Raw genomic sequence first — 72,089 nt, 5'->3', positions numbered from 1 at the left:
AGAAGATAGACCCACAGTGCACGGAGTTATGAAGCAAACATTGGGAGCGAGAAGATGGACCCACCGTGCACGGAGTTATGTAGCAAACATTGGGAGCGAGAAGATGGGACCCACCGTGCACGGAGATATGTAGCAAACATTGGGAGCGAGAAGATGGGACCCACCGTGCACGGAGTTATGTAGCAAACATTGGGAGCGAGAAGATGGGACCCACCGTGCACGGAGTTATGTAGGAAACATTGGGAGCGAGAAGATGGGACCCACAGTGCACGGAGTTATGTAGCAAACATTGGGAGCGAGAAGATAGACCCACAGTTCACGGAGTTATGTAGCAAATATTGGGAGCAAGAAGATGGGACCCACCGTGCACGGAGTTATGTAGCGAACATTGGGAGCGAGAAGATGAGACCCATCGTGCACGGAGTTATGTAGCAAACATTGGGAGGGAGAAGATGGACCCACCGTGCACGGAGTTATGTAGCAAACATTGGGAGCGAGAAGATGGACCCACAGTGCACGGAGTTATGTAGCAAACATTGGGAGCGAGAAGATGGGACCCACAGTGCACGGAGTTATGAAGCAAACATTGGGAGCGAGAAGATGGACCCACCGTGCACGGAGTTATGTAGCAAACATTGGGATCGAGAAGATGGACCCACAGTGCACGGAGTTATGTAGCAAACATTGGGAGCGAGAAGATGGACCCAAAGTGCACGGAGTTATGAAGCAAATATTGTGAGCGAGAAGATGGACCCACCGTGCACGGTGTTATGTAGCAAACATTGGAAGCGAGAAGATGGGACCCACCGTGCACGGAGTTATGTAGCAAACATTGGGAGCGAGAAGATGGGACCCACAGTGCACGTAGTTATGTAGCAAACATTGGGAGCGAAAAGATGGGACCCACAGTTCACGGAGTTATGTAGCATACGTTGGGAGCGAGAAGATGGCACCCACCGTGCACGGAGTTATGTAGCAAACATTGGGAGCGAGAAGATGGGACCCACCGTGCACGGAGTTATGTAGCAAACATTGGGAGCGAGAAGATGAGACCCACCGTGCACGGAGTTATGTAGCAAACATTGGGAGCGAGAAGATGAGACCCGCAGTGCACGGAGTTATAAAGCAAACATTGGGAGCGAGAAGATGGGACCCACCGTGCACGGAGTTTTGTAGCAAACATTGGGAGCGAGTAGATGGGACCCACCGTGCACGGAGTTATGTAGCAAACATTGGGAGCGAGAAGATGGACCCACAGTGCACGGAGTTATGAAACAAACATTGGGAGCGAGAACATGGACCCACAGTGCACGGAGTTATGAAGCAAACATTGGGAGCGAGAAGATGGGACCCACCGTGCACGGAGATATGTAGCAAACATTGGGAGCGAGAAGATGGGACCCACCGTGCACGGAGTTATGTAGCAAACATTGAGAGCGAGAAGATGGACCCACAGTGCACGGAGTTATGTAGCAAACATTGGGAGCGAGAAGATGGGACCCACCGTACACGGAGTTATGTAGCAAATATTGGGAGCGAGAAGATGGGACCCACAGTGCACGGAGTTATGAAGCAAACATTGGGAGCGAGAAGATGGGACCCACCGTGCACGGAGATATGTAGCAAACATTGGGAGCGAGAAGATGGGACCCACCGTGCACGGAGTTATGTAGCAAACGTTGAGAGCGAGAAGATGGACCCACAGTGCACGGAGTTATGTAGCAAACATTGGGAGCGAGAAGATGGGACCCACCGTACACGGAGTTATGTAGCAAATATTGGGAGCGAGAAGATGGGACCCACAGTGCACGGAGTTATGAAGCAAACATTGGGAGCGAGAAGATGGGACCCACCGTGCACGGAGTTATGTAGCAAACATTGGGAGCGAGAAGATGGGACCCACAGTGCACGGAGTTATGAAGCAAACATTGGGAGCGAGAAGATGGACCCACAGTGCACGGAGTTATGTAGCAATCATTGGGAGCGAGAAGATGGACCCACAGTGCACGGAGTTATGTAGCAAACATTGGGAGCGAGAAGATTGGACCCACAGTGCACGGAGTTATGAAGCAAACATTGGGAGCGAGAAGATGGACCCACCGTGCACGGAGTTATGTAGCAAACATTGGGAGCGAGAAGATGGACCAACAGTGCACGGAGTTATGTAGCAAACATTGGGAGCGAGAAGTTGGACCCACAGTGCACGGAGTTATGAAGCAAACATTGGGAGCGAGAAGATGGACCCACCGTGCACGGAGTTATGTAGCAAACATTGGGAGCGAGAAGATGGACCAACAGTGCACGGAGTTATGTAGCAAACATTGGGAGCGAGAAGATGGGACCAACAGTGCACGGAGTTATGAAGCAAACATTGGGAGCGAGAAGAAGAACGCACAGTGCACGGAGTTATGTAGCAAACATAGGGAGCGAGAAGATGGACCCACAGTGCACGGAGTTATGTAGCAAACATTGGGAGCGAGAAGATGGGACCCACAGTGCACGGAGTTATGAAGCAAACATTGGGAGCGAGAAGATGGACCCACCGTGCACGGAGTTATGTAGCAAACATTGGGTGCGAGAAGATGAACCCACAGTGCACGGAGATATGTAGCAAATATTGGGAGCGAGAAGATGGACCCACAGTGCATGGAGTAATGGAGCAAACATTGGGAGCGAGAAGATGGACCCACCGTGCACGGAGTTATGAAGCAAACATTGGGAGCGAGAAGATGGACCCTCCGTGCACGGAGTTATGTAGCAAACATTGGGAGCGAGAAGATGGGACCCACAGTGCACGGAGTTATGAAGCAAACATTTGGAGCGAGAAGATGGACCCACCGTGCTCGGAGTTATGTAGCAAACATTGGGAGCGAGAAGATGGACCCACAGTGCACGGAGTTATGTAGCAAACATTGGGAGCGAGAAGATGGACCCACAGTGCACGGAGTTATGTAGCAAACATTGGGAGCGAGAAGATGGAGCCACAGTGCACGGAGTTATGTAGCAAATATTGGGAGCGAGAAGATTGACCCACCGTGCACGGAGTTATGTAGCAAACATTGGGAGCGAGAAGATGGACCCACAGTGCACGGAGTTATGTAGCAAACATTGGGAGCGAGAAGATGGACCCACCGTACACGGAGTTATGTAGCAAACATTGGGAGCGAGAAGATGGACCCACAGTGCACGGAGTTATGTAGCAAACATTGGGAGCGAGAAGATGGGACCCACCGTGCACGGAGTTATGTAGCAAACATTGGGAGCGAGAAGATGGGACCCACAGTGCACGGAGTTATGAAGCAAACATTGGGAGCGAGAAGATGGACCCACCGTGCACGGAGTTATGTAGCAAACATTGGGAGCGAGAAGATGGGATCCACATTGCACGGAGTTATGAAGCAAACATTGGGAGCGAGAAGATGGACCCACTGTGCACGGAGTTATGTAGCAAACATTGGGAGCGAGAAGATGGACCCACAGTGCATGGAGTTATGTAGCAAACATTGGGAGCGAGAAGATGGACCCACAGTGCATGGAGTTATGAAGCAAACATTGGGAGCGAGAAGATGGACCCACCGTGCACGGAGTTATGAAGCAAACATTGGGAGCGAGAAGATGGACCCACAATGCACGGAGTTATGTAGCAAACATTGGGAGCGAGAAGATGGACCCACAGTGCACGGAGTTATGAAGCAAACATTGGGAGCGAGAAGATGGACCCACCGTGCACGGAGTTATGTAGCAAACATTGGGAGCGAGAAGATGGACCCACCGTGCACGGAGTTATGTAGCAAACATTGGGAGCGAGAAGATGGACCCACAGTGCACGGAGTTATGTAGCAAACTTTGGGAGCGAGAAGATGGACCCACAGTGCACGGAGTTATGAAGCAAACATTGGGAGCGAGAAGATGGACCCACCGTGCACGGAGTTATGAAGCAAACATTGGGAGCGAGAAGATGGACCCACAGTGCACGGAGTTATGTAGCAAACATTGGGAGCGAGAAGATGGACCCACAGTGCACGGAGTTATGTAGCAAACATTGGGAGCGAGAAGATGGGACCCACAGTGCACGGAGTTATGAAGCAAACATTGGGAGCGAGAAGATGGACCCACCGTGCACGGAGTTATGAAGCAAACATTGGGAGCGAGAAGATGGACCCACCTTGCACGGAGTTATGTAGCAAACATTGGGAGCGAGAAGATGGGACCCACAGTGCACGGAGTTATGAAGCAAACATTGGGAGCGAGAAGATGGACCCACCGTGCTCGGAGTACTGTAGCAAACATTGGGAGCGAGAAGATGGACCCACAGTGCACGGAGTTATGTAGCAAATATTGGGAGCGAGAAGATGGGACCCACCGTGCACGGAGTTATGAAGCAAACATTGGGAGCGAGAAGATGGGACCCACCGTGCACGGAGTTATGTAGCAAACATTGGGAGCGAGAAGATGGGACCCACAGTGCACGGAGTTATGTAGCAAACATTGGGAGCGAGAAGATGGAACCCACCGTGCACGGAGTTATGTAGCAAACATTGGGAGCGAGAAGATGGGACCCATCGTGCACGGAGTTATGTAGCATACATTGGGAGCGAGAAGATGGGACCCACAGTGCACGGAGTTATGAAGCAAACATTAGGAGCGAGAAGATGGGACCCACCGTGCACGGAGTTATGTAGCAAACATTGGGAGCGAGTAGATGGGACCCACCGTGCACGGAGTTATGTAGCAAACATTGGGAGCGAGAAGATGGGACCCACAGTGCACGGAGTTATGTAGCAAACATTGGGAGCGAGGAGATGGGACCCACCGTGCACGGAGTTATGTAGCAAACATTGGGAGCGAGAAGATGGGACCCACCGTGCACGGAGTTATGTAGCAAACATTGGGAGCGAGAAGATGGACCCACCGTGCACGGAGTTATGTAGCAAACATTGGGAGCGAGAAGATGGGACCCACAGTGCACGGAGTTATGTAGCAAACATTGGGAGCGAGAAGATGTACCCACCGTGCACAGAGTTATCTGGCAAACATTGGGAGCGAGAAGATGGGACCCACCATGCACGGAGTTATGTAGCAAACATTGGGAAAAAGAAGATGGACCCACAGTGCACGGAGTTATGTAGCAAACATTGGGAGCGAGAAGATGGGACCCACCGTGCACGGAGTTAAGTAGCAAACATTGGGAGCGAGAAGATGGGACCCACCGTGCACGGAGTTATGTAGCAAACATTGGGAGCGAGAAGATGAACCCACCGTGCACGGAGTTATGTAGCAAATATTGGGAGCGAAAAGATGGACCCACAGTGCACGGAGTTATGTAGCAAACATTGGGAGCGAGAAGATGGGACCCACAGTGCACGGAGTTATGAAGCAAACATTGGGAGCGAGAAGATGGACCCACCGTGCACGGAGTTATGTAGCAAACATTGGGAGCGAGAAGATGGACCCACAGTGCACGGAGTTATGTAGCAAACATTGGGAGCGAGAAGATGGACCCACAGTGCACGGAGTTATGAAGCAAACATTGGGAGCGAGAAGATGGACCCACCGTGCACGGAGTTATGTAGCAAACATTGGGAGCGAGAAGATGGGACCCACCGTGCACGGAGATATGTAGCAAACATTGGGAGCGAGAAGATGGGACCCACCGTGCACGGAGTTATGTAGCAAACATTGGGAACGAGAAGATGGGACCCACAGTGCACGGAGTTATGAAGCAAACATTGGGAGCGAGAAGATGGACCCACCGTGCTCGGAGTAATGTAGCAAACATTGGGAGCGAGAAGATGGACCCACAGTGCACGGAGTTATGTAGCAAATATTGGGAGCGAGAAGATGGGACCCACCGTGCACGGAGTTATGAAGCAAACATTGGGAGCGAGAAGATGGGACCCACCGTGCACGGAGTTATGTAGCAAACATTGGGAGCGAGAAGATGGGACCCACAGTGCACGGAGTTATGTAGCAAACATTGGGAGCGAGAAGATGGAACCCACCGTGCACGGACTTATGTAGCAAACATTGGGAGCGAGAAGATGGGACCCATCGTGCACGGAGTTATGTAGCATACATTGGGAGCGAGAAGATGGGACCCACAGTGCACGGAGTTATGTAGCAAACATTGGGAGCGAGAAGATGGGACCCACCGTGCACGGAGTTATGTAGCAAACATTGGGAGCGAGAAGATGGGACCCACCATGCACGGAGTTATGTAGCAAATATTGGGAAAGAGAAGATGGACCCACAGTGCACGGAGTTATGTAGCAAACATTGGGAGCGAGAAGATGGGACCCACCGTGCACGGAGTTATGTAGCAAATATTGGGAGCGAGAAGATGGGACCCACCGTGCACGGAGTTATGTAGCAAACATTGGGAGCGAGAAGATGAACCCACCGTGCACGGAGTTATGTAGCAAACATTGGGAGCGAAAAGATGGACCCACAGTGCACGCACTTATGTAGCAAACATTGGGAGCGAGAAGATGGGACCCACAGTGCACGGAGTTATTAAGCAAACATTGGGAGCGGGAAGATGGACCCACCGTGCACGGAGTTATGAAGCAAACATTGGGAGCGAGAAGATGGACCCACAGAGCACGGAGTTATGTAGCAAACATTGGGAGCGAGAAGATGTACCCACAGTGCACGGAGTTATGAAGCAAACATTGGGAGCGAGAAGATGGACCCACCGTGCACGGAGTAATGTAGCAAACATTGGGAGCGAGAAGATGGGACCCACACTGCACGGAGTTATGAAGCAAACATTGGGAGCGAGAAGATGGACCCACAGTGCACGGAGTTATGTAGCAAACATTGGGAGCGAGAAGATGGACCCACAGTGCACGGAGTTATGTAGCAAACATTGGGAGCGAGAAGATGGGACCCACAGTGCACGGATTTATGAAGCAAACATTGGGAGCGAGAAGATGGACCCACCGTGCACGGAGTTATGTAGCAAACATTGGGAGCGAGAAGATGGACCAACAGTGCACGGAGTTATGTAGCAAACATTGGGAGCGAGAAGATGGACCCACAGTGCACGGAGTTATGAAGCAAACATTGGGAGCGAGAAGATGGACCCACCGTGCACGGAGTTATGAAGCAAACATTGGGAGCGAGAAGATGGACCCACCGTGCACGGAGTTATGTAGCAAACATTGGGAGCGAGAAGATGGGACCCACACTGCACGGAGTTATGAAGCAAACATTGGGAGCCAGAAGATGGACCCACCGTGCACGGAGTTATGTAGCAAACATTGGGAGCGAGAAGATGGACCCACAGTGCACGGAGTTATGTAGCAAACATTGGGAGCGAGAAGATGGACCCACAGTGCACGGAGTTATGGAGCAAACATTGGGAGCGAGAAGATGGTCCCACCGTGCACGGAGTTATGAAGCAAACATTGGGAGCGAGAAGATGGACCCAACTTGCACGGAGTTATGAAGCAAACATTGGGAGCGAGAAGATGGACCCACCGTGCTCGGAGTTATGTAGCAAACATTGGGAGCGAGAAGATGGACCCACAGTGCACGGAGTTATGTAGCAAACATTGGGAGCGAGAAGATGGGACCCACAGTGCACGGAGTTATGAAGCAAACATGGGGAGCGAGAAGATGGACCCACCGTGCACGGAGATATGTAGCAAACATTGGGAGCGAGAAGATGGACCAACAGTGCACGGAGTTATGTAGCAAACATTGGGAGCGAGAAGATGGACCCAAAGTGCACGGAGTTATGAAGCAAACATTGGGAGCGAGAAGATGGACCCACCGTGCACGGAGTTATGAAGCAAACATTGGGAGCGAGAAGATGGACCCACCGTGCACGGAGTTATGTAGCAAACATTGGGAGCGAGAAGATGGGACCCACAGTGCACGGAGTTATGTAGCAAACATTGGGAGCGAGAAGATGGACCCACCGTGCACGGAGTTATGTAGCAAACATTGGGAGCGAGAATATGGACCCACAGTGCACGGATTTATGTAGCAAACATTGGGAGCGAGAAGATGGGACCCACCGTGCACGGAGTTATGTAGCAAACATTGGGAGCGAGAAGATGGGACCCACAGTGCACGGAGTTATGAAGCAAACATTGGGAGCGAGAAGATGGACCCACAGTGCACGGAGTTATGTAGCAAACATGGGGAGCGAGAAGATGGACCCACAGTGCACGGAGTTATGTAGCAAACATTGGGAGCGAGAAGATGGGACCCACAGTGCACGGAGTTATGAAGCAAACATTGGGAGCGAGAAGATGGACCCACCGTGCACGGAGTTATGAAGCAAACATTGGGAGCGAGAAGATGGACCCACAGTGCACGGAGTTATGGAGCAAACATTGGGAGCGAGAAGATGGACCCACCGTGCACGGAGTTATGAAGCAAACATTGGGAGCGAGAAGATGGACCCACCTTGCACGGAGTTATGTAGCAAACATTGGGAGCGAGAAGATGGGACCCACAGTGCACGGAGTTATGAAGCAAACATTGGGAGCGAGAAGATGGACCCACCGTGCTCGGAGTAATGTAGCAAACATTGGGAGCGAGAAGATGGACCCACAGTGCACGGAGTTATGTAGCAAATATTGGGAGCGAGAAGATGGGACCCACCGTGCACGGAGTTATGAAGCAAACATTGGGAGCGAGAAGATGGGACCCACCGTGCACGGAGTTATGTAGCAAACATTGGGAGCGAGAAGATGGGACCCACAGTGCACGGAGTTATGTAGCAAACATTGGGAGCGAGAAGATGGAACCCACCGTGCACGGAGTTATGTAGCAAACATTGGGAGCGAGAAGATGGGACCCATCGTGGACGGAGTTATGTAGCATACATTTGGAGCGAGAAGATGGGACCCACAGTGCACGGAGTTATGAAGCAAACATTAGGAGCGAGAAGATGGGACCCACCGTGCACGGAGTTATGTAGCAAACATTGGGAGCGAGTAGATGGGACCCACCGTGCACGGAGTTATGTAGCAAACATTGGGAGCGAGAAGATGGGACCCACAGTGCACGGAGTTATGTAGCAAACATTGGGAGCGAGAAGATGGGACCCACCGTGCACGGAGTTATGTAGCAAACATTGGGAGCGAGAAGATGGGACCCACCGTGCACGGAGTTATGTAGCAAACATTGGGAGCGAGAAGATGGACCCACCGTGCACGGAGTTATGTAGCAAACATTGGGAGCGAGAAGATGGGACCCACAGTGCACGGAGTTATGTAGCAAACATTGGGAGCGAGAAGATGGGACCCACCGTGCACGGAGTTATCTAGCAAACATTGGGAGCGAGAAGATGGGACCCACCATGCACGGAGTTATGTAGCAAACATTGGGAAAGAGAAGATGGACCCACAGTGCACGGAGTTATGTAGCAAACATTGGGAGCGAGAAGATGGGACCCACCGTGCACGGAGTTATGTAGCAAACATTGGGAGCGAGAAGATGGGACCCACCGTGCACGGAGTTATGTAGCAAACATTGGGAGCGAGAAGATGAACCCACCGTGCACGGAGTTATGTAGCAAATATTGGGAGCGAAAAGATGGACCCACAGTGCACGGAGTTATGTAGCAAACATTGGGAGCGAGAAGATGGGACCCACAGTGCACGGAGTTATGAAGCAAACATTGGGAGCGAGAAGATGGACCCACCGTGCACGGAGTTATGTAGCAAACATTGGGAGCGAGAAGATGGACCCACAGTGCACGGAGTTATGTAGCAAACATTGGGAGCGAGAAGATGGACCCACAGTGCACGGAGTTATGAAGCAAACATTGGGAGCGAGAAGATGGACCCACCGTGCACGGAGTTATGTAGCAAACATTGGGAGCGAGAAGATGGGACCCACCGTGCACGGAGATATGTAGCAAACATTGGGAGCGAGAAGATGGGACCCACCGTGCACGGAGTTATGTAGCAAACATTGGGAACGAGAAGATGGGACCCACAGTGCACGGAGTTATGAAGCAAACATTGGGAGCGAGAAGATGGACCCACCGTGCTCGGAGTAATGTAGCAAACATTGGGAGCGAGAAGATGGACCCACAGTGCACGGAGTTATGTAGCAAATATTGGGAGCGAGAAGATGGGACCCACCGTGCACGGAGTTATGAAGCAAACATTGGGAGCGAGAAGATGGGACCCACCGTGCACGGAGTTATGTAGCAAACATTGGGAGGGAGAAGATGGGACCCACAGTGCACGGAGTTATGTAGCAAACATTGGGAGCGAGAAGATGGAACCCACCGTGCACGGAGTTATGTAGCAAACATTGGGAGCGAGAAGATGGGACCCATCGTGCACGGAGTTATGTAGCATACATTGGGAGCGAGAAGATGGGACCCACAGTGCACGGAGTTATGAAGCAAACATTAGGAGCGAGAAGATGGGACCCACCGTGCACGGAGTTATGTAGCAAACATTGGGAGCGAGTAGATGGGACCCACCGTGCACGGAGTTATGTAGCAAACATTGGGAGCGAGAAGATGGGACCCACAGTGCACGGAGTTATGTAGCAAACATTGGGAACGAGAAGATGGGACCCACCGTGCACGGAGTTATGTAGCAAAAATTGGGAGCGAGAAGATGGGACCCACCGTGCACGGAGTTATGTAGCAAACATTGGGAGCGAGAAGATGGACCCACCGTGCACGGAGTTATGTAGCAAACATTGGGAGCGAGAAGATGGGACCCCTAGTGCACGGAGTTATGTAGCAAACATTGGGAGCGAGAAGATGGGACCCACCGTGCACGGAGTTATGTAGGAAACATTGGGAGCGAGAAGATGGGACCCACCATGCACGGAGTTATGTAGCAAATATTGGGAAAGAGAAGATGGACCCACAGTGCACGGAGTTATGTAGCAAACATTGGGAGCGAGAAGATGGGACCCACCGTGCACGGAGTTATGTAGCAAATATTGGGAGCGAGAAGATGGGACCCACCGTGCACGGAGTTATGTAGCAAACATTGGGAGCGAGAAGATGAACCCACCGTGCACGGAGTTATGTAGCAAACATTGGGAGCGAAAAGATGGACCCACAGTGCACGGAGTTATGTAGCAAACATTGGGAGCGAGAAGATGGGACCCACAGTGCACGGAGTTATGAAGCAAACATTGGGAGCGGGAAGATGGACCCACCGTGCACGGAGTTATGTAGCAAACATTGGGAGCGAGAAGATGGACCCACAGAGCACGGAGTTATGTAGCAAACATTGGGAGCGAGAAGATGGACCCACAGTGCACGGAGTTATGAAGCAAACATTGGGAGCGAGAAGATGGACCCACCGTGCACGGAGTTATGTAGCAAACATTGGGAGCGAGAAGATGGGACCAACCGTGCACGGAGATATGTAGCAAACATTGGGAACGAGAAGATGGGACCCACCGTGCACGGAGTTATGTAGCAAACATTGGGAGAGAGAATATGGGACCCACAGTGCACGGAGTTATGTAGCAAACATTGGGAGCGAGAAGATGGGACCCCACCGTGCACGGAGTTATGTAGCAAACATTGGGAGCGAGAAGATGGGACCACCGTGCACGGAGTTATGTAGCAAACATTGGGAGCGAGAAGATGGACCCAACGTGCACGTAGTTATGTAGCAAACATTGGGAGCGAGAAGATGGGACCCACCGTGCACGGAGTTATGTAGGAAATATTGGGAGCGAGAAGATGGGACCCACCGTGCACGGAGTTATGTAGCAAACATTGGGAGCGAGAAGATGGGACCCACCGTGCACGGAGTTATGTAGCAAACATTGGGAGCGAGAAGATGGGACCCACAGTGCACGGAGTTATGTAGCAAACATTGGGAGCGAGAAGATAGACCCACAGTGCACGGAGTTATGTAGCAAATATTGGGAGCAAGAAGATGGGACCCACTTTGCACGGAGTTATGTAGCAAACATTGGGAGCGAGAAGATGAGACACCGTGCACGGAGTTATGTAGCAAACATTGGGAGCGAGAAGATGGACCCACCGTGCACGGAGTTATGTAGCAAACATTGGAGCGGGAAGATGGACCCACAGTGCACGGAGTTATGTAGCAAATATTGGGAGCGAGAAGATGGGACCCACAGTGCACGGAGTTATGAAGCAAACATTGGGAGCGAGAAGATGGACCCACCGTGCACGGGGGTATGTAGCAAACATTGGGATCGAGAAGATGGACCCACATTGCACGGAGTTATGTAGCAAACATTGAGAGCGAGAAGATGGACCCATAGTGCACGGAGTTATGAAGCAAATATTGTGAGCGAGAAGATGGACCCACCGTGCACGGAGTTATGTAGCAAATATTGGAAGCGAGAAGATGGGACCCACCGTGCACGGAGTTATGTAGCAAACATTGGGAGCGAGAAGATGGACCCACAGTGCACGGAGTTATGTAGCAAACATTGGGAGCGAGAAGATGAGACCCACCGTGCACGGAGTTATGTAGCATACATTGGGAGCGAAAAGATGGGACCCACCGTGCACGGAGTTATGTAGCAAACATTGGGAGCGAGAAGATGGACCCACCGTGCACGTAGTTATGTAGCAAACATTGGGAGCGAAAAGATGGGACCCACAGTGCACGGAGTTATGTAGCATACGTTGGGAGCGAGAAGATGGCACCCACCGTGCATGGAGTTATGTAGCAAACATTGGAGCGAGAAGATGGGACCCACCGTGCACGGAGTTATGTAGCAAACATTGGGAGCGAGAAGATGGGACCCACCGTGCACGGAGTTATGTAGCAAACATTGGGAGCGAGAAGATGAGACCCACAGTGCACGGAGTTATAAAGCAAACATTGGGTGCGAGAAGATGGGACCCACCGTGCACGGAGTTTTGTAGCAAACATTGGGAGCGAGTAGATGGGACCCACCGTGCACGGAGTTATGTAGCAAACATTGGGAGCGAGAAGATGGGACCCACCGTGCACGGAGTTATGTACCAAACATTGAGAGCGAGAATTATGGACCCACAGTGCACGGAGTTATGTAGCAAGCATTGGGAGCGAGAAGATGGGACCCACCGTACACGGAGTTATGTAGCAAATATTGGGAGCGAGAAGATGGGACCCACAGTGCACGGAGTTATGAAGCAAACATTGGGAGCGAGAAGATGGGACCCACCGTGCACGGAGTTATGTAGCAAACATTGGGAGCGAGAAGATGGGACCCACAGTGCACGGAGTTATGAAGCAAACATTGGGAGCGAGAAGATGGACCCACAGTGCACGGAGTTATGTAGCAAACATTGGGAGCGAGAAGATGGACCCACAGTGCACGGAGTTATGTAGCAAACATTGGGAGCGAGAAGATGGGACCCATAGTGCACGGAGTTATGAAGCAAACATTGGGAGCGAGAAGATGGACCCACCGTGCACGGAGTTATGTAGCAAACATTGGGAGCGAGAAGATGGACCCACAGTGCACGGAGTTATGAAGCAAACATTGGGAGCGAGAAGATGGACCCACCGTGCACGGAGTTATGTAGCAAACATTGGGAGCGAGAAGATGGGACCCACCGTGCACGGAGATATGTAGCAAACATTGGGAGCGAGAAGATGGGACCCACCGTGCACGGAGTTATGTAGCAAACATTGGGAGCGAGAATATGGGACTCACAGTGCACGGGGTTATGTAGCAAACATTGGGAGCGAGAAGATGGGACCCACCGTGCACGGAGTTATGTAGCAAACATTGGGAGCGAGAAGATGGGACCACCGTGCACGGAGTTATGTAGCAAACATTGGGAGCGAGAAGATGGGACCCACCGTGCACGGAGTTATGTAGCAAATATTGGGAGCGAGAAGATTGGACCCACCGTGCACGGAGTTATGTAGCAAACATTGGGAGCGAGAAGATGGGACCCACCGTGCACGGAGTTATGTAGCAAACATTGGGAGCGAGAAGATGGGACCCACAGTGCACGGAGTTATGTAGCAAACATTGGGAGCGAGAAGATAGACCCACAGTGCACGTAGTTATGTAGCAAATATTGGGAGCAAGAAGATGGGACCCACCGTGCACGGAGTTATGTAGCAAACATTGGGAGCGAGAAGATGAGACCCACCGTGCACGGAGTTATGTAGCAAACATTGGGAGCGAGAAGATGGACCCACCGTGCACGGAGTTATGTAGCAAACATTGGGAGCGAGAAGATGGACCCACAGTGCACGGAGTTATGTAGCAAACATTGGGAGCGAGAAGATGGGACCCACAGTGCACGGAGTTATGAAGCAAACATTGGGAGCGAGAAGATGGACCCACAGTGCACGGAGTTATGTAGCAAACATTGGGATCGAGAAGATGGACCCACAGTGCACGGAGTTATGTAGTAAACATTGGGAGCGAGAAGATGGACCCACAGTGCACGGAGTTAAGAAGCAAATATTGTGAGCGAGAAGATGGACCCACCGTGCACGGAGTTATGTAGAAAACATTGGGAGCGAGAAGATGGACAAACAGTGCACGGAGTTTTGAAGCAAACATTGGGAGCGAGAAGATGGACCCACCGTGCACGGAGTTATGTAGCAAACATTGGGAGCAAGAAGATGGGACCCACAGTGCACTGATTTATGAAGCAAACATTGGGAGCGAGAAGATGGACCCACCGTGCACGGAGTTATGTAGCAAATATTGGGAGCGAGAAGATGAACCCACAGTGCACGTAGTTATGTAGCAAACATAGGGAGCGAGAAGATGGGACGCACCGTGCACGGAGTTATGTAGCAAACATTGGGAGCGAGAAGATGGGACCCACAGTGCACGGAGTTATGAAGCAAACATTGGGAGCGAGAAGATGGACCCACAGTGCACGGAGTTATGTAGCAAACATTGGGAGCGAGAAGATGGACCCACAGTGCACGGAGTTATGTAGCAAACATTGGGAGCGAGAAGATGGGACCCACAGTGCACGGAGTTATGAAGCAAACATTGGGAGCGAGAAGATGGACCCACCGTGCACGGAGTTATGTAGCAAACATTGGGAGCGAGAAGATGGACCAACAGTGCACGGAGTTATGTAGCAAACATTGGGAGCGAGAAGATGGACCCACAGTGCACGGAGTTATGAAGCAAACATTGGGAGCGAGAAGATGGACCCACCGTGCACGGAGTTATGAAGCAAACATTGGGAGCGAGAAGATGGACCCACCGTGCACGGAGTTATGTAGCAAACATTGGAAGCGAGAAGATGGGACCCACACTGCACGGAGTTATGAAGCAAACATTGGGAGCCAGAAGATGGACCCACCGTGCACGGAGTTATGTAGCAGACATTGGGAGCGAGAAGATGGACCCACAGTGCACGGAGTTATGTAGCAAACATTGGGAGCGAGAAGATGGACCCACAGTGCACGGAGTTATGGAGCAAACATTGGGAGCGAGAAGATGGTCCCACCGTGCACGGAGTTATGAAGCAAACATTGGGAGCGAGAAGATGGACCCACCTTGCACGGAGTTATGTAGCAAACATTGGGAGCGAGAAGATGGGACCCACAGTGCACGGAGTTATGAAGCAAACATTGGGAGCGAGAAGATGGACCCACCGTGCTCGGAGTTATGTAGCAAACATTGGGAGCGAGAAGATGGACCCACAGTGCACGGAGTTATGTAGCAAACATTGGGAGCGAGAAGATGGGACCCACAGTGCACGGAGTTATGAAGCAAACATTGGGAGCGAGAAGATGGACCCACCGTGCACGGAGTTATGTAGCAAACATTGGGAGCGAGAAGATGGACCAACAGTACACGGAGTTATGTAGCAAACATTGGGAGCGAGAAGATGGACCCACAGTGCACGGAGTTATGAAGCAAACATTGGGAGCGAGAAGATGGACCCACCGTGCACGGAGTTATGAAGCAAACATTGGGAGCGAGAAGATGGACCCACCGTGCACGGAGTTATGTAGCAAACATTGGGAGCGAGAAGATGGGACCCACAGTGCACGGAGTTATGTAGCAAACATTGGGAGCGAGAAGATGGACCCACCGTGCACGGAGTTATGTAGCAAACATTGGGAGCGAGAAGATGGACCCACAGTGCACGGAGGTATGTAGCAAACATTGGGAGCGAGAAGATGGGACCCACCGTGCACGGAGTTATGTAGCAAACATTGGGAGCGAGAAGATGGGACCCACAGTGCACGGAGTTATGAAGCAAACATTGGGAGCGAGAAGATGGACCCACAGTGCACGGAGTTAAGAAGCAAATATTGTGAGCGAGAAGATGGACCCACCGTGCACGGAGTTATGTAGCAAACATTGGGAGCGAGAAGATGGGACCCACAGTGCACGGAGTTATGAAGCAAACATTGGGAGCGAGAAGATGGACCCACAGTGCACGGAGTTATGTAGCAAACATTGGGAGCGAGAAGATGGACCCACAGTGCACGGAGTTATGTAGCAAACATTGGGAGCGAGAAGATGGGACCCATAGTGCACGGAGTTATGAAGCAAACATTGGGAGCGAGAAGATGGACCCACCGTGCACGGAGTTATGTAGCAAACATTGGGAGCGAGAAGATGGACCCACAGTGCACGGAGTTATGAAGCAAACATTGGGAGCGAGAAGATGGACCCACCGTGCACGGAGTTATGTAGCAAACATTGGGAGCGAGAAGATGGGACCCACCGTGCACGGAGATATGTAGCAAACATTGGGAGCGAGAAGATGGGACCCACCGTGCACGGAGTTATGTAGCAAACATTGGGAGCGAGAATATGGGACTCACAGTGCACGGGGTTATGTAGCAAACATTGGGAGCGAGAAGATGGGACCCACCGTGCACGGAGTTATGTAGCAAACATTGGGAGCGAGAAGATGGGACCACCGTGCACGGAGTTATGTAGCAAACATTGGGAGCGAGAAGATGGGACCCACCGTGCACGGAGTTATGTAGCAAATATTGGGAGCGAGAAGATTGGACCCACCGTGCACGGAGTTATGTAGCAAACATTGGGAGCGAGAAGATGGGACCCACCGTGCACGGAGTTATGTAGCAAACATTGGGAGCGAGAAGATGGGACCCACAGTGCACGGAGTTATGTAGCAAACATTGGGAGCGAGAAGATAGACCCACAGTGCACGTAGTTATGTAGCAAATATTGGGAGCAAGAAGATGGGACCCACCGTGCACGGAGTTATGTAGCAAACATTGGGAGCGAGAAGATGAGACCCACCGTGCACGGAGTTATGTAGCAAACATTGGGAGCGAGAAGATGGACCCACCGTGCACGGAGTTATGTAGCAAACATTGGGAGCGAGAAGATGGACCCACAGTGCACGGAGTTATGTAGCAAACATTGGGAGCGAGAAGATGGGACCCACAGTGCACGGAGTTATGAAGCAAACATTGGGAGCGAGAAGATGGACCCACAGTGCACGGAGTTATGTAGCAAACATTGGGATCGAGAAGATGGACCCACAGTGCACGGAGTTATGTAGTAAACATTGGGAGCGAGAAGATGGACCCACAGTGCACGGAGTTAAGAAGCAAATATTGTGAGCGAGAAGATGGACCCACCGTGCACGGAGTTATGTAGAAAACATTGGGAGCGAGAAGATGGACAAACAGTGCACGGAGTTTTGAAGCAAACATTGGGAGCGAGAAGATGGACCCACCGTGCACGGAGTTATGTAGCAAACATTGGGAGCAAGAAGATGGGACCCACAGTGCACTGATTTATGAAGCAAACATTGGGAGCGAGAAGATGGACCCACCGTGCACGGAGTTATGTAGCAAATATTGGGAGCGAGAAGATGAACCCACAGTGCACGGAGTTATGTAGCAAACATAGGGAGCGAGAAGATGGGACGCACCGTGCACGGAGTTATGTAGCAAACATTGGGAGCGAGAAGATGGGACCCACAGTGCACGGAGTTATGAAGCAAACATTGGGAGCGAGAAGATGGACCCACAGTGCACGGAGTTATGTAGCAAACATTGGGAGCGAGAAGATGGACCCACAGTGCACGGAGTTATGTAGCAAACATTGGGAGCGAGAAGATGGGACCCACAGTGCACGGAGTTATGAAGCAAACATTGGGAGCGAGAAGATGGACCCACCGTGCACGGAGTTATGTAGCAAACATTGGGAGCGAGAAGATGGACCAACAGTGCACGGAGTTATGTAGCAAACATTGGGAGCGAGAAGATGGACCCACAGTGCACGGAGTTATGAAGCAAACATTGGGAGCGAGAAGATGGACCCACCGTGCACGGAGTTATGAAGCAAACATTGGGAGCGAGAAGATGGACCCACCGTGCACGGAGTTATGTAGCAAACATTGGAAGCGAGAAGATGGGACCCACACTGCACGGAGTTAAGAAGCAAACATTGGGAGCCAGAAGATGGACCCACCGTGCACGGAGTTATGTAGCAGACATTGGGAGCGAGAAGATGGACCCACAGTGCACGGAGTTATGTAGCAAACATTGGGAGCGAGAAGATGGACCCACAGTGCACGGAGTTATGGAGCAAACATTGGGAGCGAGAAGATGGTCCCACCGTGCACGGAGTTATGAAGCAAACATTGGGAGCGAGAAGATGGACCCACCTTGCACGGAGTTATGTAGCAAACATTGGGAGCGAGAAGATGGGACCCACAGTGCACGGAGTTATGAAGCAAACATTGGGAGCGAGAAGATGGACCCACCGTGCTCGGAGTTATGTAGCAAACATTGGGAGCGAGAAGATGGACCCACAGTGCACGGAGTTATGTAGCAAACATTGGGAGCGAGAAGATGGGACCCACAGTGCACGGAGTTATGAAGCAAACATTGGGAGCGAGAAGATGGACCCACCGTGCACGGAGTTATGTAGCAAACATTGGGAGCGAGAAGATGGACCAAAAGTACACGGAGTTATGTAGCAAACATTGGGAGCGAGAAGATGGACCCACAGTGCACGGAGTTATGAAGCAAACATTGGGAGCGAGAAGATGGACCCACCGTGCACGGAGTTATGAAGCAAACATTGGGAGCGAGAAGATGGACCCACCGTGCACGGAGTTATGTAGCAAACATTGGGAGCGAGAAGATGGGACCCACAGTGCACGGAGTTATGTAGCAAACATTGGGAGCGAGAAGATGGACCCACCGTGCACGGAGTTATGTAGCAAACATTGGGAGCGAGAAGATGGACCCACAGTGCACGGAGGTATGTAGCAAACATTGGGAGCGAGAAGATGGGACCCACCGTGCACGGAGTTATGTAGCAAACATTGGGAGCGAGAAGATGGGACCCACAGTGCACGGAGTTATGAAGCAAACATTGGGAGCGAGAAGATGGACCCACAGTGCACGGAGTTATGTAGCAAACATGGGGAGCGAGAAGATGGACCCACAGTGCACGGAGTTATGTAGCAAACATTGGGAGCGAGAAGATGGGACCCACAGTGCACGGAGTTATGAAGCAAACATTGGGAGCGAGAAGATGGACCCACCGTGCACGGAGTTATGAAGCAAACATTGGGAGCGAGAAGATGGACCCACAGTGCACGGAGTTATGGAGCAAACATTGGGAGCGAGAAGATGGACCCACCGTGCACGGAGTTATGAAGCAAATATTGGGAGCGAGAAGATGGACCCACCTTGCACGGAGTTATGTAGCAAACATTGGGAGCGAGAAGATGGGACCCACAGTGCACGGAGTTATGAAGCAAACATTGGGAGCGAGAAGATGGACCCACCGTGCTCGGAGTAATGTAGCAAACATTGGGAGCGAGAAGATGGACCCACAGTGCACGGAGTTATGTAGCAAATATTGGGAGCGAGAAGATGGGACCCACCGTGCACGGAGTTATGAAGCAAATATTGGGAGCGAGAAGATGGGACCCACCGTGCACGGAGTTATGTAGCAAACATTGGGAGCGAGAAGATGGGACCCACAGTGCACGGAGTTATGTAGCAAACATTGGGAGCGAGAAGATGGAACCCACCGTGCACGGAGTTATGTAGCAAACATTGGGAGCGAGAAGATGGGACCCATCGTGCACGGAGTTATGTAGCATACATTGGGAGCGAGAAGATGGGACCCACAGTGCACGGAGTTATGAAGCAAACATTAGGAGCGAGAAGATGGGACCCACCGTGCACGGAGTTATGTATCAAGCATTGGGAGCGAGTAGATGGGACCCACCGTGCACGGAGTTAAGTAGCAAACATTGGGAGCGAGAAGATGGGACCCACAGTGCACGGAGTTATGTATCAAACATTGGGAGCGAGAAGATGGGACCCACCGTGCACGGAGTTATGTAGCAAACATTGGGAGCGAGAAGATGGGACCCACCGTGCACGGAGTTATGTAGCAAACATTGGGAGCGAGAAGATGGACCCACCGTGCACGGAGTTATGTAGCAAACATTGGGAGCGAGAAGATGGGACCCACAGTGCACGGAGTTATGTAGCAAACATTGGGAGCGAGAAGATGGGACCCACCGTGCACGGAGTTATCTAGCAAACATTGGGAGCGAGAAGATGGGACCCACCATGCACGGAGTTATGTAGCAAACATTGGGAAAGAGAAGATGGACCCACAGTGCACGGAGTTATGTAGCAAACATTGGGAGCGAGAAGATGGGACCCACCGTGCACGGAGTTATGTAGCAAACATTGGGAGCGAGAAGATGGGACCCACCGTGCACGGAGTTATGTAGCAAACATTGGGAGCGAGAAGATGAACCCACCGTGCACGGAGTTATGTAGCAAATATTGGGAGCGAAAAGATGGACCCACAGTGCACGGAGTTAGGTAGCAAACATTGGGAGCGAGAAGATGGGACCCACAGTGCACGGAGTTATGAAGCAAACATTGGGAGCGAGAAGATGGACCCACCGTGCACGGAGTTATGTAGCAAACATTGGGAGCGAGAAGATGGACCCACAGTGCACGGAGTTATGTAGCAAACATTGGGAGCGAGAAGATGGACCCACAGTGCACGGACTTATGAAGCAAACATTGGGAGCGAGAAGATGGACCCACCGTGCACGGAGTTATGTAGCAAACATTGGGAGCGAGAAGATGGGACCCACCGTGCACGGAGATATGTAGCAAACATTGGGAGCGAGAAGATGGGACCCACCGTGCACGGAGTTATGTAGCAAACATTGGGAGCGAGAATATGGGACCCACAGAGCACTGAGTTATGTAGCAAACATTGGGAGCGAGAAGATGGGACCCACCGTGCACGGAGTTATGTAGCAAACATTGGGAACGAGAAGATGGGACCCACAGTGCACGGAGTTATGAAGCAAACATTGGGAGCGAGAAGATGGACCCACCGTGCTCGGAGTAATGTAGCAAACATTGGGAGCGAGAAGATGGACCCACAGTGCACGGAGTTATGTAGCAAATATTGGGAGCGAGAAGATGGGACCCACCGTGCACGGAGTTATGAAGCAAACATTGGGAGCGAGAAGATGGGACCCACCGTGCACGGAGTTATGTAGCAAACATTGGGAGCGAGAAGATGGGACCCACAGTGCACGGAGTTATGTAGCAAACATTGGGAGCGAGAAGATGGAACCCACCGTGCACGGAGTTATGTAGCAAACATTGGGAGCGAGAAGATGGGACCCATCGTGCACGGAGTTATGTAGCATACATTGGGAGCGAGAAGATGGGACCCACAGTGCACGGAGTTATGAAGCAAACATTAGGAGCGAGAAGATGGGACCCACCGTGCACGGAGTTATGTAGCAAACATTGGGAGCGAGTAGATGGGACCCACCGTGCACGGAGTTATGTAGCAAACATTGGGAGCGAGAAGATGGGACCCACAGTGCACGGAGTTATGTAGCAAACATTGGGAGCGAGAAGATGGGACCCACCGTGCACGGAGTTATGTAGCAAACATTGGGAGCGAGAAGATGGGACCCACCATGCACGCAGTTATGTAGCAAACATTGGGAAAGAGAAGATGGACCCACAGTGCACGGAGTTATGTAGCAAACATTGGGAGCGAGAAGATGGGACCCACCGTGCACGGAGTTATGTAGCAAATATTGGGAGCGAGAAGATGGGACCCACCGTGCACGGAGTTATGTAGCAAACATTGGGAGCGAGAACATGAACCCACCGTGCACGGAGTTCTGTAGCAAACATTGGGAGCGAAAAGATGGACCCACAGTGCACGGAGTTATGTAGCAAACATTGGGAGCGAGAAGATGGGACCCACAGTGCACGGAGTTATGAAGCAAACATTGGGAGCGAGAAGATGGACCCACCGTGCACGGAGTTATGTAGCAAACATTGGGAGCGAGAAGATGGACCCACAGTGCACGGAGTTATGTAGCAAACATTGGGAGCGAGAAGATGGACCCACAGTGCACGGAGTTATGAAGCAAACATTGGGAGCGAGAAGATGGACCCACCGTGCACGGAGTTATGTAGCAAACATTGGGAGCGAGAAGATGGGACCAACCGTGCACTGAGATATGTAGCAAACATTGGGAACGAGAAGATGGGACCCACCGTGCACGGAGTTATGTAGCAAACATTGGGAGCGAGAATATGGGACCCACAGTGCACGGAGTTATGTAGCAAACATTGGGAGCGAGAAGATGGGACCCACCGTGCACGGAGTTATGTAGCAAACATTGGGAGCGAGAAGATGGGACCACCGTGCACGGAGTTATGTAGCAAACATTGGGAGCGAGAAGATGGACCCAACGTGCACGTAGTTATGTAGCAAACATTGGGAGCGAGAAGATGGGACCCACCGTGCACAGAGTTATGTAGGAAATATTGGGAGCGAGAAGATGGGACCCACCGTGCACGGAGTTATGTAGCAAACATTGGGAGCGAGAAGATGGGACCCACCGTGCACGGAGTTATGTAGCAAACATTGGGAGCGAGAAGATGGGACCCACAGTGCACGGAGTTATATAGCAAACATTGGGAGCGAGAAGATAGACCCACAGTGCACGGAGTTATGTAGCAAATATTGGGAGCAAGAAGATGGGACCCACCGTGCACGGAGTTATGTAGCAAACATTGGGAGCGAGAAGATGAGACCCACCGTGCACGGAGTTATGTAGCAAACATTGGGAGCGAGAAGATGGACCCACCGTGCACGGAGTTATGTAGCAAACATTGGGAGCGGGAAGATGGACCCACAGTGCACGGAGTTATGTAGCAAACATTGGGAGCGAGAAGATGGGACCCACAGTGCACGGAGTTATGAAGCAAACATTGGGAGCGAGAAGATGGACCCACCGTGCACGGAGGTATGTAGCAAACATTGGGATCGAGAAGATGGACCCACAGTGCACGGAGTTATGTAGCAAATATTGAGAGCGAGAAGATGGACCCACAGTGCACGGAGTTATGAAGCAAATATTGTGAGCGAGAAGATGGACCCACCGTGCACGGAGTTATGTAGCAAACATTGGAAGCGAGAAGATGGGACCCACCGTGCACGGAGTTATGTAGGAAACATTGGGAGCGAGAAGATGGGACCCACAGTGCACGGAGTTATGTAGCAAACATTGGGAGCGAGAAGATGGGACCCACCGTGCACGGAGTTATGTACCATACATTGGGAGCGAGATGATGGGACCCACCGTGCACGGAGTTATGTAGCAAACATTGGGAGCGAGAAGATGGACCCACCGTGCACGTAGTTATGTAGCAAACATTGGGAGAGAAAAGATGGGACCCACAGTGCACGGAGTTATGTAGCATACGTTGGGAGCGAGAAGATGGCACCCACCGTGCACGGAGTTATGTAGCAAACATTGGGAGCGAGAAGATGGGACCCACCGTGCACGGAGTTATGTAGCAAACATTGGGAGCGAGAAGATGGGACCCACCGTGCACGGAGTTATGTAGCAAACATTGGGAGCGAGAAGATGAGACCCACAGTGCACGGAGTTATAAAGCAAACATTGGGTGCGAGAAGATGGGACCCACCGTGCACGGAGTTTTGTAGCAAACATTGGGAGCGAGTAGATGGGACCCACCGTGCACGGAGTTATGTAGCAAACATTGGGAGCGAGAAGATGGGACCCACCGTGCACGGATTTATGTACCAAACATTGAGAGCGAGAATTATGGACTCACAGTGCACGGAGTTATGTAGCAAGCATTGGGAGCGAGAAGATGGGACCCACCGTACACGGAGTTATGTAGCAAATATTGGGAGCGAGAAGATGGGACCCACAGTGCACGGAGTTATGAAGCAAACATTGGGAGCGAGAAGATGGGACCCACCGTGCACGGAGTTATGTAGCAAACATTGGGAGCGAGAAGATGGGACCCACAGTGCACGGAGTTATGAAGCAAACATTGGGAGCGAGAAGATGGACCCACAGTGCACGGAGTTATGTAGCAAACATTGGGAGCGAGAAGATGGACCCACAGTGCACGGAGTTATGTAGCAAACATTGGGAGCGAGAAGATGGGACCCACAGTGCACGGAGTTATGAAGCAAACATTGGGAGCGAGAAGATGGACCCACCGTGCACGGAGTTATGTAGCAAACATTGGGAGCGAGAAGATGGACCCACAGTGCACGGAGTTATGAAGCAAACATTGGGAGCGAGAAGATGGACCCACCGTGCACGGAGTTATGTAGCAAACATTGGGAGCGAGAAGATGGGACCCACCGTGCACGGAGATATGTAGCAAACATTGGGAGCGAGAAGATGGGACCCACCGTGCACGGAGTTATGTAGCAAACATTGGGAGCGAGAATATGGGACTCACAGTGCACGGGGTTATGTAGCAAACATTGGGAGCGAGAAGATGGGACCCACCGTGCACGGAGTTATGTAGCAAACATTGGGAGCGAGAAGATGGGACCACCGTGCACGGAGTTATGTAGCAAACATTGGGAGCGAGAAGATGGACGCAACGTGCACGTAGTTATGTAGCAAACATTGGGAGCGAGAAGATGGGACCCACCGTGCACGGAGTTATGTAGCAAATATTGGGAGCGAGAAGATTGGACCCACCGTGCACGGAGTTATGTAGCAAACATTGGGAGCGAGAAGATGGGACCCACCGTGCACGGAGTTATGTAGCAAACATTGGGAGCGAGAAGATGGGACCCACAGTGCACGGAGTTATGTAGAAAACATTGGGAGCGAGAAGATAGACCCACAGTGCACGTAGTTATGTAGCAAATATTGGGAGCAAGAAGATGGGACCCACCGTGCACGGAGTTATGTAGCAAACATTGGGAGCGAGAAGATGAGACCCACCGTGCACGTAGTTATGTAGCAAACATTGGGAGCGAAAAGATGGGACCCACAGTGCACGGAGTTATGTAGCATTCGTTGGGAGCGAGAAGATGGCACCCACCGTGCACGGAGTTATGTAGCAAACATTGGGAGCGAGAAGATGGACCCACCGTGCACGGAGTTATGTAGCAAACATTGGGAGCGAGAAGATGGACCCACAGTGCACGGAGTTATGTAGCAAACATTGGGAGCGAGAAGATGGGACCCACAGTGCACGGAGTTATGAAGCAAACATTGGGAGCGAGAAGATGGACCCACAGTGCACGGAGTTATGTAGCAAACATTGGGATCGAGAAGATGGACCCACAGTGCACGGAGTTATGTAGTAAACATTGGGAGCGAGAAGATGGACCCACAGTGCACGGAGTTATGAAGCAAATATTGTGAGCGAGAAGATGGACCCACCGTGCACGGAGTTATGTAGCAAACATTGGAAGCGAGAAGATGGGACCCACCGTGCACGGAGTTATGTAGCAAACATTGGGAGCGAGAAGATGGGACCCACAGTACACGGAGTTATGTAGCAAACATTGGGAGCGAGAAGATGGGACCCACCGTGCACGGAGTTATGTAGCAAACATTGGGAGCGAGAAGATGGGACCCACCGTGCACGGAGTTATGTAGCAAACAATGGGAGCGAGAAGATGGACCCACCGTGCACGTAGTTATGTAGCAAACATTGGGAGCGAAAAGATGGGACCCACAGTGCACGGAGTTATGTAGCATTCGTTGGGAGCGAGAAGATGGCACCCACCGTGCACGGAGTTATGTAGCAAACATTGGGAGCGAGATGATGGGACCCACCGTGCACGGAGTTATGTAGCAAACATTGGGAGCGAGAAGATGGGACCCACCGTGCACGGAGTTATGTAGCAAACATTGGGAGCGAGAAGATGAGACCCACAGTGCACGGAGTTATAAAGCAAACATTGCTAGAGAGAAGATGGGACCCACCGTGCACGGAGTTTTGTAGCAAACATTGGGAGCGAGTAGATGGGACCCACAGTGCACGGAGTTATGTAGCAAACATTGGGAGCGAGAAGATGGACCCACAGTGCACGGAGTTATGAAACAAACATTGGGAGCGAGAACATGGACCCACAGTGCACGGAGTTATGAAGCAAACATTGGGAGCGAGAAGATGGGACCCACCGTGCACGGGATTATGTAGCAAACATTGAGATCGAGAATTATGGACCCACAGTGCACGGAGTTATGTAGCAAACATTGGGAGCGAGAAGATGGGACCCACCGTACACGGAGTTGTGTAGCAAATATTGGGAGCGAGAAGATGGGACCCACAGTGCACGGAGTTATGAAGCAAACATTGGGAGCGAGAAGATGGGACCCACCGTGCACGGAGTTACGTAGCAAACATTGGGAGCGAGAAGATGGGACCCACACTGCACGGAGTTATGAAGCAAACATTGGGAGCGAGAAGATGGACCCACAGTGCACGGAGTTATGAAGCAAACATTGGGAGCGAGAAGATGGACCCACCGTGCACGGAGTTATGTAGCAAACATTGGGAGGTAGAAGATGGACCCACAGTGCACGGAGTTATGTAGCAAATATTGGGAGCGAGAAGATGGACCCACAGTGCACGGAGTTATGAAGCAAACATTGGGAGCGAGAAGATGGACCCACCGTGCACGGAGTTATGAAGCAAACATTGGGAGCGAGAAGATGGACCCACAGTGCACGGAGTTATGTAGCAAACATTGGGAGCGAGAAGATTGACCCACAGTGCACGTAGTTATGTAGCAAACATTGGGAGCGAGAAGATGGGACCCACAGTGCACGGAGTTATGTAGCAAACATTGGGAGCGAGAAGATGGACCCACCGTGCACGGAGTTATGAAGCAAACATTGGGAGCGAGAAGATGGACCCAAAGTGCACGGAGTTATGTAGCAAACATTGGGAGCGAGAAGATGGACCCACAGTGCACGGAGTTATGTAGCAAACATTGGGAGCGAGAAGATGGGACCCACAGTGCACGGAGTTATGTAGCAAACATTGGGAGCGAGAAGATGGGACCCACCGTGCACGGAGTTATGTAGCAAACATTGGGAGCGAGAAGATGGGACCCACAGTGCACGGAGTTATGAAGCAAAATTGGGAGCGAGAAGATGGACCCACCGTGCACGGAGTTATGTAGCAAACATTGGGAGCGAGAAGATGGACCCACAGTGCACGGAGTTATGTAGCAAACATTGGGAGCGAGAAGATGGACCCACAGTGCACGGAGTTATGGAGCAATCATTGGGAGCGAGAAGATGGACCCACCGTGCACGGAGTTATGAAGCAAACATTGGGAGCGAGAAGATGGACCCACCTTGCACGGAGTTATGTAGCAAACATTGGGAGCGAGAAGATGGGACCCACAGTTCACGGAGTTATGAAGCAAACATTGGGAGCGAGAAGATGGACCCACCGTGCTCGGAGTAATGTAGCAAATATTGGGAGCGAGAAGATGGACCCACAGTGCACGGAGTTATGTAGCAAATATTGGGAGCGAGAAGATGGGACCCACCGTGCACGGAGTTATGAAGCAAACATTGGGAGCGAGAAGATGGGACCCACCGTGCACGGAGTTATGTAGCAAACATTGGGAGCGAGAAGATGGGACCCACAGTGCACGGAGTTATTTAGCAAACATTGGGAGCGAGAAGATGGACCCACAGTGCACGGAGTTATGGAGCAAACATTGGGAGCGAGAAGATGGACCCACCGTGCACGGAGTTATGAAGCAAACATTGGGAGCGAGAAGATGGACCCACCTTGCACGGAGTTATGTAGCAAACATTGGGAGCGAGAAGATGGGACCCACAGTGCACGGAGTTATGTAGCAAATATTGGGAGCGAGAAGATGGGACCCACCGTGCACGGAGTTATGAAGCAAACATTGGGAGCGAGAAGATGGACCCACCGTGCTCGGAGTAATGTAGCAAACATTGGGAGCGAGAAGATGGACCCACAGTGCACGGAGTTATGTAGCAAATATTGGGAGCGAGAAGATGGGACCCACCGTGCACGGAGTTATGAAGCAAACATTGGGAGCGATAAGATGGGACCCACCGTGCACGGAGTTATGTAGCAAACATTGGGAGCGAGAAGATGGGACCCACAGTGCACGGAGTTATGTAGCAAACATTGGGAGCGAGAAGATGGAACCCACCGTGCACGGAGTTATGTAGCAAACATTGGGAGCGAGAAGATGGGACCCACCGTGCACGGAGTTATGTAGCATACATTGGGAGCGAGAAGATGGGACCCACAGTGCACGGAGTTATGAAGCAAATATTAGGAGCGAGAAGATGGGACCCACCGTGCACGGAGTTATGTAGCAAACATTGGGAGCGAGTAGATGGGACCCACCGTGCACGGAGTTATGTAGCAAACATTGGGAGCGAGAAGATGGGACCCACAGTGCACGGAGTTATGTAGCAAACATTGGGAGCGAGAAGATGGGACCCACCGTGCACGGAGTTATGTAGCAAACATTGGGAGCGAGAAGATGGGACCCACCGTGCACGGAGTTATGTAGCAAACATTGGGAGCGAGAAGATGGACCCACCGTGCACGGAGTTATGTAGCAAACATTGGGAGCGAGAAGATGGGACCCACAGTGCACGGAGTTATGTAGCGAACATTGGGAAAGAGAAGATGGACCCACAGTGCACGGAGTTATGTAGCAAACATTGGGAGCGAGAAGATGGGACCCACCGTGCACGGAGTTATGTAGCAAACATTGGGAGCGAGAAGATGGGACCCACCGTGCACGGAGTTATGTAGCAAACATTGGGAGCGAGAAGATGAACCCACCGTGCACGGAGTTATGTAGCAAACATTGGGAGCGAAAAGATGGACCCACAGTGCACGGAGTTATGTAGCAAACATTGGGAGCGAGAAGATGGGACCCACAGTGCACGGAGTTATGAAGCAAACATTGGGAGCGAGAAGATGGACCCACAGTGCACGGAGTTATGTAGCAAACATTGGGAGCGAGAAGATGGACCCACAGTGCACGGAGTTATGAAGCAAACATTGGGAGCGAGAAGATGGACCCACCGTGCACGGAGTTATGTAGCAAACATTGGGAGCGAGAAGATGGGACCCACCGTGCACGGAGATATGTAGCAAACATTGGGAGCGAGAAGATGGGACCCACCGTGCACGGAGTTATGTAGCAAACATTGGGAGCGAGAATATAGGACCCACAGTGCACGGAGTTATGTAGCAAACATTGGGAGCGAGAAGATGGGACCCACCGTGCACGGAGTTATGTAGCAAATATTGGGAGCGAGAAGATGGGACCACCGTGCACGGAGTTATGTAGCAAACATTGGGAGCGAGAAGATGGACCCAACGTGCACGTAGTTATGTAGCAAACATTGGGAGCGAGAAGATGGGACCCACCGTGCACGGAGTTATGTAGCAAATATTGGGAGCGAGAAGATGGGACCCACCGTGCACGGAGTTATGTAGCAAACATTGGGAGCGAGAAGATGGGACCCACCGTGCACGGAGTTATGTAGGAAACATTGGGAGCGAGAAGATGGGACCCACAGTGCACGGAGTTATGTAGCAAACATTGGGGGCGAGAAGATAGACCCACAGAGCACGGAGTTATGTAGCAAACATTGGGAGCGAGAAGATGGGACCCACAGTGCACGGAGTTATGTAGCAAACATTGGGAGCGAGAAGATGGGACCCACAGTGCACGGAGTTATGTAGCAAACATTGGGAGCGAGAAGATGGGACCCACCGTGCACGGAGTTATGTAGCAAACATTGGGAGCGAGAAGATGGGACCCACCGTGCACGGAGTTATGTAGCAAACATTGGGAGCGAGAAGATGGACCCACCGTGCACGTAGTTATGTAGCAAACATTGGGAGCGAAAAGATGGGACCCACAGTGCACGGAGTTATGTAGCATACGTTGGGAGCGAGAAGATGGCACCCACTGTGCACGGAGTTATGTAGCAAACATTGGGAGCGAGAAGATGGGACCCACCGTGCACGGAGTTATGTAGCAAACATTGGGAGCGAGAAGATGGGACCCACCGTGCACGGAGTTATGTAGCAAACATTGGGAGCGAGAAGATGAGACCCACAGTGCACGGAGTTATAAAGCAAACATTGGGAGCGAGAAGATGGGACCCACCGTGCACGGAGTTTTGTAGCAAACATTGGGAGCGAGTAGATGGGACCCACCGTGCACGGAGTTATGTAGCAAACATTGGGAGCGAGAAGATGGACCCACAGTGCACGGAGTTATGAAACAAACATTGGGAGCGAGAACATGGACCCACAGTGCACGGAGTTATGAAGCAAACATTGGGAGCGAGAAGATGGACCCACAGTGCACGGAGTTATGTAGCAAACATTGGAAGCGAGAAGATGGGACCCACCGTACACGGAGTTATGTAGCAAATATTGGGAGCGAGAAGATGGGACCCACAGTGCACGGAGTTATGAAGCAAACATTGGGAGCTAGAAGATGGGACCCACCGTGCACGGAGTTATGTAGCAAACATTGGGAGCGAGAAGATGGGACCCACAGTGCACGGAGTTATGAAGCAAACATTGGGAGCGAGAAGATGGACCCACAGTGCACGGAGATATGTAGGAAACATTGGGAGCGAGAAGATGGACCCACAGTGCACGGAGTTATGTAGCAAACATTGGGAGCGCGAAGATGGGACCCACAGTGCACGGAGTTATGAAGCAAACATTGGGAGCGAGAAGATGGACCCACCGTGCACGGAGTTATGTAGCAAACATTGGGAGCGAGAAGATGGACCAACAGTGCACGCAGTTATGTAGCAAACATTGGGAGCGAGAAGATGGACCCACAGTGCACGGAGTTATGAAGCAAACATTGGGAGCGAGAAGATGGACCCACCGTGCACGGAGTTATGTAGCAAACATTGGGAGCGAGAAGATGGACCAACAGTGCACGGAGTTATGTAGCAAACATTGGGAGCGAGAAGATGGGACCCACAGTGCACGGAGTTATGAAGCAAACATTGGGAGCGAGAAGAAGAACCCACAGTGCACGGAGTTATGTAGCAAACTTTGGGAGCGAGAAGATGGACCCACAGTGCACGGAGTTATGTAGCAAACATTGGGAGCGAGAAGATGGGACCCACAGTGCACGGAGTTATTAAGCAAACATTGGGAGCTAGAAGATGGGACCCACAGTGCACGGAGTTATGTAGCAAACATTGGGAGCGAGAAGATGGGACCCACAGTGCACGGAGTTATGAAGCAAACATTGGGAGCGAGAAGATGGACCCACAGTGCACGGAGTTATGTAGGAAACATTGGGAGCGAGAAGATGGACCCACAGTGCACGGAGTTATGTAGCAAACATTGGGAGCAAGAAGATGGGACCCACAGTGCACGGAGTTATGAAGCAAACATTGGGAGCGAGAAGATGGACCCACCGTGCACGGAGTTATGTAGCAAACATTGAGAGCGAGAAGATGGACCAACAGTGCACGCAGTTATGTAGCAAACATTGGGAGCGAGAAGATGGACCCACAGTGCACGGAGTTATGAAGCAAACATTGGGAGCGAGAAGATGGACCCACCGTGCACGGAGTTATGTAGCAAACATTGGGAGCGAGAAGATGGACCAACAGTGCACGGAGTTATGTAGCAAACATTGGGAGCGAGAAGATGGGACCCACAGTGCACGGAGTTATGAAGCAAACATTGGGAGCGAGAAGAAGAACCCACAGTGCACGGAGTTATGTAGCAAACATTGGGAGCGAAAAGATGGACCCACAGTGCACGGAGTTATGTAGCAAACATTGGGAGCGAGAAGATGGGACCCACAGTGCACGGAGTTATGTAGCAAACATTGGGAGCGAGAAGATGGGACCCACCGTGCACGGAGTTATGTAGCAAACATTGGGAGCGAGAAGATGGGACCCACCGTGCACGGAGTTATGTAGCAAACATTGGGAGCGAGAAGATGGACCCACCGTGCACGGAGTTATGTAGCAAACATTGGGACCGAGAAGATGGGACCCACAGTGCACGGAGTTATGTAGCAAACATTGGGAGCGAGAAGATGGGACCCACCGTACACGGAGTTATGTAGCAAACATTGGGAGCGAGAAGATGGGACCCACCATGCACGGAGTTAAGTAGCAAACATTGGGAAAGAGAAGATGGACCCACAGTGCACGGAGTTATGTAGCAAACATTGGGAGCGAGAAGATGGGACCCACCGTGCACGGAGTTATGTAGCAAACATTGGGAGCGAGAAAATGGGACCCACCGTGCACGGAGTTATGTAGCAAACATTGGGAGCGAGAAGATGAACCCACCGTGCACGGAGTTATGTAGCAAACATTGGGAGCGAAAAGATGGACCCACAGTGCACGGAGTTATGTAGCAAACATTGGGAGCGAGAAGATGGGACCCACAGTGCAAGGAGTTATGAAGCAAACATTGGGAGCGAGAAGATGGACCCACCGTGCACGGAGTTATGTAGCAAACATTGGGAGCGAGAAGATGGATCCACAGTGCACGGAGTTATGTAGCAAACATTGGGAGCGAGAAGATAGACCCACAGTGCACGGAGTTATGAAGCAAACATTGGGAGCGAGAAGATGGACCCACCGTGCACGGAGTTATGTAGCAAACATTGGGAGCGAGAAGATGGGACCCACCGTGCACGGAGATATGTAGCAAACATTGGGAGCGAGAAGATGGGACCCACCGTGCACGGAGTTATGTAGCAAACATTGGGAGCGAGAAGATGGGACCCACCGTGCACGGAGTTATGTAGGAAACATTGGGAGCGAGAAGATAGACCCACAGTTCACGGAGTTATGTAGCAAATATTGGGAGCAAGAAGATGGGACCCACCGTGCACGGAGTTATGTAGCGAACATTGGGAGCGAGAAGATGAGACCCACCGTGCACGGAGTTATGTAGCAAACATTGGGAGGGAGAAGATGGACCCACCGTGCACGGAGTTATGTAGCAAACATTGGGAGCGAGAAGATGGACCCACAGTGCACGGAGTTATGTAGCAAACATTGGGAGCGAGAAGATGGGACCCACAGTGCACGGAGTTATGAAGCAAACATTGGGAGCGAGAAGATGGACCCACCGTGCACGGAGTTATGTAGCAAACATTGGGATCGAGAAGATGGACCCACAGTGCACGGAGTTATGTAGCAAACATTGGGAGCGAGAAGATGGACCCACAGTGCACGGAGTTATGAAGCAAATATTGTGAGCGAGAAGATGGACCCACCGTGCACGGTGTTATGTAGCAAACATTGGAAGCGAGAAGATGGGACCCACCGTGCACGGAGTTATGTAGCAAACATTGGGAGCGAGAAGATGGGACCCACAGTGCACGTAGTTATGTAGCAAACATTGGGAGCGAAAAGATGGGACCCACAGTTCACGGAGTTATGTAGCATACGTTGGGAGCGAGAAGATGGCACCCACCGTGCACGGAGTTATGTAGCAAACATTGGGAGCGAGAAGATGGGACCCACCGTGCACGGAGTTATGTAGCAAACATTGGGAGCGAGAAGATGAGACCCACCGTGCACGGAGTTATGTAGCAAACATTGGGAGCGAGAAGATGAGACCCGCAGTGCACGGAGTTATAAAGCAAACATTGGGAGCGAGAAGATGGGACCCACCGTGCACGGAGTTTTGTAGCAAACATTGGGAGCGAGTAGATGGGACCCACCGTGCACGGAGTTATGTAGCAAACATTGGGAGCGAGAAGATGGACCCACAGTGCACGGAGTTATGAAACAAACATTGGGAGCGAGAACATGGACCCACAGTGCACGGAGTTATGAAGCAAACATTGGGAGCGAGAAGATGGGACCCACCGTGCACGGAGATATGTAGCAAACATTGGGAGCGAGAAGATGGGACCCACCGTGCACGGAGTTATGTAGCAAACATTGAGAGCGAGAAGATGGGACCCACCGTACACGGAGTTATATAGCAAATATTGGGAGCGAGAAGATGGGACCCACAGTGCACGGAGTTATGAAGCAAACATTGGGAGCGAGAAGATGGGACCCACCGTGCACGGAGATATGTAGCAAACATTGGGAGCGAGAAGATGGGACCCACCGTGCACGGAGTTATGTAGCAAACGTTGAGAGCGAGAAGATGGACCCACAGTGCACGGAGTTATGTAGCAAACATTGGGAGCGAGAAGATGGGACCCACCGTACACGGAGTTATGTAGCAAATATTGGGAGCGAGAAGATGGGACCCACAGTGCACGGAGTTATGAAGCAAACATTGGGAGCGAGAAGATGGGACCCACCGTGCACGGAGTTATGTAGCAAACATTGGGAGCGAGAAGATGGGACCCACAGTGCACGGAGTTATGAAGCAAACATTGGGAGCGAGAAGATGGACCCACAGTGCACGGAGTTATGTAGCAATCATTGGGAGCGAGAAGATGGACCCACAGTGCACGGAGTTATGTAGCAAACATTGGGAGCGAGAAGATTGGACCCACAGTGCACGGAGTTATGAAGCAAACATTGGGAGCGAGAAGATGGACCCACCGTGCACGGAGTTATGTAGCAAACATTGGGAGCGAGAAGATGGACCAACAGTGCACGGAGTTATGTAGCAAACATTGGGAGCGAGAAGATGGACCCACAGTGCACGGAGTTATGAAGCAAACATTGGGAGCGAGAAGATGGACCCACCGTGCACGGAGTTATGTAGCAAACATTGGGAGCGAGAAGATGGACCAACAGTGCACGGAGTTATGTAGCAAACATTGGGAGCGAGAAGATGGGACCAACAGTGCACGGAGTTATGAAGCAAACATTGGGAGCGAGAAGAAGAACGCACAGTGCACGGAGTTATGTAGCAAACATAGGGAGCGAGAAGATGGACCCACAGTGCACGGAGTTATGTAGCAAACATTGGGAGCGAGAAGATGGGACCCACAGTGCACGGAGTTATGAAGCAAACATTGGGAGCGAGAAGATGGACCCACCGTGCACGGAGTTATGTAGCAAACATTGGGTGCGAGAAGATGAACCCACAGTGCACGGAGATATGTAGCAAATATTGGGAGCGAGAAGATGGACCCACAGTGCATGGAGTAATGGAGCAAACATTGGGAGCGAGAAGATGGACCCACCGTGCACGGAGTTATGAAGCAAACATTGGGAGCGAGAAGATGGACCCTCCGTGCACGGAGTTATGTAGCAAACATTGGGAGCGAGAAGATGGGACCCACAGTGCACGGAGTTATGAAGCAAACATTTGGAGCGAGAAGATGGACCCACCGTGCTCGGAGTTATGTAGCAAACATTGGGAGCGAGAAGATGGACCCACAGTGCACGGAGTTATGTAGCAAACATTGGGAGCGAGAAGATGGACCCACAGTGCACGGAGTTATGTAGCAAACATTGGGAGCGAGAAGATGGAGCCACAGTGCACGGAGTTATGTAGCAAATATTGGGAGCGAGAAGATTGACCCACCGTGCACGGAGTTATGTAGCAAACATTGGGAGCGAGAAGATGGACCCACAGTGCACGGAGTTATGTAGCAAACATTGGGAGCGAGAAGATGGACCCACCGTACACGGAGTTATGTAGCAAACATTGGGAGCGAGAAGATGGACCCACAGTGCACGGAGTTATGTAGCAAACATTGGGAGCGAGAAGATGGGACCCACCGTGCACGGAGTTATGTAGCAAACATTGGGAGCGAGAAGATGGGACCCACAGTGCACGGAGTTATGAAGCAAACATTGGGAGCGAGAAGATGGACCCACCGTGCACGGAGTTATGTAGCAAACATTGGGAGCGAGAAGATGGGATCCACATTGCACGGAGTTATGAAGCAAACATTGGGAGCGAGAAGATGGACCCACTGTGCACGGAGTTATGTAGCAAACATTGGGAGCGAGAAGATGGACCCACAGTGCATGGAGTTATGTAGCAAACATTGGGAGCGAGAAGATGGACCCACAGTGCATGGAGTTATGAAGCAAACATTGGGAGCGAGAAGATGGACCCACCGTGCACGGAGTTATGAAGCAAACATTGGGAGCGAGAAGATGGACCCACAATGCACGGAGTTATGTAGCAAACATTGGGAGCGAGAAGATGGACCCACAGTGCACGGAGTTATGAAGCAAACATTGGGAGCGAGAAGATGGACCCACAGTGCACGGAGTTATGTAGCAACCATTGGGAGCGAGAAGATGGACCCACCGTGCACGGAGTTATGTAGCAAACATTGGGAGCGAGAAGATGGACCCACAGTGCACGGAGTTATGTAGCAAACTTTGGGAGCGTGAAGATGGACCCACAGTGCACGGAGTTATGAAGCAAACATTGGGAGCGAGAAGATGGACCCACCGTGCACGGAGTTATGAAGCAAACATTGGGAGCGAGAAGATGGACCCACAGTGCACGGAGTTATGTAGCAAACATTGGGAGCGAGAAGATGGACCCACAGTGCACGTAGTTATGTAGCAAACATTGGGAGCGAGAAGATGGGACCCACAGTGCACGGAGTTATGTAGCAAACATTGGGAGCGAGAAGATGGACCCACCGTGCACGGAGTTATGAAGCAAACATTGGGAGCGAGAAGATGGACCCACAGTGCACGGAGTTATGTAGCAAACATTGGGAGCGAGAAGATGGACCCACAGTGCACGGAGTTATGTAGCAAACATTGGGAGCGAGAAGATGGGACCCACAGTGCACGGAGTTATGTAGCAAACATTGGGAGCGAGAAGATGGGACCCACCGTGCACGGAGTTATCTAGCAAACATTGGGAGCGAGAAGATGGGACCCACAGTGCACGGAATTATGAAGCAAACATTGGGAGCGAGAAGATGGACCCACCGTGCACGGAGTTATGTAGCAAACATTGGGAGCGAGAAGATGGGATCCACAGTGCACGGAGTTATGAAGCAAACATTGGGAGCGAGAAGATGGACCCACTGTGCACGGAGTTATGTAGCAAACATTGGGAGCGAGAAGATGGACCCACAGTGCACGGAGTTATGTAGCAAACATTGGGAGCGAGAAGATGGACCCACAGTGCACGGAGTTATGAAGCAAACATTGGGGGCGAGAAGATGGACCCACCGTGCACGGAGTTATGAAGCAAACATTGGGAGCGAGAAGATGGACCCACTGTGAACGGAGTTATGTAGCAAACATTGGGAGCGAGAAGATGGACCCACAGTGCACGGAGTTATGTAGCAAACATTGGGAGCGAGAAGATGGGACCAACAGTGCACGGAGTTATGTAGCAAACATTGGGAGCGAGAAGATGGACCCACCGTGCACGGAGTAATGAAGCAAACATTGGGAGCGAGAAGATGGACCCACAGTGCACGGAGTTATGTAGCAAACATTGGGAGCGAGAAGATGGACCCACCGTGCACGGAGTAATGAAGCAAACATTTGGAGCGAGAAGATGGACCCACAGTGCACGGAGTTATGTAGCAAACATTGGGAGCGAGAAGATGGACCCACAGTGCACGGAGTTATGTAGCAAACATTGGGAGCGAGAAGATGGGACCCACAGTGCACGGAGTTATGAAGCAAACATTGGGAGCGAGAAGATGGACCCACCGTGCACGGAGTTATGTAGCAAACATTGGGAGCGAGAAGATGGGATCCACAGTGCACGGAGTTATGTAGCAAACATTGGGAGCGAGAAGATGGACCCACTCTTCACGGAGTTATGTAGCAAACATTGGGAGCGAGAAGGTGGACCCACAGTGCACGGAGTTATGTAGCAAACATTGGGAGCGAGAAGATGGACCCACAGTGCACGGAGTTATGAAGCAAACATTGGGAGCGAGAAGATGGACCCACCGTGCACGGAGTTATGTAGCAAACATTGGGAGCGAGAAGATGGACCCACAGTGCACGGAGTTATGTAGCAAACATTGGGAGCGAGAAGATGGACCCACAGTGCACGGAGTTATGAAGCAAACATTGGGAGCGAGAAGATGGACCCACCGTGCACGGAGTTATGTAGCAAACATTGGGAGGGAGAAGATGGACCCACCGTGCACGGAGTTATGTAGGAAACATTGGGAGCGAGAAAATGGACCCACAGTGCACGGAGTTATGTAGCAAACATTGGGAGCGAGAAGATGGACCCACAGTGCACGGAGTTATGAAGCAAACATTGGGAGCGAGAAGATGGACCCACCGTGTACGGAGTTATGAAGCAAACATTGGGAGCGAGAAGATGGACCCACAGTGCACGGAGTTATGAAGCAAACATTGGGAGCGAGAAGATGGACCCACAGTGCACGGAGTTATGTAGCAAACATTGGGAGCGAGAAGATGGGACCCACAGTGCACGGAGTTATGTAGCAAACATTGGGAGCGAGAAGATGGACCCACCGTGCACGGAGTTATGAAGCAAACCTTGGGAGCGAGAAGATGGACCCACAGTGCACGGAGTTATGTAGCAAACATTGGGAGCGAGTAGATGGACCCACAGTGCACGGAGTTATGTAGCAAACATTGGGAGCGAGAAGATGGGACCCACAGTGCACGGAGTTGTGTAGCAAACATTGGGAGCGAGAAGATGGACCCACAGTGCACGGAGTTATGTAGCAAACATTGGGAGCGAGAAGATGGACCCACAGTGCACGGAGTTATGTAGCAAACATTGGGAGCGAGAAGATGGGACCCACAGTGCACGGAGTTATGTAGCAAACATTGGGAGCAAGAAGATGGACCCACCGTGCACGGAGTTATGAAGCAAACATTGGGAGCGAGAAGATGGACCCACAGTGCACGGAGTTATGTAGCAAACATTGGGAGGGAGAAGATGGACCCACAGTGCACGGAGTTATGTAGCAAACATTGGGAGCGAGAAGATGGACCCACAGTGCACGGAGTTATGTAGCAAACATTGGGAGCGAGAAGATGGGACCCACAGTGCACGGAGTTATGTAGCAAACAAGTCCCCTTGAGCTGCGTGCGGTCTCGGATTGCTTCGGCTTTGGGAGGCGGGTCGGAGTTAGCCGAGTGGTCTGGCGGTTGTGTTCAGCGTAGAGTGGGGAGCCACTATGGGGTCCCATCGTGGATGTGGGGTTACCTTAAAGAACGAGTTTTCCTGACACATCCAACAACCCTACTGCAACTGAAAGATGCTATCTCGCAAGAAATTGCCAATATTCCAAGACATTATCTGCAAAATGCTGTGCATGGTGTCGCAGACACTGGGAGCTCAATACGTAGTAAATATGCATCCGTAGATAGTTGCTAACCGCTAGGATCACTAATATCGCCTCATTATAGACAATGCGAAATAGTATCGGCACAGTCTATTGTTCCTATCATCCTCACAACTCAAGCTTAGTGTCTGTATATAGTAGACTGTGGCCCTACGTTGAACAAGAGAACGGCGGACATCTTCCCTATGTTTTGTAAACTCGTTGTTTGCCCAACACTGTGATGTTTTTGTTTTTTCCCTATCTCAAATATTATAATATTTGTAGCGGTTTAATGTTTGAACTGACTACATTATTGTTGTTGTTATTATTATTATTATTATTATTATTATTATTATTATTATTATTATTATTATTTATCCATTAATATTATAGGCCTAGTATCTTTTAATAGAATGTATTCATGAATATCCTTTAAAATGTAATTTTTTCACAGCCATCCATTTTTCTTAATTTAAACTTCGCTTTAATTTAGTGTAATAAAAATGCTTGTATCATTGTTACACTTACACAATAATCATAGTGGTGATTTATTAGAACTAACACATCTCTTTCTTTCTTTATTTCAAAACGAATGATGCTTGCCAGAATTTGTTATACCTCAAATATATAGAGAGGATCATTGTGAGATTACTAACCTCTATAGCAAATGTTGAAAATTCTTTATTTATTCGGCTGAAAATATACTTAATGACCAGTTTTTAACGCCCAATTAAGCAGAAGTTTTGATTCCCTGTCACGAGATGCGCAGATGTTTATTCTTTACTCCTTATTGTCGGCAGCTGTTTTCGAAATGTTTGTTTTAGTCACTGAAAATGCAGTACAGATTGAATCAACGGGTCTTCCTTGTGAAGCAATACTGGATTCAATGTTACAGCTACTCAAAGGGCATACCAGAGAGAATTTGGTGTTCGTAATGCCCTCCAAAGACACACAATACCGAACTGGTAAACGAATGGGAAACAACTGGATCTGTGGTGAGTGGAAAAGGCCACGCTTGTGGACAAGACTGGAGCGGTCACTCCGTCAAGCAGCCGTCGGAAAGCTTGTACTCACGATGACATCAAGTCGCAATGCATGAGCTGTAATATTAATCGAAGGCCTGCACAAGGTTTGCGCTCTCCGAGCCGGCTCACAGCTCATGAGCGGAATGCAGATATTAGCTGCGCTCTGTATAAGGGTGGACTGGAAGAAGGGATGATCTCGTACAAAATGTACACAAAAGGGAAGTACTATTACGAGGTTCATGAAATGAATTCCCGTTCATTGTCTGCAACACTATCTTGGACTTATTAATTAATACAGACATATTTATTTTACAGAAATAATAGAAATTTTATACGTAATATCATTTTTTTATATTTTCATTTATCAGTACATGAATACGATGTTTTATGATGTTGGCAGCTGAAAGGAACAGTAGTCTACTGATCGTAATGAAACATCAGTTACAGATGTTCGATGTCTGCCTTTATTAATGTTGATTATAGAAAACAGTTGCTCAATAAGTGTTGAGCCAAACATAACAATCATTTTCACAGCCAGCCTGTGTAGTCGTGGATATTATTGCTAATGTTTAGTCTTGTAAAACTCAACCGGGCTAGTAGTATTATTCAAACGATCTTTATCCCTTAGGCCACATTGAAGATCAATAAGTCCGAGCTGTAAATCGTTAAATGCTGTGTTTTATTTAACGACGCTCGCAACTGCCGAGGTTATATCAGCACACTTAAATGCAATCGACCTGGCTCGGAATCGAACCCGCAACCTCGGGCATAGAAGACCAGCGCTATACCAACTGCGCCAACCAGGCCCACCTGTAACTTAAATGACATTGTTTCAACTGGTGTTGAAGGAATTTATTATGATAACTTTAAACTTCTTTCCAATTAAGACAAGATTTTTAGTAGGTTATTTTACGACGCTTTATGAACAACTTATGTTATTTAGCGTCTGAATGAGAAGAAGGTGATAATGCCGGTGAAATGAGTCTGAGGTCCAATACCGAAAGTTGCTCAGTGTTTGCTCATATTGGGTTGAGGGAAAACCCTGGAAAAACCTCAACCAGATAACTTGCCCCGACCGGGAATCGAACCGGGGCCACCTGGTTTCGCGGCTAGACGCGCTAACCGTTATTCCACAGGTGTGGGCCTTAAGACAAGATCTTGGAACCTAGAATTAAATTCATTTTTAATTTCAATTAATATTTGCACATAATCGTTTAACATGGCTTCATCACGAACAGTTTCTACGAAAAGTTACGAAAAGTGTAAGTTTACGCCTGAAATCCCGTAATTTATTCAACATATCCCTGAAGAGAGATATTTGAATTGTTGAAGATTAATATCTTTAGTATCTTTATTTTTGGACTCGTAATGGCGCATTATGTTACGTTTCTTTCTACCTTTCAAAATGTTGTGGCAGATAAAGCACTGAGTATTTACTCCAGCAGCTATGAAAAAATAAGCATTTTCCCATGCAACATTGAAAGAATTTGCCTGATTACTTTTCCGTCTTTTAGATTCCTCCATACTGTACTGTAGCAGTAGGTAAGCAACGTGAAACAGTTACTGAGAATAGGCCTACACGCTGCACTCCACTAGACAGCTGAGTGGTCGTTTCCCTTTCCTCTACCTATAGCAAGTCTGTCTTTCTGACGTTTCTTCCTCTCCGATTCGGCGAGCGGTAAACACGACTCTCCCGCTCCGAAGGAGCGCGCGCAGTCGTTGAGCGCTGTTTGTGCAGGTATTGTCTAGAGCAGCGGTTCCCAAAGTGTGCTCCGCGGAGCCCTTGAGGCTCCGCAAGTAAGTCTCACGGGCTCCGACCGCGGATGACAAAAATTTCTCCTTCCATCTAGCCTCTAGTGCGAAAAACGTAAACTACTTCAATCAAGCGAAAAGTACTTTCTCAGAAAGTAGTTTGATTTCGTCTTGCTAGATAGAAGCAGCAATAATAATAGATCTACTATAGCCATTAGTCATCAACCAGTACTCAGTCAAAGGGGGATAATAACAACTGTAACCTTACTTTTGAAGAAAATAGTGCGAATTCTTTGGGATAGAATTCAGAATATACTACACATGATCCTGCTTCAGAGTTTACGATGCCTAGTGTAGAGGTACAGAAAAGGAAGTAAAAAACGAAAATATTGTGATTCATATTTGGATATGGGATTCAATGAGTTTGCTGATGGACGTCCCCAGTGTGTGATATGTAACAAAATTTTGCCCAATAGTTCTATGTTCCCTGCCAAGCTTAGGCAGCATTTCGAAACTCATCCTGACTTCACAAATAAAACTGCAGACTACTTCAAAAGAAAATATAACGAACTCCATGCAGTTTAGACAAAAATTTTATCTCGTGTAAAGACAAATAACTATAAAACACTAGGAACGTCGTACTTGGTTAGCCATGTACTGGGTCTTACTGGTAAACCTCACACCCTTGCCGGAATTCTTATAAAACCACTATTAGTGAAGGTAGTGAAGTGCATGGTGGACGAAAGAACTGCAAACTTGATCTCCAGTGTGCCCTTATCAAATAACACTGTGCGTAATGGGAACCAGGATCTATCAATTGATGTTAAAAATACCATAATTTCCGTATCAGTCAAACGAAATTTTTGCTACAACTTGACGAATCCACGGACGTTGCCGGATTAGCTGTGCTAATGACGTTTGTGCAGTACGAATTTTCAGATTCCTTTCATGAAGATATTTTGTTCTCCAAGCCATTGCCATCTTCTACAAGAGGTTCTGATTTTTTTTCCCTGACAGATGTCTTCATTGAAAACTCGGTACCATGGTATTATTATGATGTACTGAAGTATATCATAATAATATTATAATATGCGTAAATAATCACTTTGTGATTCAAGACGGCGCTCATCCCTTCGGATCCCGGCCACTTAGTCGCTTGTAATGAGTGCATCTCTGTACAGCTGTCAAAAAAAAAAAGTGGCCGCACTCGTGAACAGCGAATATTTTCAAAGTCCACTTCGGGTCGCGGCGATGTTACACGATGCATGTGCTTGTACAAGCAGTTCCCGAACTATGAAAGTGTTCCATATCTGCTCCTCGCAGAACAGCGGTAGAGTGCTTGTTTAATGATTCAAAGGTTCTGGGTTCGCGCCTTCTTCAAGTTTTCATTTTATTTTTTAATTGTTCTTTAGCGATGTAAATGATATTCAAATTATCATTTATATCCAGTTATTGTTCTTGATGGATATCACGTTATTTATATTTTGTTATCGTTCTTTAGAGATATGAATAAAATTCAAGTCATCATTTGTATTCTGTTATCGTTTTATAACGATATGAATAATAATTATTATTATTGTATCTCCAATGGGGGTTAGCCCTATTTTACATATGTATGTTAGGGCTATAGTTTTATACACAAAAAAGATAAGCATAAAGAGAAATGGAAAAGAAAATTAAATTAGCTTACGCGATGTAAACAAAACATAAACAATCTGTAAATTAGGCATTCCGATTGCAAAACAAATATCAGTTATCAATTTGAAACATACAAAAACATTAACAACACACATACGTAACACTTCTGTAACACAAATATGCAGCTTTCCGTACCATACATCATAAATTAATACACAATAGTCATACAAACACAATCAAACTATAATTACGACATTGCGACGACATCAAGCATCCCATAACTGACTCACATACATAACAAATCAAGCATCCGTTGCAACACATACACTTCAACATAGTAACCACACTTTTAAAAGTTACAAATTTGGCTCCAAGAAGAATAAATAGGACACTGTTACTAATTACTATTCTTGTACAATTTCTTAAATACATCTGTAATAAATCTGTGAAATTCCGATATGAATAATATTCACGTTTTTTATATTGTTATCGTTCTTTAGCGATATACATAATATTCAAGATATCATTTATATTGTTTTCCTTCATTAGCATTATAAAATAATATTCAAGTTATTTATATTGTTATTGTTCTTTCGCAATATAAATAATCTGTATTTTATGTAGGTAATTATTATAACACAAATAACCATCTTTCTTTGTAAAATAGGTTATTTTATTTAGATAATTAAATAAGTATTATATAATATCTTATATTAATTAAACAAACCGATATTTATCATTTATATTGTGTTATCGTTCTTTAGTGATACTGTATAAATAATATTCAAGTTATTTATATTGTAATCGTTTTTTAGCGATATAAATAACATAAATTTAATATTAGGTTTGGAAAAATCCAGTTGCATAATACTGCTATTAATTTTTCTTTTTGTATTATTACATTATACTATCTTGAACCACAATAAAATGAAAAGGAGTAACGAGGAATTGAACCTGAGACGTTGACATCTAAATTCCGACGTTCGTCCGCTGAGCTACGAGGGCAAAAGTGTGGAAACATTTTCGGAAAAATTGGCCCAATCACACTCTACGATTTTCTGATGAATCGTAGAAGCTAGTCCAGGATGCGGGGGGCAAAGGCTAATTGAGATTTCCCGGTCTCTGATCGGGTGAAACATCTTGATAGAATTAATATTTAGCCCTTGCCGTGACTTTCGGTGAAGTCCGGAGGGCCCAATTAGTCAAATCCACTCTCCTCATCTCCACGCTTGGGCCCCCTGGAATTTAATAAGATGCGAAAGAAATAGTGGTGTGCGGAAAGCAACGGGATGTTACCGCATCTAGGCCTATCCTTCCCAAGAAAAACTGCAAACATGAACAAAGGAAGCTTTTCATAGAAGAAGAAGGATCTTCTGCGGACCTCTGGAAAAAGAACTAAGGAAGAGACTAGTAAAGTGCTTTGTGTGGAGTGTGGCATTGTATGGGGAAGGAACATGGACATTACGACGAAATGAAGAGAAACGAATTGAAGCATTTGAAATGTGGATGTGGAGAAGAACGGTGCGTGTGAAGTGGACAGACAAAATAAGAAATACAATTGTGTTTGAAAAAGTGAGTGAAGAAAGAATGATGCTGAAACTGACTAGAGAGATAAAAAGGAATTGGTTGGGTCTCTGGTTGAAAAGAATAATAGACGACATTAGGATATGTGGATCATATGCGGAGTCTAAGAGGAAGGCAGAAAATAGGAAAGATTGGAGATTGCTGGGTTTGCAATGAAAGACCTGCCCATGGACAGAACACTTATGTATGTATGTTCAGAATGCCTGGAATATCGTGTCTAAAAACAGTCGCTATTTACAAAGACAAGTCAATTCCATGCCCACTCGACTGCAAGATGATCGAGATAAGAGGAAGATAGACTAAATATTGAATTGTGGCTTTTTGTTTTGTTTTTTGAACGCTTAATTGTTCGAATGTTTTAAGGCTGACGCCAATAAATTTGTTTTGTTTATGCCACGAAAGATATTGTATTGAGAATAAAATCTTTTTTTTTTCCATTTGCAGCCACAATATCATAATGATAAAGTCATGGCATAATATATTAATGAACCTGATGTTAATTACTAAAATAATCATAAAAGAGAAAGGAGCCATTATATATAGTTTGTCTCTCTCAAAAACAGAACAAAAAAGAACATAAAAAGCACGTGGTTGTAGTCGAACGCAGGACCTCATGAATAAGAGATCTGAACGCTACCATTATGCTATCAATAACATACAGAATACTTCAATTATAACTGTAGATATCAGGCAACGTGGTCCAACAACATGTAACATCGCCTGTCTCCGAATTGTAGCGAAGATACCCGAAGGGAACTTTGTTCCAGGAGAGCGGCCACTTTTTCTTTTGACAGCTGTGCATAGTGCGTTGGACATTGTGCCACTGTCACATATTCTGACACAGTACAGGGTAGGCCATCAAAGGGAAAACTGAGAGGTAGAACTTAAACTGAGGGGATTCGATCCAGCATCGGAACTGGAATCCGGTGTGGCTTAGTGGATAAAGTGTCAGCACGTAGAGCTGAAAACCCGGGTTCGAGTCCTGGTGCCAAAGAGAATTTTTTCTCTGTTCTATCCATCCTTCATCGATACCATGGAACAATTGCATTAATGTACGCACAGATGGTGCAAAGCCCATGGTAGGTCCTGTTGCTGGCGCTGTTACAAGGATCAAGAAATTTAAAAAAACTGCACAAGTAGTCATTGTGTACTATACCGACACGCCCTCGCAAGGAAAAAAAATACCAACGTTATTAACCCATTACTGCATAAAGTTATTAATGACTTGAAAAATGCGTTTCTGAGTTTAAGTTTGCTAGTTTGTGACTTAAGAATGCATTCTTACCATTTTTATCTTTATTTACTTTCTGGGATAAAAATTAAGGACCGTCCCATAAATAGGACGCTATGCATAGTGGTCAGTGATGCAGTAGCTGAATAGAATAACCCCTCTTTTAGTTCAAATAGTATTTATGTATTTATTATGTAGCAAATACGTATACACACATTAGAATCAGTCGTTCAACTGCCCTCCTCACACAAGCCTATGTATTACACAACACTATTTTGTGTGGTAAGGGTAGAAACATTTAGGGTGGAGTCCAATTTGACACTTGCTGCAGATGGACTTTGCTTTCCCTGTACAATTAGCACACCTTAGCAGAGTTTCATTTTCAACTGGCCAGTGGTGTTGACCATCAAATCTTATGTCTCCTGATGGAATGGGAACAATTTTTCCTTAGTGGGAACTCACCCCATGCCTTTTCTGTACTGTAAAAGCCAGGAGACGGCAAAGGTTGAGGAGCGGTTCTGAAGAGTTTTGAGGCTACATTTTTCTGTACAGAAACCAAGCATTTACTATGGCAACATCAAGAAAATAAGCGAAGATGGACCACCACTCTGTTGTTGCCGCTGTTACTAACATCGGTACTGCCAACGCTAGTGCTGCTGTTTCTGTGCTAGTGCTGGCACTGCTGTTGCTGCTAGTGAAGGTGCTGCTATTGCTTCTGCTAGCGCTTGTGCTGATGGTGGTGATTGTAAAAAAAATTCGTAGCTCTACAGCCCATGAAGGGCCAAGACCGACTAGCCTGCTGCTGGTCTCATGTCGACATGCCGAAACAAAGGTGGACAATCATCCAACCAGAATGGCGGTATCGTGTGGTTAGCACGATGATTCCCCCTAGCCGTTACAGCTGGTTTCCGAAACCGGATTTTCGCTACCTATCGTAGCTCCACAAATGCATGATGATGCTGGGTGGGCACCGGTCCCATACACTGGCCGAAATTTCATAAGAAAATTTCTTCCCCCATGAGGACTCGAACCAGCGCGCATTCCGTAACGCGAGTCCGAGGCAGGATGCCTTAGACCACGATGCCATGGCGCGGTACGTTGGTGGTTATAATAGTACTTGTAGTAGTACGAGGCCTCCTACCTGGAATTGCCTTCCCTGTCTTGGAAATGTTCATATATTAGCTTCCTTCTTTTCGGACGGCAATAACTTGTGCGAGAAACCTCAGCTCCATTTTTGTCTAATGTACTTTCAAAATCATTTGTTGCAGCTTTTATGTTAGAAGACTCTGGCATACTTTCATCAACAATGTCATCTTCATTATCATCATTACATTTTTTTTTTTTTTGTAATTCCGCTTTACTAAGTAGCATTTTACCGCCAAGGTTATTCAAATAAGCCTCATGCTCGTCGTCCGATTTATCACTGTATTTATTTGTATCATGGAAATCTTCTGGAGGGATCACATATATTAGACTCTCATTATTATTATTTTGATTTCCAATTAACCCCAGAATTTCACTCACGGTTAGATTAGAAATAAAACAATGCAATGGAAACCATATACATATTATAGAATACTACAGGAGTACACACTGCATGGCGTCCTATTTTTAGGACGGCACTTTATTTCACCTTATACCTAGCAACATATAAGAAAATTTTATTGTTGTTATATACCACATGAAAACTGAAGTATTCAACTCATTATGTGAAAATAAAAATCAGATTTCTGTACCACCATTACAGAGTAACTAAGAATGAACTTACACGTGGTGCGTCACAAAATACTGTTATCCTGCCATCTTGTCAAAAATTAGCTGGTATGAACAAATGTTCGCGCGGAATTCAAACACTGCAACACCATAATACAATGTAATAATTTACCTTCTAAACAATGCCTCTAACTGTACTAAACAAGAAAAAGTTCCATAGTAATCAGTATTTTACGTACGTCCCATTTTTAGGACGCTATGCAGTAATGGGTTAAGGCACGTCGTCTAAATTATCAGCTTTGTTAAGGCACGACCTTTTCAGTGTATGCTACTCAAAATTCTGTGTGAAGGTAGGGAAGTATACACAAGTCATTGTTATTAATTATTTATTACACATGGTTGTCGCTTGATAAGCGTTGTCTTTAGTTTTGAATGACCAAAAGAGTTTGCAAGCAGATTATTTGAATGATCAGGAATCGTTGTGCAAATTATGTTACTTAGCACACATTTTGTAAAAAATAACGAATTCAGCACATCCATACAAGGGAACAGAAAACTATATTCAATGCTAATGATAAAATTGCCGCACTGATGAAAAAATAACGTTCTACATGGAAAGAGTCTAGAATAAGAATATGACATGTTTCTCATTGACTTCAAACTTTACAGAAGAAAATAACATAACAATGAATAACTCAATAATAAAAGAGCACCTTGATAATTTTCTTCAAAATATGAATTCATACTTTCCAAGGGAAACTCAGGAATCGATTCGAAACAAATATGAGTGGATTGTAGATCCATTTTCAGTGAAGTCAAAACCATCAGCCCTCACTGCGACAGAATATGAGGTCCTTATAGACAGGGTTTCGAATAGCCTGTCAGGCATCATTTAAAAGCAAACCACTTCCCGAATTTTGGGTTCAGTTAGGGGAGGATCTTTCATATTAAGATCAAAAGGTAAATTGCTCTTACTGCCTTTTGGTATTACATACCTCTGTGAAACGGCCTTTTCGAAGTACACGGCTATAAAAACATAATATCGAGCTCGTTTGGATGCAGAAGACGATATGCGTCTTGAACTGACTTCTGTGACATCGGACATTGACAAACTCTGTCGCAAGAAACAGGCACATTCTTCACATTAATTCGGGTGTAAATGTAACATTTTAACATTTTTTACATATCTTAACTACCGGTACTACTTATAATTATAATTTTGTACATTTAAATAATATTGTCTCCAGTTATTTTTTTACTATTATTTCCTTTATATTATTATTATTATTATTATTATTATTATTATTATTATTATTATTATTATTATTATTATTATTATTATTATTATTATTATTATTATTATTCATACTTTCGTATACATATCGTGTGTATTATGCTTCATAGAACATATACAGATAGAACTAAACACTAAACATTTCTTGGGGCTCCATGAGAAACTTTTGCTTCAAAAAGGGCTCCGTGGCTGAAAAAGTTTGGGAACCGCTGGTATAGAGCATTCCGTTCGGATCACAGTGGCGGCCTCTCAACATAGGCATCTGACGTAGACTACACGTTAATAATTTATAGATGGCTAAATATATTTTATTTCACCTTATTTTACTGTGCTACAACAATCTAGGAAAATACGTCTCAATGTGCCACTCTTAATACAACTCGTAAAATTTCGTCTGCTAGTCACGATCTTTATTTAAATACTCGTATTACAAGCTTTCGTTCACAAAATAAGTTGTTCCGAAATACTCGTATATTGCATATAGAGCAAACGTAGCAGCTGTGTAGGGTAGTGGCGGGCGACCTATGATAGGGCTGCACATATTTTCTGTGGAGAGGATTTTAATTAAATCTAAGCCAGTCTGGTGAGTTATACAATGGCAACGTTTAATGCCTTCACTTATTTCTAGCTCTTAAATAAAACGCTACTCCACCTAATAGATTTTTTTAAGTCGTATTTCGAGTCCCGTATGTTACTACAGATACAAGTTGCTTTATGTTCAGAATCATTTCTTCCATACATTTTCTTCATGCTTGCAATAACTCCTCTGCTATTGTATTTACTTAAGTGCAATGACATCGAGCAAATATTCTTGCACAGAGAGATCCTTCGTAACTCCGCGGGTGAACATTACCAATTCTACTGCATCAATGCTGTGTTTCCACCTAAAGCGAGAGATTAGGCCACTGTTTACGCATCTTCGATTTCATTTCTCGTTCAGCTGGTGTTTCGATATCCCTTACCCTCCTTTGCATTGTTCGTGTGGATAATTTCATACTTTTGAATGAAAACATCAGATTATTCGGGACAAACAATGTTAGCAATTTATTCAGACATGTTTTAATGAACTGTTCTGCATTACAGCGCTTCAGTGTAGGGCTGGGTTCGGTTCGGAGCAGTTACTGTGACGTCATTACTCGGTTGAACCGAGTACAAATTTGTAGCGGCAGATTTAAAATTTAGATAGATTCAGTCGATTTTAGAACGTACTTTGAAAGTGAAACCAAGCGTGTTTTAAAAGCGTTGTAGTAAAGCGCTTTCGCTTTGCCAATTGACGAGAAAAAAGTGCTTCTCTTCATTGCAAAATGGCGGTTGCAAATTTTATTTGCGTCATTACAACTATTTGCGGATTTATTTTGTGTGAAAGGCTTATTAAACTTTCAGTGTTGCTATATATATGGCAGACGAAATAAAATGGATAAAATAATTTATAAATCTAACAGCTAATAAATTAATATGTGACGTAAACGTTAAACGCTACAGCTAAGTAAAATGAAGATAGAAACAGGCGCTCCATGAAGCGCTACCTAAGACACTTAAATGTAACACACAGAATTATTTACTATTACGGAAAGTGGATAAAATAATCAATTAATTACTAGCCTTCCATACAACCATGTTCTATTTGGTGAAGAGTAATATTATTGATAAATTAAAGTAATTAGGTATAATAATTCGTAGAAATAAATACAAATAAAATGACTGATAAGGTACCGCAAATCCAATAAACACGAAAGGAAGAAAAATATAATGCACTTCCTTTTTTACCATATTTTAATATTAATCAAACACTCTAATATAATAATAATAATAATAATAATAATAATAATAATAATAACAATAATAATAATAATGATAATGATAATAATAACAATAATAATAGTAAAAATAGTAATGATAATAATAATAATATTTATGGCTTTTAAGGAACCCGGAGGTTCATTGCCGCCCTCACATAAACCCGCCTTCATCGGTCCCTATCCTGAGCATGGTAAATCCAGTCTATATAATCATATCTCACCTCCCTCAATTACATTTCAATATTATCCTCCCTTTTACGTCTCGGCCTCCCCAAAGGTCTTATTTCCTCCGGCCTCTCAACTAACACTCTATATGCATTTCTGGATTCGCCCATACGTGCTGCATGCCCTGCCTATCTTAAACGTCTGGATTTAATATTCCTAATTATGTCAGGTGAAGAACACAATGCGTGCAGTTCTGCGTTATATATCTTTCTCCATTCTCCTGTAACTTCATCCCTCTTAGCTCCAAATATTTTCCTAAGCATCTTATTCCGAAACACCCTTAACCTCTGTTCCTCTCTCAAAGTGAGAGTCCAAGTTTCACAACCATATAAAATAAGCTGTAATATATTTGTTTTATAAATTCTAACTTTCAGGTTTTCTGAGAGCAGACTGGATGATAAAAGCTTCTCAACCGAATAGTAAAATGCATTTCTCATATTTATTCTGCGTTTAATTTCCTCCCGAGTGGCATTTATATTTGTTACTGTTGCTCCAAGATATTTGAATTTTTCCACCTCTTCAAAGGATAAATTTCCAACTTTTGTATTTCCATTTCGTACAATATTCTGGTCACGAGACATAATCATTTACTTTGTCTTTTCGGGATTTACTTTCACACCTATCTCTTTACTTGCTTCAAGTAAAATGCCCGTGTTTCCTTAATTTTTTGTGGATTTTTTTCCTAATATATTCACGTTATCCGCATAAACAAGGAGCTGACGTAATCCGTTCAATTCCAAACTTTCTCTGTTATCCTGACTTTAATATTAGTAATAATAATAATAATAATAATAATAATAATAATAATAATAATAATAATAATAATAATAATAATAATAATAATAATAATAATAACATTATTATTATTACATTATTATTATTATTATTATTATTATTATTATTATTATTATTATTATTATTATTATTATTATTATTATGTAGAGTAATATGTTCAGACTGTCAGTGTTCATTAAGCTCACTTGACAGGTCACATAATAGGATGAACTCCTCTTCAATACTAGAGGTCTTTCAGCCCGTCTTGGGGATAAGGAAATAATTTGTCCTGCATTTTGCTGGAGTAAGGGACAAACGTTTCATGACATGGCCACCAAGGTCACCCGATATGACTGCATGTGACTTTTTTCTATGGGGGTAACTAAAGGACCGTATGTTTGTACCGCCTTTGCCACGTGATTTAGAGGAACTGAAAACCAGAATTCGAGAAGCTGCCGCCACGGTCACAGAGGATATGTTGAAAAGGGTGTGGGAAGAGTTTGATTATCGTTTGGACATCTGCCGAGTCACTCGTGGTTCACACATTGAATCTCTGTAAGGTGTAAACAGAACTTTGAAAGTTTGACTTTAAACTGACGTGTGTTTGAAGTGCTATCATTAGTAGTTTTTGTGTAATAAAATATTGAAAGTGTTACTGGACATTTGATATGCCCTGTACTTTGCATACTTCCACCCGGTAATGAGTTTTGGAATAATATTCTGGGAGAATTCTACCGATAGCAATACTACAAGAAATAGTAATAGTAGGCTCCGTATTCCTATAGAGTGGAATGAAGTTGCCTGATTCGAAGTATATATGACGTCATAACACAGGTGCAGGTACGTTGGTATACAGAATAGCTACGCATCCTACGCCCCCTTCCTCTACTGGATGTTCAGTTAAAAGTGTGTCATGGCTCGCTGTATGCCGTCACGTGGCTAGTCGATGAGCCTAGAGAATTCAATCTTCCTACACTTCCGCAGAGGTGTAGCACCTATCTGCCAGAGAAGTTGCCTAGCAAGTACGGCGTTCATTCTGAAGAGTACTTAGCGATACGTACTGTGACGCCGGTAGTGGCAGGAGTGTGAACTGTTTCGAAACATGTACTGAGGTGAGTTATTTCTTACTGTCGAGATATGGGGAGAGGGTTAAGACGATTACTTACATATTTGTTGACATTAATTTCGACTGTCAACATGGACACGGAGCATTTGATTTGTGTTGTGGAATGTTGCCGTACGCAAACGATGATAAATACTCTGCCTCGCAAAACAGTTCGAAAGAGGTTATGGTAGTACACAGACCGTACAGACCGCCATCTGTTGCTACGACGTTCAAGTTATACCGTACACGTTCTCAAGTTCAGATTGAACGCCTTGATTAATAGGCAACTTCTCTGACATAAAAGCTGAAACTCGCTTCAAATCGCTGACTCAACAGTGACGTCATGGCACACTTTCAAATGAACGCCCAGTAGAATAGGGGTCGGCAAAACGTCAACGTAAGTGACGTCATATGAAACGCAGCCCGCCTTGCAAGACGAGGGGTGGTAGAAAGCAGTAGGCTGGGCCTGGGCCGTAAGTTACAGTTTGCATGTGTCGTCTTCGCATCCTGCTGATGGATTTGAAATTACTCCTCAGCCTATCCGATGTTTTAATTAGTCAAGTGAAATCTGGTTCTCAATCAAAAGTTGCAATTTGTAATTGTTCAAATGATGTTGGTCCGTCAATCGGGAGTGCGCTTTACATTTAATGTGTTTCATTTTTGAAAGAAATTGGTCACGTATATATGTTGAGCCAAACATTGAAACAAACCTAGCACAAAGTGACCTAAGGTGTGGATATTTTCAATTATGGTGAATTTTTGGGAAATTTTTAAATCTGAGAAATTTTCCTTTATTTTCACTTCTTTGCAAAGTTTCAAAATTGTATTATATCAGAAAATGATATTAGGCAACGCTTTTTCCTAATCAGTATTAATACTACGCCAAAGTACTCGTGACAATGGAGTTTTGTCTTTAAGGTGGTAATATGAAACTCTTTAAGTAGTTTAGAACATAACAAACATATTACATTTTCTTCCTGTGCACAACAAAGCATATATTTCTCGTCCCATTCTTCTACAAATATTCATTTTGCTGCACTCTTTACGTTTAATGGTTTGCAAACAGACATGCTGATCGCCAGTTACGTATGTACTCGGCCTGCCCTAGTGCGTGTGGAGGGTGAACTGCCCTGCATACGTATGTACTCGGCCTGCCCTAGTGCGTGTGGAGGGTGAACTGTCCCTGCATGCGTATGTACTCGGCCTGCCCTAGTGCGTGTGGAGGGTGAACTGTCCCTGCATACGTATGTACTCGGCCTGTCCTAGTGCGTGTGGGGGGTGAACTGCCCTGCATACGTATGTACTCGGCCTGCCCTAGTGCGTGTGGAGGGTGAACTGCCCTGCATACGTATGTACTCGGCCTGCCCTAGTGCGTGTGGAGGGTGAACTGCCCTGCATACGTATGTACTCGGCCTGCCCTAGTGCGTGTGGAGGGTGAACTGCCCTGCATACGTATGTACTCGGCCTGCCCTAGTGCGTGTGGAGGGTGAACTGCCCTGCATACGTATGTACTCGGCCTGCCCTAGTGCGTGTGGAGGGTGAACTGCCCTGCATACGTATGTACTCGGCCTGCCCTAGTGCGTGTGGAGGGTGAACTGCCCTGCATACGTATGTACTCGGCCTGCCCTAGTGCGTGTGGAGGGTGAACTGCCCCTGCATACGTATGTACTCGGCCTGCCCTAGTGCGTGTGGAGGGTGAACTGCCCTGCATACGTATGTACTCGGCCTGCCCTAGTGCGTGTGGAGGGTGAACTGCCCTGCATACGTATGTACTCGGCCTGCCCTAGTGCGTGTGGAGGGTGAACTGCCCTGCATACGTATGTACTCGGCCTGCCCTAGTGCGTGTGGAGGGTGAACTGCCCTGCATACGTATGTACTCGGCCTGCCCTAGTGCGTGTGGAGGGTGAACTGCCCTGCATACGTATGTACTCGGCCTGCCCTAGTGCGTGTGGAGGGTGAACTGCCCCTGCATACGTATGTACTCGGCCTGCCCTAGTGCGTGTGGAGGGTGAACTGCCCTGCATACGTATGTACTCGGCCTGCCCTAGTGCGTGTGGAGGGTGAACTGCCCTGCATACGTATGTACTCGGTCTGCTCTAGTGCGTGTGGAGGGTGAACTGCCCTGCATACGTATGTACTCGGCCTGCCCTAGTGCGTGTGGAGGGTGAACTGCCCTGCATACGTATGACGTAAGATGCCGCATGAGACGCCGACCGATGCTCTAGAAAGTAAAAACCGGGACGCAGTCGTAGCCTTGCCGTGCTTACTAGTCGTGCTGCATCTCTGTGGCTGATTGCAGGTTCACTGCAGGTGAAATGCCTTAGGTAAGATGCTCAAGCGTGTAATATTTACAGGGCATAGTTTAGGACAGTGATCATCAACTCGCGTATCAACGGGCACGGGCAGAGCTTGGCTCATGCATGCTTACTGTACCGGGCAAATGACCGGTTTGTGACGTTGCGTTGTACGTAGTGAACAGAGGCGGTTCTTGCCATCCATTCAGGCAAGAGATGTGAGGAGCAGAAAACACTTCAAAACGTAGGCCACACTGAAGAAATACAACTTACAGATGCATTATACAACTCACAGTAACGAATATGGCAGATACGAGGAGAAAAGCATGCAGCATTAATTCAACAATTGAAGGGAAATGACCAAGATGTTGTTTAAGAGGACAGTACTCAGGAATCGGCTGTGCGACTCGGTTATAAAATTTCACTTTTAATAGTAAGCAATTAGAAACCTTTTAAAGATTGAAAATTTGAAGAATGTTTAATTAGAACTCAAGAACTTTTCTCAAGTGTAGGAGTTTGAATCTATCAGCTTGTCTCCTTCCACCGTGATGCATCCCATCCGAGGTCTAGCCGAGGACGTTCAAGTGGAACTAGTAATTATTATTGTCAGTCTTTCATTTGTTATTCTTTCGCAGTAGATGAAAATACTTATGTAAGCGATAATCCCCAACTGGTGATTTTTGTAAGAGGCGTTATTGAAAACCTTCAGATTAAGGAGAACTATTGACTTACATATTGTTCTCATGAAGGATACTACTACTGGTTCCGATATTTTCATGTAGTGGCTGTAGAAATTATTTTGGACTCCCTTGGAATAAACTTATATCCTTGGCAAGCAATGGTGCTCCTTCCATAGTTGGAATACGGGTGTAATAAGGAGTCTAAGGGACGAAGTGAAAAGATTTAATGTATCCCATGAAGTTATTTCTGTTCACTGCATTATACACCAACAGAATTCATGTGCCAAAAAAATGGTCTTACAGAAGTAGCCCAGTTGGAAAAACCACCAACACAATTATATCGAAAAGTCTCGCTCATTGTCAATTTAAGTCTTTCTTGATGAATGCAATAGCGAGTATGGCGATCTGTCATATTATAGTAAAGTACGGTGACTAAGTCGTGGCAAATTATTGAATAGGTTCTTTGAGCTGAGGGAGGAAACATCATCGTTCACGGAGAAAGAAGAAAAGTCTGTATCATAAGTGAAAAAAAAAAAATGGATTTGTGAACTTGCCTTCTTAATGGAATTATCTGAATGCTTTAAATTGTTTTCTACAAGGTAACAACAAGATTATTACACAGTTATATGACAGACTGAAGGCGTTTAATATGAAACCACCTCTAATTATGGAACCTTAACTTAACTAAAAGGATACGTTACAGCACATTTTTCAAAATTAACAACGATATAGGCATACTAGTTTCTTAAGACTTCGGATTTCGAAGAATATATTCACACATCATGACGATCTGCGCCAGGAATTTGATTCGAGATTTAAAGATTAGGAAAATTTTCAATTTGATTTTCAATTATTATTTGTAATTAGAACTTATTGATTTACTTTACGAAGGTTAATTGAAGGACAAATATCAAAACAAAAGAAGTTATCTGACTTTTATATGAACTTTCCATGTGTTCGATTTCCCCGATTGTACAGACATCCATTTTCGGATTCACAAAATATCTGTGCGAACAGTAATTTTTTCATATGATGAAGATAAACAAGCCATGTCATGGAAGCCAAGTATCGGATCACAACTTAAAATGTGCTGTCACATTATGCACTATACAAACAATAGTTCCAAAAGTTGAGAAATTGCTGAGGGAAAAGAGAATTAATCAAATCCCGAAAAATCAGTGCTAATGCCAGTGTTGAGTGGACTGAATGTAGTTAATTTCTTCATTACTATTCGTAGGTTTTTTTATATGTTTTGTTCAACATTTTCCTTAACAGAAGAAGTTTACACATTTACAGTAATTGTCATGCATTGCCCGAAAAATTAACATGAATTGTGTATAACATTTCAAAAGTAATTATGAATTTATTAACTTCTAACTTTGTTGAAAATAGGCTACAATGTATTTTTTTTCTCAAATTGCTTAAGATAGTTTATTTAGTTATTCCTATTCAGCTTGATGACGACACAGAGCTCAGAGTTGGGGACCACTGGTCTAGGATATTTGAACTGATATTTTCACGGCCAATATAGACATTGCATACAAATTGTTTAAAATAAACGTAAAAGTGACAAAAACAGCGTACTGAAAAGACACTGTAGTACCGTACTAAAAGGCACAGGAAGTGTAATCCAAAAGAACCAGTGCCATAAAAACCTGAAAATTATGAAGATATTTAACTCGACCTTTAGCATGAGTTTTTGTAGCCTACCATGATGTTCAGTGCCAACATCTCTATTACTAAATTAAATAATCTGTATTTTAGGAATTTCTAGAAAAGTACATGGAAAATTAGTGGGTTTTCAGTGATGAGCGACATGCAATACCCTAATGAAAACATGAAAAAATGTCAGAAAATTGAAATATCTTGTACTACATCATGCACCAATAACGTCATGTGCCATTGAAAGCATTTCTTGCAATATAAAATCATTTCAAGTGACATCCGCACATGTTGAAGCTCCGTCACGCACGTTATTATTCACTGCAAAGATCACGACGGAATGAACATCACGGCTCAAGCATGTGTTTACTAGCATAGCTTCAGAATGTCGGGAGTTGACTGTACTCCACGAACACGCAGCGACGACCTGTTTGTTTATACCCTTATCCCTTTCATTACCTGTGTTCAGCGTACTATATACCTAATGTGTCATTACCATTAGGTAGCTGGAATACGAAGCCTAGTAATTATAATAAAAGTATGTGCCAGATTTAGGGAATCGTGTAGGACCACTTAAAAAAATTACAAATAATGCTCATGGCTTGTCAATATAATTTTTAATTAACAAACTTCCTTGTATATGATCGTGAAAACTTTGTAACTAACGCACCAGTTCATAGCATAAATACTCGCCAAAAATGACTTTCATACTCCATCGGCAAGTCTATCGTGCTATCAAAAATGAGTGCGTTATATGGCAGTAAAACGTTTTAATAACCCCCCCTCCATGGATATAAAAATCAAACTCAAAACATGAGATTATTTAGGGCCAAACTGAAGATGTGCCTAATTCCTCGCGCCGTCTATTCTGCAGATGAATCTATGACAATGAACAACGCTCCAGCCTTGTATTAGGGCTATTCCATATGAAACACCATGGCATGTCGGGATTATCTGAAGATTCGTGCAGACTTTTATTATGTAGGAACTAGTAAACGTACAAATTTTGACTTTCTATAGCACAGCAGTATTTCAGATAAAATCCCTTAAAACTGAGCGTGTTTTGTATTTTATTTTTACTTTCAAAGCGTACTACTACGTCTGGCTTCGAAATAAAAACTTAAGCTAATTTTGTAATGCACATTTAAGTGTATTAATGGCGTATAACACATATATTTTATTATTTTTCGAAATATAGTGTTTTTGTAATTTATAACATGATACCACCAAAAAAGTATGGATATAAAATAGTTATAGTTATTGTTGAGACTAAAACCATACATTAAAAAAAACTATTTTAAATGAAAAGCCTTCAAATAAATATTTCCAATCTGGCTGCGGAGTCAGAATATTCTTATCAGTGCCCTTGGTGTGCTGTCACAACACAAGGAATGAGACGAATACGTGACCCACCAGCCAGTCCTCCGAGTGTATTATTACACGGTGACAGTGGTTTTTCAATTCCAAAGTTTGAGCGTTTTCCTTTATTGTGTTGCAGAAATTAAGAAAACTGCTATATTAAGGTAAGATACTGATTACGTATTGTCTTAAAAGCAAGAATTATACCAATCGTAACCATCAGTAAACAGTAACAGGTTAGTGTAGTGATTATGTAATATCTGTATACTATTCAGAGAAATGCATGTTTCATTTAGAATGCGTGCACTGCTCGCCTGACGAGCTGCTACCACGCGCACGCTCGGCTTGCTGTGGGATCAAGTCCACAATGAGAATTATTTTCTTTATTTTATTTTCCACCGTTACCCAAAGAACATTTTGGATCTGTAAACTGTGTTTTATTCTATATTAAGTCACCCATATTGTCTTATTTTTATTTTTTAGCTATTTCGTCAAGATAAAAAGTAATATAAATAAATCTGCCTAGTCAAGTGAATAAAAATTTAAAAAAAATCCTCCGAAGTTATTATATCACTCTCGTAGTCTGCTTTAAAAAGAGACGCCGTTGAAAATCCTACCACTAAATGTCTCTGAACAATGTTCTTCCAAAACTAAGAATTTTACGAAAGTACGATAAATTTGACGCTCGATAAAATGAAAAGTAATACTAGTTGGGGATATTTTAACCCACCATTATGCTTGTCCAGCGAGGTGAAATTTTCTCAAATTTTGTCCGATTTCATATGAAACGGCCCATTAAGTATTGATACTAAACCCTTGTGATGTAAAACTCTACTCTTCTGTGTATTACATTGTGACTATATGTAGCACTATTAAGATTTCTTTGGCATGTTCCATACTCTAGCTGTGAAGCTATGTAGGATTACCACGAAATATAAATAAATACAATACAATACAAACATCTATGTACAGTCATGAGTTACTTACGACTTCTTGAATGAGCATTTTCTCTCGGCCAGATGGATGGGCCACCTGTAAAAGGAAAATAAACCAAAAAAATTACCAAGTATACATCGGCCAAACCAAACGAAATTTCAAAATCACAAACAGTAAGCATGTTGCAGATTTTCATAATAATCGAAAAAAAAATTGTAACCGATATAATATAAGAGAGCCATGAACTGTCTAACATAAATAACGCACTTAAAACTTTGAAAGTAACCAATAACAGACAATAACTTAAACACTTGGTTGTATTATTCACCAAGGACATGAACTTCTCCAAGCATATTACTTTATACAGGGACATCATTATTTTTACTTCAATTTTTATTGTACCTGATTTTTTTAATGTACTTCACTCCCACCCCTTCTACTAATGAAATTCAATTGTCCTCCACACAGAACCAAGACCGCATATGTAATAAAAGTCGCCTTACGGTCATAGAAAAAATAGTACTGAGTTAGTGAGTATAGTACGTTCCAGAAGTATGGTCGCGTTTTCCAGTGAAGAAAGAGCTTTCATTATTGAATCACAGATACTGTGCGTCCGTTTGCTTGCGTCGTATTCTGGTTTCCTCCACCTGCTTCTACTCGCCTGTCTGTAAAGGGTAGTGGCTGGGCTGTCTTAGCTCTTTTCTGAAAATATTTTCTGTTAGAAATTGGACGTATACGTAATATTACACAACTGTTTAAAATAAATAAAATAAAAGCGCCTTCTTAAATAACAAACTGTCACGCGATTTCTCCCCTTTCTACGATTCTGCGACATAACCACTTGGACGGCCAGTAGATAGCATGTCTGAGTAATTTTATCTTTTCGTATCAGGCAGAAGTGAAGATTGAATTTACAGTACGTAAGGTGCTCTTCTACAGAGTAGGTACAGAATATGAGTTACTGGTACGAAGGACGGACTGGAAACTGGAACTAGTCTATGTGAGATAATATGCACGAAAGAACTGAAGACTCTATCGAAATGAACGGCCACAAGTGTGTTTAAATATCCATATTATGATTTTTTTTTCAATTTAACTTCATTCTCTGTATCGTACGCTAATGTGCTGTAGACAGTATAATATACGCTGCATAATGAATACGTCCACACGGAAAGCTCAGTTCGTGAGTAAAAACACTTACTGTTAATACTGTACTGCATTATAATTAAAGAAAAACGTATTGAAAATTATCAAAATCAAAATCGTGATATTTCCTTTTTTTTAAATTTTAGTAGGTTATTTTACGACGCTTTATCAACATCTTAGGCTATTTAGCGTCTGAATGAGATGAAGGCGAAATGAGTCCGGGTCCAGCACCGAAAGTTATCCAGCATTTGCTCATATTGGTTGAGGAAACAACCCGGGAAAACCCTCAACCAGGTAACTTGTCCCGACCGGGAATCGAACCCGGGCCACCTGATTTCGCGGCCAGACGCGCTAACCTTTACTCCACAGTTAAGTAAATGGATGAACTACTTTTTTCCCCACCTATACTAGTAAAGTGATTTGCTTGTATTTTATGCCAGTATCATCAAACTCCATTCGTGGAAGAGGGTAGCAAACAGTGTTTCCCGTTCTCAACCGTTAATTCAAAGGTATAGTCAGGTTATTATTAGGAACGTTAGTAAAAATAAAATGATGTCCCGGTAATATTCTTTGTAATGAATGTAAAATGCTATGTTTTATCTTTCATAATTCTAAATATTTGAATATGCCTACCTTACAAAAACTGTTTTACGCATTAGTTACGCCAAAATTAGAATACTGTTCGATAATTTGAAATCCAATGACAATCAAACTTATAAATTTGCTTGAACAAGTTCAAAATAAATTTCTAAAATACCTGTATTTTAAAAGTTTTAATTGTTGTCCACAATATGAAACACACACTTTTGCATTACTATGGTGCGCCGAAGTGCGTGTGATATGACCGTGCAGGAATTCTGCATTACTACTGTATATGGTGAAGGATGGGTAGAACAGAGAAAAATTCTTTCAGGCACCGAGACTCGAACCCGGGTTTTCAGCTCTACGTGCTGACTAGGATCTGGTGTGGCTTAGTGGATACAGCGTCGAGTCTCGGTGCCGAAGAGAATTTTTCTCCGTTCTACCTATTCTTCACCATATGGCAATGCAGAATTTCTGCACGGAAATATCACAAATGTACTTCGGTATCTAATCACTTCGTGATTCAAGACGGCGCGGCGCCATGTTCCGTCGGACCCCGGCCACTTAGTCACTCGTAATGAGTGCACCTCTGTGCACAGTGTTGGACATTGTGCCACTGCCACACATTCATAAGAGGTGGAACTTAAACTGAGAAGGATTCAATCCGGCATCGGAACTAGAATCCGGTGTGGCTTTGTAGGTAAAGCATCAGCACATAGAGCTGAAAATCCCGGTTCGAGTCCTGATGCAGGAGAGAATTTTTCTCCTTCTACCCATTCTTCAACATCCAATTTTATGATTCAGTTTTTGACGTTTCAGCCTTATCGCATGGAACATATTGCACTGCTTTATCGTTTTATGTAAATGAATCAATAATAAAATAGATGATATCAGTATACATGATAATACTTCTTATGTCCCGTACAGTGCTTCTTACAAATGTCGTAATATTTTTTATCCCAAAAGTAAATACAAATTCATACTATTAGTGTCCTATTTATAGAATTCTTCGTACTTATAATCGATTGCATAGCTTAGGAGAAATGTAATTACGAGTCTTAAGCAATTCAAATACACTTGTAATACATTTCCTTAAAAAATGGTTTATTTAACGACGCTCACAACTGCAGAGGTTATATCACCGACACCGGTGTGCCGGAATTTTGTCCCGCAGTACTTCTTTTGCATGCCAATAAATCTACTGACATGAGCCTGTCACATTCAAACACACTTAAATATCATCTTCCTTGGCCGGGATCGAAAGTGATATAGATTTATATTACCTTCTCACACCTATTAACTTTCTTCTAAGATTTATATATTTACATTACCTTAATTTTGTAAATATACAGAGTGATACAAAAGTCCTGCGACATAGACAAACTCCGTAATAATGCAGATAGCGAAAAATGAAAATGTTACAAATAGGTAGTTTTCAGTCTAATGTGCTTGAATTTTAACATAGAATACATCTTTGGGGCTGTACACTAATACGACACAGTCGCCAGTCCAAATGTTGCGAAATGAGTGGATTTTCCGCTAGTTTTACTGGATTTTAGATATGTGGTTTATCGGGTAAATTACGAAATGATGATGATTAGCAGTGAAACCAATACATGTTCAGGGAAAACCGCCAGGAAAGAATAAAATTCCCCCGAATTCACAGACGGACGGACGGACGGACGGACGGACGGACAGACAGACAGACAGACAGACAGACAGGCAGGCAGGCAGGCAGACAGGCAGGCAGGCAGACAGGCAGGCAGGCAGGCAGGCAGGCAGGCAGACAGACAGACAGACAGACAGACAGACAGACAGACAGATATAGATAGATAGATAGATAGATAGATAGATAGATAGATAGATAGATAGATAGATAGATAGATAGATAGATAGATAGATAGATAGATAGATAGATAGATAGATAGATAGATAGATAGATAGATAGATAGATAGATAGATAGATAGATAGATAGATAGATAGATAGATAGATAGATAGATAGATAGATAGATAGATAGATAGATAGATAGATAGATAGATAGATAGATAGATAGATAGATAGATAGATAGATAGATAGATAGATAGATAGATAGATAGATAGATAGATAGATAGATAGATAGATAGATAGATAGATAGATAGATAGATAGATAGATAGATAGATAGATAGATAGATAGATAGATAGATAGATAGATAGATAGATAGATAGATAGATAGATAGATAGATAGATAGATAGATAGATAGATAGATAGATAGATAGATAGATAGATAGATAGATAGATAGATAGATAGATAGATAGATAGATAGAGATAGAGAGACAGACAGACAGACAGACAGACAGATAGATAGATAGATAGGAGAGATTATTTTGCAGAAACATGTGGAACATGTACGGCATCGTCATATAGGCCTACAATTTAAAATACATGATATCATACAATGGATACAAATTAAGATACATGAATATTAAAAAACTCATCGACATCATACAATGGATTTGCCAATAATATAGTCCTAATTCGTGTCCTAAACACTCGGAATGGAAGATTCCTTATATCAACAGGTAGACTATTAAATAATTTAAAAGCAAAGAATAGAAAACTATTTTGAGTAATACTGTATTTACATTTGTCAATATATAAATTTGCATTATTTCTTGTAGAATATTTATGAACGGAATACATGCTATGTAATTATTAATGTTATTCCGAATGTAAAGGAGACAGGCCAATACATACATAGATGGCAATGTCAAAATTTGTGACCTTATAAAAAGAGGTTTACAATGAGTCGTATTTGGTACTCCATGAATTAATCTTAAAGTTTTCTTTTGTAATATGAAAAGAGCTTGAGCAGAAGTATGGTGACCCCAAAGAATAATACCATAATTTAAATGACTTTGTATATGGCTATGAAATATTGTAAACAATACCGTGTTAGGTAAATTATTCCTTAACAACCTTAACATATATAGGCCTTTACTTATTTTCTTAGTAACATAGTCAACATGAGTTTTCCATCCCATTCTAGGCTCCAGAAAGATGCCCAGAAACCTAACAGCAGTATTACTAACAGTAGTAAGACGATTAACACCAAAGTTTAATTTAATAGTTTTGTTAGAATTAATCATAAGGTTTTCCGCACTGCACCAATCAACAACCCTACTTGATACATCTGCAAGTTCCATAGACAATATGTCACTATTTTTATGAATAGTATTAACGGCTAAATCATCAGCAAACATGAAAGACTCAGAACATCTATCCCGAATATAGTCGGGAAGATCATTAACATAAATAATAAACAATAAAGGTCTCAAAATTGAGCCTTGAGGCACACCATGTTTTAATACCTGATACTGTGACCTTTTACCATTTGCCAAAACAGATTGATGCCTATCATTCAAATAAGACGTTAAAAATTTTACACTAAGACCATTAAAACCATAATATTTAAGCTTAAGTGAAAGAGTTTCATGAGAAACTGTGTCGAAAGCCTTTGAGAAATCATAAAAAATATTATTAATATGATAACAATTTTCAATACCCACAAAACAACGTTTAACAAAGGACACCACCGCCTCCACAGTACTATGTGAAGTCCTAAAACCATATTGACAGTTGGTGAACAAAGAGTTAGATTCAAAGTAATTGTAGATTTGTTTCTTAAGCAAAATCTCAAAAACCTTCGACAAAGTAGGTATTATACTTATAGGTCTATAATTAGATATCTCATTTCTACAACCTTTTTTAAAAATAGGAATTACCTTAACAAACTTAAAAGAATCAGGAAAAACTCTAGAGTCTATATTGCAATTAATAATATGGGCAAGAGACTCAATAATGTAGACCGAAGCAATCTTCAATATTTAAGAATTAATGCCATACACATCAAGACAAGGGCTATTTTTCATACCTAAAATAACATCATTCAATTTCATCAACACCAAAATGTTTAAAAGCAAATGTCTGAGTAGGTTTAACTCTATTAACTAAAAAATCTTGAGCATGATGATTTTTTGTGAGGTTAACAACAATGAAATTAACATTATCAATAAAAAAATTATTAAATTGGTCAGTATCAATATCTGATGAAGAAACTTTAGATTTAGACTGGCTGTTTGTAAGACGAGAAATAATTGACCAAATCATTTTGGTTTTATTATTAGAAGCATTAATTAAATTTGAAAAGTAATTAATTTTTGTACACCTTAAATTTCTTTTATATATTTTTTTAGTTTCATGATAGATATCTTTAAACTCATCAATATCTTGATAAACATATAAATCACAGAATAATAGACATCTCTGTTTAAGATTATGGAGCTCATTAGTACACCACTTATTATAATTATATTTCCTCGAATTTGGCACGATTGTATTATCAACAAAGGGAAAAGCTTTGTTCATTGCATCAATGAAAAGTGAAAGAAAATAATTAACTTTATCATTAACATTATCCAATGAATATATATTAAACCAATTTAAAATCATAAGTAAATAAACAAAATAAGATATACTTAAGTCATTAAAAACACGTACAGGATTTGAATATATTGTAGTATTATCAGGTAAAATTTTATGAGTACTATTTATTTTAAAGCATATCGCCTCATGATCAGAGAATATAGTGGGAACAACACCTGCTATACAAAGATTATCATCAACATTGATAACAACATTATCTATACATGTACCTATATTTCCATTATTACCAGGACGAGTTGGTTCAAAAATAGTAAGTCTAACACCAAAACTTATAAATAAATTAATGATATCTTTAGCATCCTGATTATTCGTGCAAAGAAAATCAATATTAAAATCCCCAGCTAATACAATATTAATACTTTTATCAATTTTAAAAGTTGATTTCAGGGGATCATTCAAACTATTATAAAATATATTAAAATCAGTCCTATTACAATCAGGAACTTTATAAAAAGCCACACACAATAAGTTCATAGCAGAAATGTACGTAGACCATACTTCAAATAAGTAAGATTTAATCATATGCCATCAATGTAAAGAAATGCTTCTCGACATTGTGAGAAGTTAATTAACCGCTAATCTCTGCATGTCAACTATTTTTCTCCGTTAAATAATACGTATCTGAAATCCGTTCCAACTAGCGGAAAAGCCACAAATTTGGCAGCACTGGGACTGGCAGGTGTGTCACACTAGTGTGCACTCTCAACTGTGAAACGAACAGAAAAGAATTCAGAGCTGCTCTCTTCCAGCTGAAGATTGGAGTAAATGTAAATAAATGCACGTGGCATAATGGTTCCTGATTGGCTATTGGACGCACAACGCCTCCAAACTCGTGCTTGTCATCTTCTTCCTCATATTAAAATAGTTCCTTCTAAAATAATAAAATGTATAATATACATGGAATACGAGTGAATTAAACATGCTTATAAGAACACTTTCTTACGATTTAAACAACATGTTTATATTAGTAGTTTCAGACATTGCGTGTTAAATCATTGTAACGTTTATTATGGCAACACGCATGCGTAATAGGCATTAAATCCCTCCCAAGGTGACTTGCAGCTTCACAGAGCACATCAGCACAACTGGTATAACACAGTGCGAGATTCAGTGTTGTCAACCTCAAATAAATTTCTGTAGAATTAAAGAAATTCTCCACTCTTCAAAGAATAACATTTAATCACGAATCTACAGAAAATGAAAATCCACTATCCCTGTAGAGAAATAATGAACATTAACCCTCTGTGAGCAATTTACGGGTTAGTTCAATGAATGTGTTGAAATGTCTGCAATATATCAGACGGTGGCTGCCCTGCGTGCTCGCTTGCTGAAAATAATGCGCACTGGTGCTGCTTTGGTAGCTAGCTTGCGATTGCGGAGTAATACATTTCGGTTTTGTTTATGTCTACTTCAATCATTAGTTGGAAATAGTTTGGAATATTTATTCCACTGCCGGAACAGAATTTCTTGTTTCGGGTATGATCGTAAGTTCTCGTGAATCCTTCCTGAAAAAACAAATGAACCTTATCCACTGTTTTGGCTTAATTCATCTACTATCGAAAGTTACTGCTGAAATAGTACTTATACAAAAATCACAAATTAATATGAACGAAGAAAAATTAATAAATCTTGTTTAGAATTATCTTCTTTTGCATGTCAGAACACGAAATACAAAAGTGCTGCTCGGTTCGACTCCACTAGATGTGAGCGGCAGCAGACTTCGGGGGATGACCTTCAGCAGACAACGTGCGTCCCAGTCTTCAGCATCCTTCTTTGGACAATATATTATGTAAGCAAAGTTCAACAGATACTTTTGCATAAAAGACATCTCACATTAAATTAAAATTTCACATCTAATAATGATATAATAAATGTGATAAATTATATTATCAAGGCTTGGGAAACTGAATTACCAATACACTTCATGATCAGTGATTACTCACTTAATACACTACTTCATGCAGATGGCCAACACATTTTAATTAATTCTGAAGACAATTTGTAAAAGACTTCAGAACAAATGGCAAACGACTGCAATCTCTACAAATAACATTAAATGATGATTTCTAAAGGGAAAAATCATCAAAGATCTAAAATTATTAATAATCAGAACAAGTCAGTGAATTCAGTTGTAATCTCTCATACATAAACTCTAGGAATATAGACAACAAATTAGCGAAATTTTAACAACCTCTGAGTACAATAAAATCAACATTACTAAAGAAAGTCAGACCAGAGAGAATTTCTAAATTTTATGAAAAAATGACAGTCCCAATTTTACTACATGGATCAGAAATATGGGCTTCGACATCAAATCAACTCTGAAAAATGGAAGATGCTATGATGAGACTGTTAAGACCCCTAGCGGGCCGTAGGGCTACTCTGTTAAGACCCCTAGCGGGCTGTAGGGCTACTCTGTTAAGACCCCTAGCGGGCTGTAGGGCTACTCTGTTAAGACCCCTAGCGGGCTGTAGGGCTACTCTGTTAAGACCCCTAGCGGGCTGTAGGGCTGCTCTGTTAAGACCCCTAGCGGGCTGTAGGGCTACTCTGTTAAGACCCCTAGCGGGCTGTAGGGCTACTCTGTTAAGATCCCTAGCGGGCTGTAGGGCTACTCTGTTAAGACCCCTAGCGGGCTGTAGGGCTGCTCTGTTAAGACCCCTAGCGGGCTGTAGGGCTACTCTGTTAAGACCCCTAGCGGGCTGTAGGGCTACTATGTTAAGACCCCTAGCGGGCTGTAGGGCTACTGTGTTAAGACCCCTAGCGGGCTGTAGGGTTACTCTGTTAAGACCCCTAGCGGGCTGTGGGGCTGCTCTGTTAAGACACCTAGCGGGCTGTAGGGCTACTCTGTTAAGACCCCTAGCGGGCTGTAGGACTACTCTGTTAAGACCCCTAGCGGGCTGTAGGGCTACTCTGTTAAGACCCCTAGCGGGCTGTAGGGCTGCTCTGTTAAGACCCCTAGCGGGCTGTAGGGCTACCTGTTAAGATCCCTAGCGGGCTGTAGGGCTACCCTGTTAAGACCCCTAGCGGGCTGTAGGGCTACTCTGTTAAGATCCCTCGCGGGCTGTAGGGCTACCCTGTTAAGACCCCTAGCGGGCTGTAGGGCTACTCTGTTAGGATCCCTAGCGGGCTGTAGGGCTACTCTGTTAAGACCCCTAGCGGGCTGTAGGGCTACTCTGTTAAGACCCCTAGCGGGCTGTAGGGCTGCTCTGTTAAGACCCCTAGTTGGGCTGTAGGGCTACTCTGTTAAGACCCCTAGCGGGCTGTAGGGCTCCTCTGTTAAGACCCCTAGCGGGCTGTAGGGCTACTCTGTTAAGACCCCTAGCGGGCTGTAGGGCTACTCTGTTAAGACCCCTAGCGGGCTGTAGGGCTACTCTGTTAAGACCCCTAGCGGGCTGTAGGGCTACTCTGTTAAGACCCCTAGCGGGCTGTAGGGATACTCTGTTAAGACCCCTAGCGGGCTGTAGGGCTACTCTGTTAAGACCCCTAGCGGGCTGTAGGGCTACTCTGTTAAGACCCCTAGCGGGCTGTAGGGCTACTCTGTTAAGACCCCTAGCGGGCTGTAGGGCTACTCTGTTAAGACACCTAGCGGGCTGTAGGGCTACTCTGTTAAGACCCCTAGCGGGCTGTAGGGCTACTCTGTTAAGACCCCTAGCGGGCTGTAGGGCTACTCTGTTAAGACCCCTAGCGGGCTGTAGGGCTACTCTGTTAAGACCCCTAGCGGGCTGTAGGGCTACTCTGTTAAGACCCCTAGCGGGCTGTAGGGCTACTCTGTTAAGACCCCTAGCGGGCTGTAGGGATACTCTGTTAAGACCCCTAGCGGGCTGTAGGGCTACTCTGTTAAGACCCCTAGCGGGCTGTAGGGCTACTCTGTTAAGACCCCTAGCGGGCTGTAGGGCTACTCTGTTAAGACCCCTAGCGGGCTGTAGGGCTACTCTGTTAAGACACCTAGCGGGCTGTAGGGCTACTCTGTTAAGACCCCTAGCGGGCTGTAGGGCTACTCTGTTAAGACCCCTAGCGGGCTGTAGGGCTACTCTGTTAAGACCCCTAGCGGGCTGTAGGGCTACTCTGTTAAGACCCCTAGCGGGCTGTAGGGCTACTCTGTTAAGACCCCTAGCGGGCTGTAGGGCTACCCTGTTAAGACTCCTAGCGGGCTGTAGGGCTGCTCTGTTAAGACCCCTAGCGGGCTGTAGGGCTACTCTGTTAAGACCCCTAGCGGGCTCTAGGGCTACCCTGTTAAGACCCCTAGCGGGCTGTAGGGCTACCCTGTTAAGACCCTTAGCGGGCTGTAGGGCTACTCTGTTAAGACCCCTAGCGGGCTGTAGGGTTACTCTGTTAAGACCCCTAGCGGGCTGTAGGGCTACTCTGTTAAGACCCCTAGCGGGCTGTAGGGCTACTCTGTTAAGACCCCTAGCGGGCTGTAGGGCTACTCTGTTAAGACCCCTAGCGGGCTGTAGGGCTACTCTGTTAAGACCCCTAGCGGGCTGTAGGGCTACTCTGTTAAGACTCCTAGCGGGCTGTAGGGCTACTCTGTTAAGACCCCTAGCGGGCTGTAGGGCTGCTCTGTTAAGACCCCTAGCGGGCTGTAGGGCTACTCTGTTAAGACCCCTAGCGGGCTGTAGGGCTGCTCTGTTAAGACCCCTAGCGGGCTGTAGGGCTACTCTGTTAATACCCCTAGCGGGCTGTAGGGCTACTCTGTTAAGACCCCTAACGGGCTGTAGGGCTACTCTTTTAAGACCCCTAGCGGGCTGTAGGGCTACTCTGTTAAGACCCCTAGCGGGCTGTAGGGCTACTCTGTTAAGACCCCTAGCGGGCTGTAGGGCTACTCTGTTAAGACCCCTAGCGGGCTGTAGGGCTACTCTGTTAAGACCCCTAGCGGGCTGTAGGGCTGCTCTGTTAAGACCCCTAGCGGGCTGTAGGGCTGCTCTGTTAAGACCCCTAGTTGGGCTGTAGGGCTACTCTGTTAAGACCCCTAGCGGGCTGTAGGGCTGCTCTGTTAAGACCCCTAGCGGGCTGTAGGGCTACTCTGTTAAGACCCCTAGCGGGCTGTAGGGCTACTCTGTTAAGACCCCTAGCGGGCTGTAGGGCTACTCTGTTAAGACCCCTAGCGGGCTGTAGGGCTACTCTGTTAAGACCCCTATCGGGCTGTAGGGATACTCTGTTAAGACCCCTAGCGGGCTGTAGGGCTACTCTGTTAAGACCCCTAGCGGGCTGTAGGGCTACTCTGTTAAGACCCCTAGCGGGCTGTAGGGCTACTCTGTTAAGACCCCTAGCGGGCTGTAGGGCTACTCTGTTAAGACCCCTAGCGGGCTGTA

The sequence above is a fragment of the Periplaneta americana genome, unplaced genomic scaffold (assembly GCF_040183065.1).
Source record: "Periplaneta americana isolate PAMFEO1 unplaced genomic scaffold, P.americana_PAMFEO1_priV1 scaffold_20, whole genome shotgun sequence".
NCBI lineage: Eukaryota > Metazoa > Arthropoda > Insecta > Blattodea > Blattidae > Periplaneta > Periplaneta americana.
Note: the sequence above shows the minus strand (reverse complement) of the source record.